The sequence below is a fragment of the Ictalurus punctatus genome, chromosome 7 (genome assembly GCF_001660625.3).
Source record: "Ictalurus punctatus breed USDA103 chromosome 7, Coco_2.0, whole genome shotgun sequence".
Taxonomy (NCBI): domain Eukaryota; kingdom Metazoa; phylum Chordata; class Actinopteri; order Siluriformes; family Ictaluridae; genus Ictalurus; species Ictalurus punctatus.
The window spans coordinates 5,541,208-5,611,600 of record NC_030422.2 but is presented as its reverse complement, the minus strand read 5'-3'; the positions used below and the strand labels follow the sequence as shown (position 1 = coordinate 5,611,600).

The following is a 70,393-nucleotide window of genomic DNA, read 5'->3' as shown; positions in this document are numbered from 1 at the left end:
CTTCTTGTACTTGTCCTTCTGGCTCTGGCTGAGCTTGTGCCAGCGCTTGCCGATCTCCACCATGCGCTCCTTGAGGCTGAAGTGATTTAACTCACCGTTTGTGAGCAGCTCCTGCGAAAACATCTGATAGCCACTCCTGCATCAGAAAGGAGAGAGAAGGACGAGGACGTTAGACGAGCAGGCGAGCGAACGGTTCTTCTACACTCGAGCCGGCCCTGGCGTGCAGATTCACCACTCACACAGGAGGTTTCTTGGGCTCGCCGTCGAACTTTGGCTTCCTCTGACCTTGACCCGATGGCACTGTCCTCATCTCGACCAGCTCTCTCTGCAGGATGAAAAGAAAGAAAGGAAGAAAGAAAGAAAGAAAGAAAGAAAGGAAAAACGGGATTTCAGCTTGCTTCAGGCAATTTGAAATTTAAAAAAAAAAAAAAAAAAAAAAACAGGGACAAAGACAATGATCAATCGTAGCGACTGTGTAATGAAGCCAGTGCAATGACAAAGTCACATTTCATATCCGGCACTACACAGCGAAATACAGTAACGTCAAGTTCCGACACGGGATTAAAGAAACGACGGCTAGAGCCGCGGAAGCAGCGCCCTCCGTTTCGCTCCGCCCCGTGCTTTACTCTGCGGAATATCAAGGTTAGGACACGACCAACATTTTGGCGTTTCTTAATACGGATGAGAAGACGGTGGTCAAAACGTTTGGTCACTGACCACAGTCCGGTACTGAACCTCGTATCGCTTCTGGTCCTCGGCTGCCTTCTTGATCCAGGGAATTTTCTCTTTCTTCTCCATGCCCTTCCAAGTAGCCTCCATGGCGCTCTGAGCTTTCTTCCTGTCGTTCTGTAAAACACACACACACACACACACACCGTTTTCGCTTATCTGATCTACAAAACGATCGGCTTCACCGTCGGCGTCTGTGCCCTCGTTCCGATAAGATTCGGACTGAACCGAGAGTCTGGCTCACCCTGTATTTGGCCAGGTAGTCACCGATCACGCTCTGCTGCCACATCTCCTCTGCCGTTTTGGGCGTCTCGGGAAGCTGCGTCTTTTTCTTCCCGTCTCTCTTTTCCTTCGGCAGCCCGTGGACCCACTGGTCCAACTCGGAGTCTCGACCCCGGTCCTATACCCCGGGGACGTCATCAGATTAGTCAACACCTTTCAGGTGTCCGATATGCTAGAAAGAGCTACACGAGGAACGGGGTTTGAAGAGGACTAGGGTTCACTCACCTTGCCTGATGGGGACTTAGTCACAAAAGTGCCACCTGCACCCACAAGGCTCAGCTTGGAGCCTCCGAGCTTCTCCTCAGTCAGTACTCGATCCCTTTCTTCTTCTGGAAGAGTCTGTAGTGAGCAACCCCCGCCAAAAAAACAACACGCTTAAGAATACAACGGTTAAATACGTCGTAGGTGTTTTATTCTGTTTGCACGTGAATCCCCACCTCAAGGAACCTCTGGAGATCGATCTCGTACTGCTTCTTTTTCTGATGAGGCAAAAGTATAAGAATGGTCTGACGTGGTTAAACCAGTACTGCTCCGTCATTACTATAATTATCAGTCGAGTATTTCTTTTGGCATGGCAGCGTACCTGTTCGCATCGCTTCTGGAACATGTCTTTCTCTTTCTGGGTCATCATTTTCCACTGCTTGCTGCACAGGACCATCCTCTCTGTGCTCGGGACGTCCTTCATGTTCACCATCAGCTCGGCACAGTACAAAGAATACCCGTTCCTGCGGGACAAAAGCCGATCGCCGTCTCTGCGGGTAAAACTCCCTCACCGATACGTTCTAGTTTAATATGTTCGTATTCCGCGCTCGTTTCGAGTTCTTGCCATGACGACGTTCGAATGTTATTTAAATGCCGCCGGATAGTATGTGACGTTTTCCAACAAAACATTGCTTCATATTAAACATATCGCTTAATTAAATATACAAAGTTGAATACTGTATCTCCTTTAATCTTAGTGAGGGTCAGAATTTTATGGGGCTTAAAGTTACAGAATTTGCCGGATAGATAGAACCTCATAATTATACCATTCGTAGAAAAGTAGCTTCTCGGGATCAGGGAGTTGAAGCACTTTAACGGAAAAAAATGTAACGGATTTTTAAAAATTGCTACTTTTTGTAATAAAAAAAATTATAATTGAACACGTTCATACAAGAAAAACATCACTGTATTCCACCGATACAACGGATAATACATATTAATAAACATGTTTATCATTGTAAAAACCGTGGCTTGTGCGCCCTCTACAGGCTGAATGTGTAGTGCGGCGAAACCCGTCACGCCACCACATTTTCTGCAACAAAATGGGGATTTTTGCCCTTCCGTTACAAACGTTGCCGCTTCATGGCTTCCAAATATAGCGGAGTATAAAACTTTATCATAGAAACAGATTCATTACAGACGGCAGCCGAAGAAACCGTGAGAACAGGGCAAAATTATATTTATAGATAGCGCTTTTAAATGCTTTCTGTCGCAAGCTGATTATTTTCACATCTTATTGACTGAGGTTTTTAACGGACTTCACTTTTACAAAGTAGTGGGGCCACGTCCGCAGCCTCCTTGCCAGAGGTGTACTGAATGGTACTGGTGTTTTTACACGTTATGATGGGAAATCTGTATTGTTTATACTTATTGTATTTAGGGAAATATTTTTCTGCACCTTCGATAAAAACCTGCAAAGCAAAAAAAAAAGGGCGGGGCGGTCTGTGTGTTTGTGGGTACACAATCACCTTCTTACCCCAAATATATACCCCAATGCTCCTCTGAAGGCTTACCCCCAAATATATACCCTAATGCTCCCCCCCGAAGCAACACTAGAGCCATATCTCCCTGTAGTTCCCGCCTGGGTTCCCACTGATCAGGGTTGAGTCTGGACAGTACCTGGATTGGAGACCTCCTGGGGAAAAACAAGGTTGCTGCTGGAAGTGGTATTAGTGAGGCCAGCAGGGGGCGCTCACCCTGTGGTCTGTCTTGGGCCTAAAGCCCCAGTATAGCGAGCGGGGACACTACACCATAAAAAAAGCACTGTCCTTCAGTTGAGACGTTAAACCGAGGTCCTGACCCTCTGTGGTCATTAAAAATCCCTGTACCCTTATCGTAAAAGAGTAGGGGTATAACCCCGGTGTCCTGGAGAAATTCCCCCATTGGCCCTTATCTATCATGGCCCCCTAATAATCTCCATCCCTGAATTGGCTACATCCCTCTCTCCTCTCCACTAACAGCTGGTGTTCTGGTGCAATATGGCTGCAGTCACATCATCCAGGTGGATACTACACAGTCGTGGTGGATGAGAAGGTTTCCCCCAGACAACGTGAAAAGCTCTATATAAAACTAACTGTAACTAATGTACACTATATAAAAGTATATAAAAGTTTCTATATAAAAGTAACTGTAACTAACACTATAGTAGAGACAGTAAAAACCCTTTTCAAAGCACAGAGTCAGTAGCTTTTTATAGTTCTCTGCGCTCCCGCTCCGCCCCCGCCGGTTTTGCTCTCTTGGACTCCCAGGGCGAACGCTTCTCTGTTGTGCCACTCAGGAGCCTGCCTGTCTGTTCTATTTTAGGATATGTGTGCAGGAAATATGCTGATATGTGTTTAATGTTGGCATTAATAGGGATGCGTCCCTCTACACGAGTCACACGCTGCTTCCTAGCTGCACGCTTGGGACTAAATCTGCCGAAAATGCGAAAATGAGACGGGCAGAAATGAAGGTTGGAACGTGGTGCTCGTTAAGCTACCGGACAACACCTACGGCGGTGGCTTAGTGGGCCGTCCGTCAAACTTGTCCTTGAGCTGCCGCTCGGCTTTGGTCAGGACGGACTTCTGAGTGACGTGTTCTTCGGAGTTTGCATCTGGGTGTGCTTCGTGGTACGCCCGCAAGCTGTCCTGAAAGGCAGATTTTAAAAAAATAATAATAATTAAAAGCAGCTTTACTTCCAAGAACTTTGTTCTTTATTGTGGTGCAACATACCTCGTAGTTCTTCTGCAGCTCCAGCGCTTTGCTGATCCATTTCAGCCGCTTTTTGTCCGAGAGCTGAGACCACTGACGCCGTAAAGCTTCTTTCAGCTCCTTCTGACTTACCTTGAAATACGAAACAACAAGTTTATAATCCGGACGTAGGACTTTCCCGCAAGACGATTTAACCGACAACTTTTAAACATCGTTTATTTTTATCTTTAAACAGACTCGCCTCCGGGTGAAGCTTCATGAAGGTTTTCTTTTCGTGGTTGTACCACAGCTGCTGAGGAGTTTTGGGCTTCTCCGGGAGGTCTGACTTCTTTCGTTCTTCTATCAGCTCAGGATGGTCTTCTCTAACGAAAGACGTGCGTGCTTGTTTAGGAGACGGCTTTTAAAAACAGTCTTATTTCAAAAGGGACTGGAAGGGGGTGCTTACTTGAACCGTGCCATGTTTTTCTCAAAGGACTCCTTCTCCCTCTGGAATTCCTGAATGTATTTGAGCTAAATAAAAGAAACATATCTTTATGATACGACGCAAAACAGAATTTTTTTTTTTTTTAAAGAACTAAAAAAAATTATAATAAAAAAAAAATCCAGTCAGGTGTTCATTTAGTGTGCCTACCTTTTTCTTTTCAGGGAGCTCTTTGTATTTTTTGGACAGGATCTTGGTCAGATCTAGGTTGCTCATCTCTGGGTGGATTTTTGCATACTTGGCTCTCTTCTCCATGAAGAAACGAAAGTAGGGTGTGAGGGGCTTCTTGGGGAAGTCAGGATGTGTCTATGGAGGAGGTCAAATAAACGACGTGCAGGAGGTCAAATAAAGGAACTGTGAAATGAAGTCTTGAACATTCTTATCGTTCTGACATACACTGCCATTACCTTCAGTTTCTTTCCTTTATAAGGGTTCTTTACATATTCCATCGCGTCGACAATGAGCTCCGTCATCGTCCTGTATTTCCGAACCTACGAGACAAGCAACAACGTTATAAAATCTCACAACTCTATAAAACATCACAGAATATTTATGCCATTTTAAAATAATAATAATAATAATAATAATAATAATAATTCTTAACCATCTTGTTAGAACACACTCGTCTGCACACACTCGTCTGTTTATAGTTGGCTCACCTCGGTGGAAACCTTCTGCCATTTCTGCTTACACATGACCCCGGTGAAGTTCCCAAAGCCCACTTTGTCCCAGTCAAAATGAGACTCGGTGGTCTTGTATTTCAAAGTGTCTCCATCGGGCAACAGACTCCTAATCCTCTCTAGCAGCGTCAGGCAGTCCTCCTTACTCCACACGTCAACATCTAACACAAAGATACACACAAACTGCGTATTTATTTCACATTGTCGGCTGCAGGGCTCCTCAAAACACCGTGAAACCCAGACGGGGGGGGGCTCCCCGATTGCTTTTATTATATTTAGTATTGAGTTCTTCTCAATTATTAACCAATTTACTGCATGGGTTTCCTCGGGAACCTGAGAATGAGAAGGCTTGTACATAAAACGTCTTGGACCTAACGTGGAAAGTTCACGAATTATAGTTTGAGAGCCACCTAAAACGTTAGGAGGGAAAATCAAGTCCTCAAATCCTCATACAGAGATGTTAGAAAATTGAAACGCTTTGTTTACAAGAAACTTTTTTTTTTTCTTTCCCCCTACAAAAAAGATTTCTTCTTAAAGACTCACTTGGTTTACTCTTGTGCACTGAAGCCTGTTTGAGAACGGTTTATAGGTAAGCATAGCGCTCAGAGGCAAACAGAGAAGAAAATATAGGTCTACGTAACATAAATCAGGTCTCAGGGGGCTCACGGAACACACTTTTACATGTATTTGTCTGGCAGTTGCTTTATTCAAATTGACGTCATGCAATCTAGGATAACAGCGTCAAACTACTACAAGAGTAAGTTTCCAAAATGTGACGAGACGCAGGTGCGGGACGGCTGTAGGAAAAGCAGCGAGATGGCAGCCTGCCTACCTGGTTCGAGTTTGATTCGCCCAGTCTGGGTGCCAGCCACGCTGCTGCTGCCATTCATGACTACACAGTCAAGGTGGCTCTGACCCGACCTGCAGAAAGACAAACCCTCAAACCTGAGTGCAAGACAAAAACAAACAGGTCGTTAAAAAACATGCTGCAAATCATTAAAGGTGTGGCACTTCTTTCTGTCTCACGTTACTCCAAACTCCAAATAATTTTGATCCCATGCCCCATACTTGTGGCTCGGATTACTTGCCATGCGGGTTTTCTTCTACTTTTAAAAAACACGGCTTTGTTAGTAGGTGAACTGCTTATGCTAAACATATCCCCGAGTGTTTATTGAAGATGAATGAATGGAATTTTTTTTTAATACACCATAGTTTTTATATTATAATTAGTTGGGAGGGGCACACAGTGGCTTAGTAGTTAGCACGTTGGCCTCGCACCTATGGGGTTGAGGGTTCGATTTTCGTGGTTTGCGCGTTCTCCTGTGCTTCATGGGGGTACTCCGGTTTCCTCCCCAGTACAATGACGCATCCTGACTGGCATTTCCAATCTGTCCGTAGTGTGTGAACGGGTGTGTGTGGGGGTGACTGGGTGTTCCCTGGGATAGGCTCCAGGTGCCACGCGACCCTGTGTAGGATAAGCGGTATGGAAAACAGCTGGATGTTCTCCCACACAGAGAACTGGTCCACACAGCTGTGTGAGTTGCAACCGGTACTGTAATGACTGTAATAAATATTAAATGAAGCGTTTCGTAAACTTATTATGCCAATTTCGAGCTCTGGGTGATAAAAGAACATGACTTGGGTTGGCTGGTTGTTATAGAGTGGAGTATCAGGTCCAACCTCCAGAGTCAGATGATGTCTGATGAGAGGCCACAAGTGCTTGATGTAGAAAACTTAACTCGGGCTGCTGGAGCCGACACACACACACACACACACCACACGGATAGAACAACTTATAGACGAGACAAAAACGAAAATATTGGACTTATTTGAAAATCCTGCAACAAAACAGTCCCAGGCTGCTCATTACACCGAAAATTTTGAAGATGCAAAATGTCTAGGATTGGATTCGTCTTTTCACCAAACAAAAGTGCCTAATTTTATTATTTTATTTTATTTTTTGCTTTTACACATGGTTTAAAAGTAAACAATGTGGAAATCGATACTGTTGGACCCTATTTTTGTGCAAAAACTGTTCACCCAGTCATGGACTTTTCCACCTGGTGCTAGGAAGAGACCTCCAGCTACTTAGCTGTTTAACCTGTTTTAACCATAGCTGGCGCTAAAACGCAGAAAAAAATATTCAAAAACTAAAAGTCTAAAGAACACACACACACACACACCTTTCTTAAATATGTCCGACACACTGTCGTTGGTCGTTTTATTAGTTTATTTTTCTTTTACGAATAGTCAAGTAAACTAAACAGCTTTTTTTGTTCACTACTAAACGTTACTAGCAGCTAACGTTAGCTAGCTCAGACACATTAGCACGCTGCTAATGGCAGCCTAGCGAAGTTATACTGGTTAAGTTATATATTTCCCAGAACAATATAAGCGTGTAATTAGTATTCGGTTTCCTTCAGCTGATCCACACTGTACTGTACTAATTGTAAACAAACAGAAATAAATGAGAATATTTGTGGTTCAGTTTGGTTTTGTTGGTCAGGGCCCGTGTCTATCCGCCCTCCCCGAGCAGTGGCGTCGCTTTTCCCGGGTTCCAGTCTCATTCCGCCCGCACAAGGTCAACCGAGCCAAAAAAACAAGACAGACACTAAATTAAACATTTCCTCCTTTTAACAGCCAAACTCCGACATTTTTAAGGAATTATTCGCGTTTATGCTTCGAATGCTTCTTGCCATCAACGCCAAATTATTCTCAAACTCCTACAAAGTAAAAATTTTGTTAAAAATTAAAGTTAGTTTTAACGACAACTCGACGGCTGTTTTAATTAACCGGGTTGGTGTTAATCGTGTCGGAAGGCGCTTCAAATCAGTGTCGGTATCTGAATCGATTATCCGCGGAGAATTTCCTGCGGTGTTACCGAGCATTGTCTGCACCCGAGCCCAGTAATGGCGCCGTGATTCCGGGAGGAGTCAGCACACAGCTTCCGCTGGCAACGACGCCTCGGCTAGCCAGCAGAAAACAACACGACTGTTTTTTTACACTAGTAAAATACATGGGGGAAAACAAAACAAAACATTTGCGGCTATTTACACATTTCTGCTTTCATATGAATAGTTTTTTTTAAATAAATAAACTGTAGTGGTGGCGAACGCGTCGTTTGGAAAATAAACCGATTTTCGTGAAGAAGATAAGGAAAAAAAAATTTGAAAATGTGTTTAATGGTTTACAAATGTGGGTCAAATTAAAACCATACGTGATCCTATGGTGTTTTTAAGACTCCTCCTAAACGCAGGCTTCGATAATGCACAGCTTTCCGTGTTATATTCGCAAAAACGGAGTGCGAGCGGGCCCTTGAGCCTTTCTTCGCCCCGAAGTCTTCACTGCAGAGCCGCCATGAATGTTACAAAGACTCGGGGACGCGGGGTGTGAAAATCGTACAAAACGACCCGAAAATCATCAAACGACTCACCTTTTTTTTTGCAACACGCAATGCTAGACCGTCCTCGCAATCGGTATGCTGTCCGACTTAAACGCAGTTAATGTTTATTAAGTGTAAAAAAGTGTGGATTTTGTTAACGCCGTAAACCCCGGGGAGTCAAGTCGAAACGGATCCGACAAAAGGAGCGTCTGGTTCGGTATGAAACTCCGCCCAGCGCCGCAGGGGGAGGAACTCCGGGGGAAAACATACGAGAAGAAAGGGGGCAAAAGGCGGACTTTGAGACGTAGAAAATATCAAATGTGTTTGTATTTATCACACAGGTTTTAAACGTATAAAGTAAATGTTTCATGTGTTTTTATTCAGGTTGTAGCACAGGCACAGGCGAAGACACCCACTTCACTGCTGAACACCACAACAAGAGCGTTAACCCAGCTAATGTCAGATTATCTTTAAAAAAAATCTCGACATTCTTCTTTTATTCATTTTTTCTCTCTCCATAAAATAAGTCCATACTTGAAAACAGCCCACTCTTTTAACTTTATTCGTCTTCAGCACCTTCTCTCAGCCCAGGAGCATTAAATCCCAGACACACAGCGGATATAGTGGAGGTGAAGTGGGAGTTAGCTGAGCTCATACACTCCCTTCTGCTGTCAAAACAGGCGTCCGTTAAAACTGATAAATCCACGTCGGTGTGTAATTCCTTTGTTTGAGAGGACATGCGAGCCGTGCAGACTTTGTGGAAGTGTGTTTGCCGGGTTAGTGAGGTGGTGTCAGAGCTCAGGAAGAGGAAGAGGAGCAGGAGGAGGAGACGCCGTGGACAAGCACCAAACATCCCCGAGCCTTAAGCATCAGGACTCGGTCTCAACACACACTCTCTCTCCTGCTAAACAGTAGCTCTCCAGCAGCCTTGTTGTCATGTTGGGGTGGTCGCTGTCACCCTGAAAACTGCCTTGCCACCCTAACTACCACCCCATCCCTGACCTCTATCACATCCTGCCTAAAACCAACACTGTACGTAAACAAACTAAATCCGTCCAGTTTAGCGCTGGTCCTACACTACCCATGATCTGCATATGTTGTTGTCGTGGTTACACTAACACACACCTGACTAACTAATCAAGTAACTAACTGACCATATGTCACGTGACCTTCGTGTCGACGTGTAATACGATGCAGAAATGAGGTTCTCTATGACTGGAAGCAATACTGGGAATCACTGCTTTAAAAAATAAATAAGTAAATAAATAAATAAACAAACAAAGAAAGCCAATGAAACCCAAGTAAAAAAATAAATAAATACAATCTGCAACATGACTTGGTTCTGCATATTAGCAAGTGGTGCGATATTATGTGGGCTTTTATTTTTCCTCCATGTGATCAACGGGTCAAATGACAGCCATCAAAATAAAAGTCTGTACTTGCTGTAGGAACATGGCGCAAAGATTTTAGTCAACTACAGTGAAGTATGCTATCATTATTTGGGTGTGAAGTGGAATTAGTTCTGCTTGTTTGTTTGGGTTTTGTTTTGTTATAATATATATATATATATATATATATATATATATATATATATATATATATATATATATATATATATATAAAAACCAGGGCTTTTATTTTGTAAGGAAATTCATTGCTATACTCTTAAAACATATTAATTAATTAATTAATTAATTAATTAATAAGGTAATTGCTAACAGTTTAAATTACAATTAAGGTAAAAGCTCATCTTAGAAGAAAGAATGGAGTGCCTGTAGTGACCACTAAAGTAGTTTTAGATATCAAGCACTATCACAAGGCAAAATGACCTTTTACTATTATAAACACTACTACTGCTGCGTCCATAAATAATAATAATGATGATAATAATCATCATAAAATCTGCAAGCAGCGTTTAAATGGGGCAAGCACCAAAGGCGCAGGAAGCGCAATGCGGAGCCTGAAGAACACGAAGAGGAGAAGTAGAATGTGCATGAATGAGTGAAAGGTAGGTTCAGAAGCACAGCTGGGAATAAGACTGAACAGGAAATGAACAGAACAGAAGCATTTATTTGCATGCCAAGAGGTTGAAAGGTTACTGCAATGCTGAGCCGCAAAAGAAAGGAACCAAAAGGCAAAATGTTTATGTTTATGAAAACTTGTCTTTTCAAAAGTATGTGGCACTGTACTCAAATTTCTCAGGTACCTAGAGGACATGCTACGAATGATCACTTCGAAATTTTGTGCCAAGATGTCAAATATTTTATATTGTACAATATAGGACAAATTTCAAAATGGCAGACAGGTGGTTTAACCGATACCCACAGACCGGTATCCACAAATACGCCATGACCCAATGAATCTGTAGACACCGGGATCATTTTCCGTCAAAGTATTCAAAAGTTCTAAGCAAAAATGACCCTCGGATCATGCTGCTGATGAAGCGTACCAAGTTTGGTTACGATCGATCCAAGTCTGGCCGAGATACAGCCAATCCAATTTGGGGTCAGCATCGTTAAATTTGCGACTTCAAAACTCGTGAACAGATATGAATATCAAAATTCTGTTCAGTCACTTTGGTGTGGTTCTGTCCACTGATCATCTGAGCCAGTTTTGGTAAGAATTTAACAAAATTTGAATGAGAACTGAATACTGTACATTTCAAAACGGTGACTAGTGTAATGGGTGGAGTCCTAATATAAGCTTGTGATCACCATGAGGAGAGTAATCGGATTAAGTAAATTTCTTTTCTCTAGGACAAAGTGTTCAATAATTATAACCATTTGAAAAGCGAAATGTTTAACTAGTGGTGGCGCTATAGAGTTGGTCCTAGAGCGACCAAAATTGGTACAGATACTATTCATGGTCATATCCATGAGTGTGCCAAATTTCAGCATTTTCCTACTTACGGTTTATAGGGCTACAGTAGACTCCCAGTGGGGAAGAAACAGAATAATAATAATAAGAAAGCTAACAGATACAATAAGTGCCTACGCACTTTCGGTGCTTGGCCCCTAATAAATGCAGGGTGACTACAGATAAATATTAAGCATAAAACACTGTCAGGCTGAGCTCAAACTAAACAGTTCGTATTAATTCAATACGAGGTTACTTGAAAAGAGAAACTAGAGTAAATGCAATACAATAACACAGCACATGGGTAGAAACGTCGAGTTGCTTTATTGAGTCTACACCGTGTATAAACACAGAGGAATTACTGCGTTCACACAGCCCCAAAACAGTCACTTTGTTCCAGTCTCACAAATCACACCGTCTCACTCTTCACCATCATTCGTACAACAACAAACAAGGTCCCTTCTGCTTCACGTTAATCATCAAGCAAAAGCAACTACACAGTTTCGTCCGGCCTGTTTTACAGCAATATTATATTTAAAAAAGGCACTACATCAAAAGCTCAAGTGGTTGAAACACAACTGTTTTTGACAGGAGCAAACGGAAATGTACAGTTTCACACACACTATCATTTTGTTCAAGATTTCGAAGAAATAAAAGAAAGAAAAAAAATCAGTTTGAGTGTTATAGTTGGAATGTAAGACAGATTGCACTTGTAACAATTAATCCATCTTTTGACCCATTAAATGTTTAAAAGTATGACATCACTGACAGACAGACAATGTACAAAGATAAAACTAGGCCCCAAAAAAAAAAAAAAAAAACAACTAATAATCATAAAATGCAGAAATGTTCAAGATTTCAGCTTTTTACTGCATCTTTGGATCTTAAACCTTTTAATAAAGTATTACACACAACAGACTACAACAAACAGGCATTACATTTTAAATTTTTGTTTTGCTCTTTAAAAAGCCTCGTGTATACGCAAAACGTTTTAATCAGATCTTTATTTTAAAACTTGAAATATAGTATTACGATGTGGCCTATTATCATTGCCAGGAAAATACCACAGAACCCTGTAAAATGTCATTACTTGACCTAACTGCAACGGTGAGTACCATCATCCCTTTTCACGTTCCTTTATAGTCCTAAACGCTACTATTGATTTGAAACGATTAAAAAATATATTCAGTAGCCATTTAATTTCAGAATGAAGCACTGAGTCACATAAAAATGGATGATACACACACACACACACACACACCCTGCGCACCTACAGGTGATTTTTTTTCCTATTTTGGGAATGGCTACACTCCCTACAGCAATAATGCAGGTTTCTATACACTGGTCTCTTGATACTTTTTGGCTTTCAATATATAAAAGATATATAGAACGATAACACTAGTTATATACGTAAGCGTGGTTCTGTGATCGCCAGACAACCGCCAGAGACGGTAAACATCACCTGGATCTCTTCTCGTGTGGGTGCGCATACATACTGAGAACCTCCTACCAAAGCGACCGTATGATGTAGTATTTACAACAAAGTAATTTGTTCGATTAGTGCTGGTTCCGAATGGCAGGGAAGCACATTTACATAACTAACTAGCGTTTTAATTTCACCCTTCCTTAGCCTCACAAGAAGATATCCAGGGGATATTCACCATCCCTGGTGGGTGGGAGGGGTGACAACAGAATTGCATGTTACAGTCAAAATCTTTGCATATTTGTTCACAATAGAGTTGAAATATACAGTCATTAAAGAACACCGAGTTTCGCTTTCTTTTCAGTGCTGGTCCAAAATAAAAATAAACACTTGCCAATAGCTCTGCTACCTAAATAAAGTCAGACGATTGAGAATTGTTCAACCTACATTACATTTCATCCTGGTATCAGTAAGATGAGAAATCAATAACAAACAAATACGTTATAATTGGTCCAAAAGTGCTTCGTGTAGGGGAGGAGGAAGGGGTGGGGGGGGGTGGGGGTGTCATGTGTCACACTCACTACACAAACATACACCTGGGTGTTAGTACTCACTTGGTGAGTTAGTGTTAGTGCACACTAAACCTCATGGGATAAACAACTGGAACTGCAACTGACAACCAGGAAACCATTTAATATGCTAATATAGTTGTACTATCGATTCGAAAAAAAAAATCGAGATGGACACAAAGCTATAAAAAAAGATTCTGGAGGCATGACACTCGTGCTTCGAGGAACAGATCTACAGTGATAACGGTCACTGATTGGTCAAAGCCTTTGAGAAGATGGTAGTGAACAGTCTATGGATTGCGTCTGCGATTCCACTCAGAATAAGTATCAGTCAGGTCGGCGCGATCGGCGTCATACTGGCACGTGCGTGTCTGTGTACTCGTCTTGCCCCTCCCCCACGCTGAACGTGGGCTCCGAGTCGTCCGCGTCAAGCTGTGTGTGTAAAAAAAAAAAAAAAAAATAAAACAACACACACACACACACAATGAGGAAAGCAGGATACACAAGCACACTACCGGGGGTACCTACTATATAGGTGTACAAGATTAAAACGGCTAATAGAGTGCAACAGAGTGTATATCGTAAATATCCACCCATCCATGCATTTTCTGTACCGCTTATCCTACATAGGGTCGTGGAGGAGCCTGGGGCCTATCCCAGGGAACTCGTAGCACAAGGTTGTTTGCTATTGTTAGCATCTTGGATTGGGTGCTAACAATTGCGCATACATTCACAATTTGGAAATGCTAATCAGCCTACAACGCATGTCTTTGGACTGTTGGAGGAAACCGAAATACCCAGAGGAAACCCCCCCGAGACACGGGGAGAACATGGGAACTCTGGAATCGAACCCCCAACCCCGAAGGTGCTGTGCGTTAAACAGGAAAAGGCTTTAGAAATCCTGAACAAAAACCCACATGCTGTAAACATTTCCCCCATTTACAATCGGTTTTATCGACGCTGAGAAACACTCACACACTGCATCTCGCGCTGGGTGAAGATCCGCGGCAGCAGGTACCTCCTGATGGGCACGGTGAGGATGAGGACAAAGGGAAACGCTAACGAGGCCTGGGTGGACATGACGGCCCAGAGCCCGGCCAAACACACCACCTGGATAACGGTGAAAAGGTGCATCCGTAGAGTGCGCACCTGAAACAGACAGGTCAAAAGGTCAAGGGCATGCTCGAGCAGACTGATGCGTTCTAGAAAAGCTGGGTTACAGCTGCCTCGGAGATATTAACGAGATACACTGACTGACGGCGGTTTTTCCAAGGTTTACCGTTATTACTCCAACATTAGGAGAGCTGACTGACCTTCCGCACGTACATATGGTCTGGGTGATATTTGGGAGGCATCAGGAGCAGCATCATGCGCTCAGTCATCTGGATGCCATTGAGGGACATAACCCCCATGTAGAGAAAAATACCAAACAGAACAGCGATGGGGATCTTCCTCAGCACCTCCCCAATCACAATAGAAAGACCTGCAGAGCCACAGACAGGTACGAGGCAGAGCGAAGTCTTGGTTAGCGTTTGAAAATAGAGATTAACGTCAAAGAAAAAGTACCGTAATATATATATCATCATAAAACATAATAATATACTCCCTACATTGTATGGCCAAAAATACATGAACACCTAACCATCACACTTTCTGAACATCCCGTTCCAGATTTAGTCCCCTTTTGCTGTTATTATAACCCCCACTCTTCTGGGAAGGCTCTCCACTAGATTTTGGAACACGACTGTGGGGATTTGTGGTCATTCAGCCACGAGAGCATTAGTGAGGCAAGGCACTGATGCCAGGCGAGGAGGCCGGGCATCGTCATGCTGGAGCACGTTTACTCCCCTATACAACGGCATGCCTCAAACTTTCTGGCAACACATGTGTGATGGTCGGATGTCCACAAAGTTTTGGCCATATTGTGAATATCATATACAGCTGGGTCCATAAGTATTCGGACAGCGACGCGGTTTTCCTAATTTTGCCACTGTATGCCACCACAATGGATTGGAAATGGAGCGATCGAAGACGCACAAACAAGCGGCAACTGAAGGCAGCTGTGATAAAGGCCTTGCGAAGCATCTCAAGGGAGGAAACGCAGCATTTGGTGATGTCCGTGGGTTCAAAGGATTTGCATCCAAGTATTAAAAATGAAAAATCCTTATCTTTTAGGATTATGTTAGTTTGTCCAATTACCTCTGAGCCTGTGAAAATGAACGGACTCCTTGAATTTCAGCGGACAGTCTGCGCTTCAATCGCGTCTCGATTGCTTCGTTTCAAATCCGCTGTGGTGGCGTACAGAGGCAAAAGTTAGGAGAACCGCGTCGCTGTCCAAATACTTATGGACCTTACTGTATCTAACGATTTTCTGTCGTTTCTAAAACGCCCGTTTTCCACCTTCCACCTTTTTACCCCCCCATGTTCCAGAATCACATAGAATCCAAAGTCGTCCATTATACACACCAATTTACAACCCCGATTCCAAAAAAGTTGGGACACCGTGTAAAATGTCAATAAAAAGCAGAATGCAGGGATTTGCAAATCTCATAAACCCGTATATCGTTCGCAATAGAACGTAGAAACCATGTGAAATGTTTCAACTGAGTAAGATGTACCATAACACGTCTAAAAAAGTTGGGACGGGGGCAACAAAAAGCTTTGGAGGACTGTTGGGCGTGTCCTCTCAGCGTGGAGATTTGTTTGTAGAGCACTGTGCAAACTCAGCTGAACTCACCGACGAGAACCGCGACCAGAAATCCAGTCACCCTCTGCTCCTTCACCTCCTGGATGCGTGGTTTATCGCCGGGTGCCACGGCCTTGCTCATGACAGTAAGTGCATTGGCGTGGGTCACGGAGCGCACGGTCGCGGCAGCCAGCCAGGGCAGGCCAAACAAAGCCGAGATCCCGCCCACGGCTACGATGATCAACAGGTCCAAATGAAAGCCGGACCCCTTCACCAGCATCCTCTCCTTTTTACTCACGATAAGACTGAAAGGAAAAAAAAAAAAAAAAAAAAAAAGGAGACACCTTCAGAGTGTACATATTCCAACATACATCCGTATCGCATCGTTTTTTTGACATGACTATACAAAAGAACGATATCATGCTCACGTGGTGATCTGTGTCTCCATGAAGATGAGGATGAACACGAGCAGGGCAGGCAGAATGCTGGCAGCCATCATCCAGACTGGGAACTGACCGTCAGAGCCCAACGGGTTGATCACCCAGCCCCGTTTCTCCGGGCTGGTCACGTTGAAGCCGTCCGGAACGCTCAGCTTCTGTAGACGAAAATTGTGGATGGTTGCCAGATGCAAGCGAAACTCAAGAAATTTCGTTTCTTCACCTGACCAAGGAATCTATATAAAACTACAGCCTGAACGAAGTCCTAAACCAGCAAATGGAAACCTTCTTCGATTGCGAGATAAAGTGCCGTCCTACTTTCTTTAACGACTCACCTGTGTGAAGGTGTCTTTTATGCTGTGGTCCACCAAAACCATGATGAAGATAGCAATGGGAACACCGAAATCTCCAATCACCCTGCGGAGCTGCAGCATAAGAGAACTTGGTCTTAGACGGACTGGAAACAATTCATACTTCGGTACACGAGTATATTCTAACATCTAGGTACAGGGGTGCACAGCTCCAGTCCTGGAGGCTCAGAGTAAAGCACGGTGTGGTGGTTTTCCTGCTCAAACACGTCTACTAAACCTGGAAATGAACTGGTCAGTCCAATCAGGTGTTTGTTTTTTACTCCATTTGCTTGTAATTTGGGCTTTTTGCCATTTCCCACCCACACGCAAGCTCTTCCCAGTCACATGACCACTACAGGGAGATATATATACATATATATATACACACACATATCTGATAACAAGCCCTAATGGTAGGCGTGGCCACAGCGAACCTGTCCAAATGTACATTTCTTGAAAATCACTTCAGAGGCTGTGTCTGTAGAAGTCTGTGTCCGATCTCGATTTCAATCTTTACAGCAATCTTTGTCCGTTTACATCACGCAGCTGGTAATGTGAATCGGCCCTCTATTCCTTCTTCCTCACTGTAACATGTCTCATTCTAACAATCCTTAATAAATAAATACATAAAAAAGCACGTGTCAAAACCTTACACTGCCAGGGAAGAAGGCGCTGTTCTTAAACTTGCGCAGGTAGAAGGCAATGAAGAAGGTTCCTGACATAAGCACCAGGGATAGCAGGGCTGTATTGGGCTGGTTTAATACTTTCCCAGGCGTGTCTCGGGTTCTGCTGGAGTTGACTAGTAACTCCGGTGTAGTGTTATTTTCTGCTGTGCTGTCGCAAGAGGTGAGAGGGTGGTCTTTGAAGATCTGAAAAACAGATAAGTGTAAAGATGTGCAAATTTATACTTATGGTTATCACAAAAAAAAAAAAGAGAGAGAGAGAGAGAGGACGTGTTTTACCTTGGCAAGCTTCACAAAGGTCTCGTAGATGAAGATGAGGGAGATGAGAAAGGAGAAGATCTCCTGCGTGAAGCGGGAAACGAAACGCACCAGGAAGCTTCCCTCGAAGGCCACCGTAACCACCACGATCAATACCAGCCAAAACCCGATCCATACCCGGCCCGTCAGGTACTCCATTCCATAGGACGTACAGAACTGCCACGAATACGTAGGGATTAAAGTGGAAACATTCCCCAGGGCATCTGGATATTACTTACAAGCTAGCACTCTTTAAAACATTTCGCCTCATTAATTACATTAAAGGAATGATTGACGATGGATAAAAAAATAAATAAATAACGCGCAATCGAGGCAGTAATGTGGCCACGAGGCGAAGAGGAGGCTTGAGCCATTGATATGCAGTTATTAGAGAGAGAGAGATGAGAGAGAAGTCAGAGAGAGAGAGAGAGAGAGAGAGAGAGATGAGAGAGATGTAAGAGAGAGATGAAAGAGATATGAGAGAAAAGAAAGAGATAGAGAGAGATGAGAGAGATGAGAGATGAAAGATGAGAGATAGGAGAGATATATGAGAGATGAAAGAGAGATGAAAGATGAGAGAAGGAGAGAGAAGAGAGACGAGAAAGAGATGAGAGAGAGAGATAGGAGAGATAGATGAGAGATGAAAGAGAGATGAAAGATGAGAGGGAGAGAGAAGAGAGAGAGAGACAAGAGAAAGAGATGAGAGAGATGAAAGATGAGAGATGAAAGAGAGATGAGAGATAAGAGAGATAGAGAGATGAAAGAGATGAGAGATGAAAGAGAGATGAGATAAGAAAGAGATAGAGAGATGAGAGAGAGATGAGAGATAAAAGAGATGAGAGAAGGAGAGAGAGACAAGAGAAAGAGATGAGAGAGATGAAAGAGAGATGAGAGATAGAGAGATGAGAGAGAGATTAGAGAAGGATGAGAGTAAGAGATGAGAGAGAGATAGGAGAGATGAGAGAGATAGGAGAGATGAGAGAGAGATAGGAGAGATGAGAGAGAGATAGGAGAGATGAGAGAGATAGGAGAGATGAGAGAGAGATAGGAGAGATGAGAGAGAGATAGGAGAGATGAGAGAGATAGGAGAGATGAGAGAGATAGGAGAGATGAGAGAGATAGGAGAGATGAGAGAGAGATAGGAGAGATGAGAGAGAGATAGGAGAGATGAGAGAGATAGGAGAGATGAGAGAGATAGGAGAGATGAGAGAGAGATAGGAGAGAGATAGGAGAGATGAGAGAGATAGGAGAGATGAGAGAGATAGGAGAGATGAGAGAGAGATAGGAGAGATGAGAGAGAGATAGGAGAGATGAGAGAGAGATAGGAGAGATGAGAGTAAGAGATGAGAGATGAGAGAGAGATAGGAGAGATGAGAGAGATAGGAGAGATGAGAGAGATAGGAGAGATGAGAGAGAGATAGGAGAGATGAGAGAGATAGGAGAGATGAGAGAGAGATAGGAGAGATGAGAGAGAGATAGGAGAGATGAGAGAGATAGGAGAGATGAGAGAGAGATAGGAGAGAGATAGGAGAGATGAGAGAGATAGGAGATATGAGAGAGAGATAGGAGAGATGAGAGAGAGATAGGAGAGATGAGAGAGAGATAGGAGAGATGAGAGAGAGATAGGAGAGATGAGAGAGAGATAGGAGAGATGAGAGAGAGATAGGAGAGATGAGAGAGATAGGAGAGATGAGAGAGAGATAGGAGAGATGAGAGAGATAGGAGAGATGAGAGAGATAGGAGAGATGAGAGAGAGATAGGAGAGAGATAGGAGAGAGATAGGAGAGATGAGAGAGAGATAGGAGAGAGATAGGAGAGATGAGAGAGAGATAGGAGAGATGAGAGAGATAGGAGAGATGAGAGAGAGATAGGAGAGATGAGAGAGATAGGAGAGATGAGAGAGAGATAGGAGAGAGATAGGAGAGATGAGAGAGATAGGAGATATGAGAGAGAGATAGGAGAGATGAGAGAGATAGGAGAGATGAGAGAGAGATAGGAGAGATGAGAGAGAGATAGGAGAGATGAGAGAGAGATAGGAGAGATGAGAGAGAGATAGGAGAGATGAGAGAGAGATAGGAGAGATGAGAGAGATAGGAGAGATGAGAGAGAGATAGGAGAGATGAGAGAGATAGGAGAGATGAGAGAGATAGGAGAGATGAGAGAGAGATAGGAGAGAGATAGGAGAGATAAGAGAGATAGGAGAGAGATAGGAGAGATGAGAGAGAGATAGGAGAGAGATAGGAGAGATGAGAGAGAGATAGGAGAGATGAGAGAGAGATAGGAGAGATGAGAGAGATAGGAGAGATGAGAGAGAGATAGGAGAGATGAGAGAGATAGGAGAGATGAGAGAGATAGGAGAGATGAGAGAGAGATAGGAGAGATGAGAGAGAGATAGGAGAGATGAGAGAGATAGGAGAGATGAGAGAGAGATAGGAGAGATGAGAGAGATAGGAGAGATGAGAGAGAGATAGGAGAGAGATAGGAGATATGAGAGAGATAGGAGAGATGAGAGAGAGATAGGAGAGATGAGAGAGAGATAGGAGAGATGAGAGAGAGATAGGAAAGATGAGAGTAAGAGATGAGAGATGAGAGAGAGATAGGAGAGATGAGAGAGAGATAGGAGAGAGAGATAGGAGAGATGAGAGAGAGATAGGAGAGATGAGAGTAAGAGATGAGAGATGAGAGAGAGATAGGAGAGATGAGAGAGAGATAGGAGAGAGAGATAGGAGAGATGAGAGAGAGATAGGAGAGATGAGAGAGAGATAGGAGAGATGAGAGAGAGATAGGAGAGATGAGAGAGATAGGAGAGATGAGAGAGATAGGAGAGATGAGAGAGAGATAGGAGAGATGAGAGAGAGATAGGAAAGATGAGAGAGATAGGAAAGATGAGAGAGATAGGAGAGATGAGAGAGATAGGAGAGATGAGAGAGAGATAGGAGAGATGAGAGAGATAGGAGAGATGAGAGAGAGATAGGAGAGATGAGAGAGAGATAGGAGAGATGAGAGAGAGATAGGAGAGAGAGATAGGAGAGATGAGAGAGAGATAGGAGAGATGAGAGAGAGATAGGAAAGATGAGAGAGAGATAGGAGAGATGAGAGAGAGATAGGAGAGATGAAATTTAGCTGAAAATTAGTTAAAAAACTATTTTTGTTTAATTAACATTCTGGTTTCGTAAAACGTACCTCAAACAAATGAAATGAATGTATTTTAATAAATGGCATATTCTCCCCCCAAATCAAGTACAGGAAAAAAATGATGGAATCATCAATCAATCAATCAATCAATCAATCAATCAATCACCCTTTACATTGTACATTGTTGCTCAGTTAGTAATCAGTACATTATTGCTTCTCCTTGGGTTTTAGTGCTTCCGAGGCTGTAGGATGTGGAATGTGGAATATCTACTGGATCAGTGTTTATCATGAAGGACTGAAAGCTTTATGTACTATGAAGCATTTCGTACATTTACTACAAACACGACCTTAATAAAGATCGCCATGACTGGAATTCCATACGGAGGTAAAGAGCTTTATCGTATACTGATGACATTTATCTGTACTATTATATTACACACTAATGACCTCGACTTCGGTGTACACGAACGACAGCTAAAATCTATCAAATAAAAAGAAAATACTCACAGAATAGAACGCCTCTTCGAACACTAACAAAGGTCCGGAAAAGCCAACCACGAGGAGGGGCTGAGCTCCAAGCAGACTAAACAAAATCCCCTGTAGTGCAGTGGCGACGATTAACTCCGACACGCCCATCAAGCCCTCGGTCTTATCGCCTGCGGGGGGGCGGATCAGAACCGTCTCATTAAGCATACCTTCGACACGTGGTGACGTTTCTGTTTCAATGCATTGTTTTGCTAGTATTAAGGTTCAATCAGAAACAAAACGCAGTGGGGTCTGTAACAAAGGCGGGAAAACGATTGAAGAATAGATAGATAGATAGATAAACAAACAAACAAACAAACATCCCAGGCGTCAACTGACCCAACAGTCCTCCAAAGGTAATGGCAGGAGAGAGGGCAGCAAAGTAAATGAATATGACAGCAGCCATGCACTGAGGGTTGAGGGCATCCTTAAAGTCGCTGAGGTATTTGGGGTAACGGTTGCGTGCGTCTCGTATAGCCCCACCAAACAGCCGTCCCGTCCTCCGCAGGGGGTCAGCTACGGGTTTACTCGGGGGTAAAAGAGCTGCACGAAAGCACAGGCAGAGACAATGAACGACAAAATTCATGAGATCAGATCATTGAATATGTACGATGAGTAAAAAAAACAAGGTCTAAAACATGGTGAGAGATGTTTACTCTCATTAACTACAACCTCCACTTCTATCCGCTGGCTACAGTACACGAGCGTGTAGTGCGATTTCAAGGAAAAGTCTATGCGTATGTGTTCTTGCGTGTCTATACCCTCGTCCTCTGGCCTCTTGGGTTCCTTGGCCTGTAATTTGACTTCCTGCTCGTGTCTCTTGCGCAGCATCTCTCGCTGGAATCGGGCCACGGAGTGCAGCAGCTCGTCGCCTCCTACCTCTGATGGAGGAAGCACGATGCTGCAGTCCAGAAAGCTGTTAATGGCTGTCAGGAGGTCGCCGCGCTCATCTGCCAAATATGCTGCCTCGTGAAATTGCTGTCGAGACGGAAGACACAAGAGCAGGTTAACGACGCCAGGGCTGTAACGTAGTTAGAGCGCAAACATAATCGGTCACGTGGAGGGATAGACAGACGAGGCCTGATCTCATGATGAAATAGACGCAGATGTCAAATCTTAACCAGTTGCTCTGTCTGGGCCATGTTCGGAAATCTTCATCTGCTCCCGTTCATGCGAAAGGGTCAACAAAATCAACCGCTTGGGCTTAGCTTACTTTGTCAGACATCAGGGTGGATATGGAGCGCCCGATCTGATGGTAGTCCATGTTGGCGATGGGCGGGCCGAGGAGGACGAACATGAAGCGCACTGGTATCGCCACCTCCAGCACCGACTCCAGCAGCACCGCCTCCTGCAGACGCACAAAAGCCATGGTCGGCTGGTCCAGGAAGTCCACCCTGCCTGTGGAGATTCGGATGAACATTCAGCCGTGCCGGGTTTATTAATACAAACCCGGCCCAGATGTCTCGTTCCGGGGGTCACCTGTCTACACAGCCCTGTTTTTATACACCTTTTTATTATGATTATTATTTATCATGTATTAAATGCATCGCCATCATCATCATCATCATCATCATCATCATCATCATGATCATGATGTGAAAGCCAACTCACCCACAAGCACGACGGTGGCCTCGGCGTTTTCCGGGATCTTTTCCAGAAGCTTGAGCTCGTGCTTAGATTTGGATTTGTGCAAGCCCAGCATTAGAGAAGTATCTTTCTGCACAGACACACAGAGGATCCGTTACCTACACACACACACACACGGAGTGCGTATCGAACACGGAGACATACGTGTGTCTAAACTACACGCGGTACCTCGTTCTTGTCGATGTCGACGCAGTGGTTGGAGTCGGATTCGGCGGTTCCTGCTATGAGCGGGTCAGCAGCGGTAGGTTCCGGAGGTGCGACGTGGTTGTTGCTATGGTGATGAGGCATCAGAGAGGTGAGACTCGCCGCTGAGATGTTCCTGTGGAACGAGCTGTGCTCCTTCCCGTCGCTCGGGTGGCTGAAACCAGAGGAGAGTTTCGGTCAGGACGTGTAGCGCGGAGCAAAGTCCGACTAGTAGTACTACGCAAATAAAATCTACAGAAGCTGTCTGACGGTCATCCAAAGGGTTCTACGACGGTATAAATAATAAACTGCACTAGTCACCAAATCCAGATGTTACACTGCGCAGTTACACTCCTGACACGCTAACTGTAGTGCAAGTGTGGAACTCGGACGTACTGTACACACATATCATCATCAGCTACAGGAGCAGTGATGATCGTTACCAAAACTAGCATGTTCTATCTAAAACTCTAAAGAATTCATCAAGAATTATTTCTGCTACAACACAGGTCTTTGGGGGACCTGTTATAAAATATCAAACTCAGACGCGAGTGCACGAAGGACTTAGGAAAAAGAAGAAGAAGAAAAAAAATTCTATCTAAAAACAATAAAAATGAAAAGTTGGCCATTCATCCCATTGATTCGTCTTCGACCAGCCCGAGAGAACCCGCGCCGCACCCCTCTTCGTCTCCCTCCACTGGCTTCCCGTAGCCGCCCGTATCAAATCCAAGGCCTCGATGCTCACCTACAAGACGTTGTCAGCAACAGCGCCCCCTACCTCGACACTCTCCCGAAGGCTTACGTTCCCTCACGCGATCTGCCATCGATCAGCGACCGACTCTTAGTAGCGCCTACTCAGCGTGGCGCAAGGTCCCGTTCAAGAGCATTCGCACTGACCGTCCCTCAGAACTTCCGAGCTCAATCCGGACCGCAGAATCTCTCACCATCTTCAAAAAACAGCCAAAGACCCGCCTCTTCCGTCAACACCTAACCAACTCTAAATAAATAAATAAAGAAAGAAATAAAGAACTCTGGCACTTCCGCCTCGACTCTGCACTCTTTGCTTCTTCTGGAACTCAAGTAATGGATCTCGTACGGTAGCACTACTCGTATTGTTCTCTGCTTGACGTATCGCTTTGCTTGTACTTTTCTCGTCTGTAAGTCGCTCCGGATAAAAGCGTCCGCTAGGCGAAGAAATGAATAGATGTAAACGTGCCTGAAAAGGTTCTTTAGAGTGACGCACTAGAAGAACCTTTTCGGTTCCCCCAGGGGTCTGGAAAGAATAATATCCTGGAGGACCATGATTTTTTTATTCGTTTATTTTTTTTATAACAACGTCAGGTCCGGAATTCTTTAACGATTTTTGCTGACGCCATCATTCCCACCGCCGGTTTAGCGGGATTTTATCGGATCCCGGTCACGAACAAGAAGAAGTTGGATGCAGAAAGTTCTTCGGAGAACAATAAATAAATAATAAAATATGAAAAATCGGTCCACGCGGGATTTTGCGGAGTTGTTTTGTGATTGAAAAATGCCAAAAAATGCTTGATATTTCTGCGGTTATTTGTTTACTTATTTATTTATTTGTGATGCAATTTGCAGAGGTTTTTTTTTTTTGAGCTTTATTTTGCAGAAAACTATCCGAATCGCACGGAACTGTTTTGCGGAGATGTTTGTCGGTAACCGAGACCTTTCAGCTGCACTCGTGCTCGATGCACGCGAATCGAAGACGGCTTCGTCTGGACGCGTGTTGTGACGACGTCGTGCGACGCGTCTCGGCGGGAAAATCCGCGGTCGTTTCGAACGTTGCGGCGTTTCCTCGAGTTTGCGTTCGTTTCTGCGATCGCGAAACCCTTTTGTTCTCGATCTTCGTGCTGAGTGTTTGCGCTGACCTGTGTTTGAGAAGCAGCGCCCGGAGCACGTTGGCTCGGTCTTCTGCTCGGATCTGGTCGGAGATGATCATCTGTTCCACCACTTGATGAGCGATACCAGGCAGCGTCCTCTGGTCCAGGTCCAGCAGTACGACACCTGCACATATACACGACTCTCATGATCATGCATCTGAGTGACTGTACTGAGATGATCATCGAGATCCTGTGTGTGTGTGTGTGTGTGTGTGTGTGCGCTCACCGTGTGAGATGGTCCGACGCAGCTCGAGCAGGCTGCGGAATGACAGCGAGGCTACGTGTGGTTTGCCCCAGCGGTCCGTTTCCTCCTCCACGTCCTCCTCGAACTTGATCCAGCGAGCCGTCTCTCTCCACTGCATCTCCTGATTCTTATCCATCACCAGCTCGTTCAGCTCCACGAACACCTGCGACGTGAACGCAGACAAACTCGCACTCACTCGAACGCCGACGGGAGACTGACGCGTTACTGACGTGCCCATAAACTTCTGGTCGAACAGATTTTAATATCAACACATCGAAGGAATAAACACCTTGAGCCCGAGCACAACAAAAACAATACACACAGCACACCCGTGCACTATAGATTAGTAATCTCTGAAAGTGAAACGTACACACACACACACACACACACACACACGCACATATAATCTACAATTATAAATAAGACTGCAAAATATTCCAGTGAAATATAGATGTATCCTGCGACGCAAAATTAGTGCAGACAACTGGCGGTTATTACAGATCCACCGATCGGCCATAACATTAAAAATAATAATAATAATAATAATAATAATAAACATACTGTTGTTGCTATAAATCTTTGTCTTCTTCATTTTGCCTGAAGGGTATACAAACTTTTGTGCTCCGTTTGTAAATATTCCGGCTGCGTGTTAGGGCTGCACCCCTAACGCGTCACAGTGTACCGCGAACACCGCACGCCTTTATTTATTTATTAATTCGTTTATTCCTCCTGGGGCTCACGGCAACGCCGCACTCGTTTGAAGCGCGGGCGGAGTGTTTGTCTAGTAGTTACTTAAAGTGCGCGTTTGCACACTGCGGGGTTCTGTGAGATCGGTACGACAAAAACAACAACCCCCGGGGACGGACTGTCCGCCTGTCCGATCTGAAGACGCACGCGGTCGACGCGGGTGTGACGTCAGAAGCGAGTTTGTAAAAGTAAACGTGCACAAGCCTAAGCCAAACCGGTCGTGTCCCGAACCACTCGATCGAGCGTACCGTGTGGGCCCTTCTGCGGTCTCCTGCGTGACACAACAACCCCCTCTGATTAAAAACAAAACAACAAAACAGCAGCCCGAGTAAGCCAAAGAGCTCTTCACTTTCCATACTCATCACTGCCAGTGTACGAGCAGCCTAAACTTTATTTAAAATAAATAAATTAATAAATTAAATAAATTCACAGGAAGTGACTCACCTCGTGCGGGGTTCTGTCCTGTTTGCGGCTGCGGCCGCTGGGCTCCCTGTGGTCCTTGCTGATGTGAACCACCTGCCCCTTGCTGCACTTCCTGACCAGGTGACGCCGCACGCCGGGGACATCTTCAAACCGGTGACCTGAAAGAGTCCGGAGTGAGTCATCGGAGGACGGCGAGAGAGCGCGATGCGTCCGTGCTTATAAAGGTTAAATGAATAATACATACCTGAGGTCAGGTGATGCCGGCGAGATTAGCTATAATTGAAACGCCTGCGTCTAATACGCGTCTAATCGAAACTCTCGCGTCGGGCTTCTGATGTTTAAATAAATAAATAAATAAATAAATAAAAAAAAAAAAAAGTACCTCCTCCCGTCTTCAGAGTCTAAATGAACTATTGTTCATTCACTGGTGTACAGCACTCGTTCTTATTCCGTCTCTCTCTCGCGCGCACGCACGCGTGAGCCGAAACAATACTGATCTGATAGAAGTGTGTACATTTGATGTGGGAAGCTTCGCATGATTACAAATTGCCCGAATTCCTGAATCGCTGCCACAAATCGTCAGATAAAGCGAAAACATTGTCATTGATTCGATGACGACGAAAAAGAAAAAAGAAAAAAAAAAACGGAAAGCAAGCAAGCAAGCCTGCAGGTCAAACGAGCTTTTGTATTAATATGAAAAACACGTCAGAGGGCAACAAGAAAACAACAGCTGTCCACGAGAACATCAGAGACGCTTGAGTACACAATACGTGACCACATGACCTACAGTCACAGGGGATAATTCATTCGTGTTGCGCGTCGCTTTGATCTACCTCTCCACTCACACACACTCACGCCGCTTACTTTTCATGCCGTCCAGGTCGACGGTGGCCAACATCTGTGCTTCGCTCTCGTCGGTCGGCATGCACCGGTAGCGTGCCAGTTCGGTGGCGGTCACGTCCCCCGTGCGCCGGCGCTCCTGCAGGTCGTAGCTGCGCGCCAACCTCGAGCTGGCGTCCGGAGACAGGAGCGGGAACCCCGACGGAACGGACGCCGTCCTACCGTTGGGCTGCACGCACGCGCCGTCGACGCTGCTACAGAGGACGTAGATTTAAAAATAAACAAAAAAAAAAAAACAGTTAAATAAAATGGTTAGAAAATTTGCATAAACAAATAAGCCGTTCCGACACCGTCGGCACGGCGTCTCGTTTTAATAAACGCAAGAGAACGGGTTCGAGTCCAGCTCGCGCTCTCTGACTCACGGAACGGACACGGTTCAAAGCCAGCTGGAAATTGCGGGCTATGCTTTTGCTTTAAATAAAATACAAACAAACAAACAAACAAACAAACAAATAGAAACCAGTGATTATTAAGGCATCCCTGGACGTATTTTGGTTCTCTATATACACACCGTGTGTTTAATGTCCCACAGGAGAGAATCGGATCAGACAGATCCGGGCAGGAACGACATCCGAGTCCATCACGAATGATCCGGAATGATCCGGAATGATCGTACGTGTGTGTGTTCACTCACTCAGTTGTAGTGGCGTCCTCGGTGCTAGCGCCGCTCTTGTGTAGGGCCGACTCGGGGACAATAACGAGCTGGCGAGCTGGAGTACCCAGGTTATTTTTGACCACGGTAGCACCGTTGGAGTCTTCATCGCACATAAAGAACTGGGGAGCGAACACAAGGATGGCGTCACAGTTAGTCAGGATTGTGTGACACTCTGTAGGAGTGTGTACCTGTGCGTGCGTGCGTGCGTGCGTGTGTGTGGGTGCGGATACCTGCACTGGCTCTGCGTGAGCATCTGTATCGTTATCTGATGTAGGCGTGGTGACGTTGCCTTCTCCATCCTGTGGGCTGCAGTGGTCCTCCTCTACTTCTTCCTCTTGCTCATCCTCCTCTATAGTGGGAGCTCCGCCGCTGCTGGCCGAGCCCCGCCTCCTCCCGCTCTTCCTCTTGCGCCCGCTCTTTTTGCCCCGGCTCTCAGAGGGCAGCCGTTTGGATAGCGGGTGATGGATGTGCAGCGGCAAGTGGCGGTGGGCTGAAAAGTGCACGAGCGGCAGTTCAGAAATGTGGCTCATAATAATAAAAACACGTCAAATATTTACAAAATGAACGTCTTTTTTTAAAATTTTAAAAAATTTATCACGCATGAGGTGAAAAGTATACTGTGCGATGAGATTTATTTCATGAGTGACATGTAGGAAATGACGCCATGATAAGGGTAATTTCCTTCTGGAGGAGGAAGCGCTTGGTTTGTTCTTACCCTCCAAGTCCTCCTGGTTGAAGGTGCGGTGCTGCTCGGCCGGTAGCCGCGGTGCCGGGGAGAGGATCTGCTGGAAGCTCTGCACTCCCAGGGTCTTGTTCAGGTCCCCGTCGTCTTCGTCGTTGATGTCGTCGCCGTGCCGACGGGGAGAAACGGGCACGGCTGCGGCCGGCTGAAGGGAGAGTGGAGATGAGGAGGGCGACACTTCAGGCTACGCTTCCGTACAGGTATCGCTGCCTTTCTGCAGTTTCTATTTGCGACCCAGACACGTTATAACGCATGACACTAACATAATGTACAACCGAGATGCAGTAGCCATAAACTGCATCTAGAGGGAGACAAAACGTCCAGGGACTGCATTCCAGCAATACTTTAACAGTGAAAACATTTATATTTCGAGAGTAAAGTAATAGGCCCCCGTCTGTGAAATGGCGCACGCACACACACACACACACACACACACACACACACACACACACACACCCCTTACTTTTCATGCCGTCCAGGTCGACGGTGGCCAACATCTGTGCCTAGCTGCTAATAATGATGCTTTAAATAACGGGCGAACAAGGAGGTGCCTCCAATCACTCTTCCAGTCCTTGACATTTGACAGCACATGATAAAACAGACTCTATTGTATGTATGTATCGTATGTGTCTGTAGGCCTCAGTGCGGAGCTGCGTCAGAGGGCCTATAATGGGTTAGCTCTGTTATATATGACCTGGTGTGTCTCTAGGCCTCAGTGGACCTATAGTGGTTTAACACCGACTGGTGTGTCTGTAGGCCTCAGCGCGGAGCTGCGTCAGAGGACCTATAGTGGTTTAACACCGACTGGTGTGTCTGTAGGCCTCAGCGCGGAGCTGCGTCAGAGGACCTATAGTGGTTTAACACCGACTGGTGTGTCTGTAGGCCTCAGCGCGGAGCTGCGTCAGAGGACCTATAGTGGTTTAACACCGACTGGTGTGTCTGTAGGCCTCAGCGCGGAGCTGCGTCAGAGGACCTATAGTGGTTTAACACCGACTGGTGTGTCTGTAGGCCTCAGCGCGGAGCTGCGTCAGAGGACCTATAATAGTTAAGGTGATAAGAGATGGGGGTGTGTGTGTGTGTATCACCGCTGACATAATATGAACGGTGTAGGGCAAACTGTCTCTCGCACTCGCACACACACACACACGGGCAGATAGGCCGTTGCTTTCCTAATGCCCTACTAGGTTCACACCATGTTCCCTCCAAAAACACAAACATGATAATTAAGAGAGCCGTAACCCTTTCTCCAACCAAAAACAAACGTACAGTTCCGTCATCTGACCTCTGGTGTAACTTGTGCTTTGGTTGGACAACGTGTGCGTAGTCTATATACTTTCAGTCTCTCCTTAGTTTCAAAAGGCATTCTGGATGGATTGGAGGGGGGGGCAGGAGGGGGGTTAATGACGGAATAAACGCTCGTTTACTCGTGAAACAAAGTCTGTTTTGGATTTGATTAGTCGACTCCCCTACAAACCCTGTAAGGGCTGGCAGTGAGCAGCAACTGTTCTCACCGCTGTGTTCGGGATGTTTTTCAAAAAAGGTTCCCCCACCTTCGCGCTCCAATCCAAACGCACAAAGCTCACGTATCGGGTTACTCTTTCCCACAGGAACTCTGCCGCTTCGCTATTTTAATATCGAGCACACCTCTCGCCCGGACAGAGCCGACATCACGGAGCTGAACTACCCGATCGCATTACGTTAGAGACGGCAGCCTTGGTGAAAACGTGCTGCCGAAGCCTTTCCTTTCCGTGACCTTTATTACCGCTACCGTCCTTCGGTAGCAATCTTCTAAAGATCGGCGTGCTAGGAAGGACCTCAGTCAGGAGGTCCTCCCGGCCAGACGTGACTAAAGCACGGGCTGTCTCTTCTCGACTCGTTCTCACATTAGAACGAGTATGGCACTTGGCAGATAAGTCAAACACTCATGATCTTATTCCAAAGAAGAAAAAAAAAAGATAGGTCCTGATGTTCAAGAAGCAAGCGCCTGACATAAGGGTTGAAAATTCCTTTCAAAGTATAAAAACACCTTTAAAGCACGCGTAAATGATCCGACCTCCTACACAATGCCTCTTTAAATTAAATAAATAAATCCTTTTTTTTTTTTTTTAAATGAATATTTAAAAAAAAAAATTTTTTCTTAGTCGCATTTAACGCTTATCTTCAGTTACGATCAAGACGGATCTGTGGTCCGTCTCAGGAGCACAGGGTGCAAGGCATGAACACACCCTGGATGGGACAGAGTACCGCACGCATTCACACCGAGGGGCAAGTGAGCCGAACCGGTCCACGGGTTGAACGTGCAAAACTCCGCAAGGACAGTAACCCGGGCTCGGGATCAAACCGAGAACCCTGGAACCGTGATGCGGCAAAGCCGCCCCGCCAGAATGTTTACCCGCGTCCAAAGATCGTACCCGCTCTACGGGGGATTCTTAAAGACGCTACGGTAAACAGGAAACCGTCGTGATTATCCGTACCAAAATGTGGAGCGCTTGCTGTGAAATTACCGTCGACCTGTCTGACAAACCTGCCATTGAGAGCTTACATCATTTGACGTCTCCGCCACTCCGTGGGTTGACTCGTAGCTGTTGACCGTTCACAACACGCCGTGAACCGCAGCTTGGACCCGGGCACGTTCGTGACGCGATACCAAAACGAACGCGGCTAAATCTCTGAAGTCAGAGCGCAGCTTAATAAATACGGTAGATTACACGGTCTGGTACCGTTTACGGCTTCGGTGATTGACTAGCCCCAGGAGCAGGACTGTCCAGACATCCCCCGCGGCTGGATGACCTCAGTGCTTGGCGTGGTAATCACTGGCGTGCTCTGGAAACACCCACATGGGTTCTGAACTTAATTAAACGGGAGAGTTTAATGGGCTGAAAGCGAGTCATTTAAACATGCCCGTCTAATTAAGTATTATAAGGTTCTCTCTGTCCGTTCGACGTTAACTCACTCACACACAGCATCAGAATACTAAAAGTCATGATTATATGACTGGACCTCGAGACGGAGACGTAATGGCCGTGTTGCTCTTGGCAACCGGTATAGGTCCTCACGATTCATCAGGAAAAACGTCACGATCGAAAACACGATATTTTCCCCCAAATACACCAGAGTAGTTCTTTTTTTCCTTATTTTTAAGTCCTTCATCAGCAAACTGACTTCTGGGAAACTGACCGAGCGTGGAAGTACCCACGTCACCGTAGCGACGAGAAGCATGTTTAACCTGGACGTAACCTGCCGAGGAAGCAACAGCCGATCGTTCCGGAGTGAGCGACGATCGAATCGTCACCAGGTGTTTTAGAGAGGACTGGAGTCACGAACACACACTCCCACGCTACGCCCGGCGATTACATGGGCTAAACCAAAGCTGGTTTTAATAAATAAAGCTGTGCTGGAATGCTGGGGTGTAGCTCTTGTACCTAATGACCAACCTAATGTTTGTCACTAAGGCAGCACCTTTAAGGATCGGAGTTTGCACCGTTACACCGGGCCTGTTCAAGCGGCTCATGACTTTAAATATCGGTGGGGCAGGACGTTATTAACAGTACAGCCTCTCGCGGTTGACTTGTCACTACAGGCTACGATCTAGCGAATTTTGAGACTCGACTACGCACAGGCGCATTTTGAGCGATTCTTGACATACCTCGGGCCCACCGTGTTCGCCGTAAATATCATGAACCCGATTCCAATTGCATCTCGATTACAATCACATCTCGGAAAAAAAACAACACAAACGACCTGAAACTAGCAGGGTGACATGTATTTCACCGAACACGTATTTCGCAATCATTCCCGGTGGACATTATCCACGCCGTAATCCTTTTCCCTCTCCCGCTCTTTGAGATGGCCCTGTATATAATACAGACCCTGTCTGCGCTTACACTTTGCCGAAATTTATTAGATTTCATTTCTTATGGTGTGCTTTAAAACGAGATCTCGGCGGCCGCAGAGTATTTTTAAACTAGCCCAATCTGGCAACCCTGTCATTAACGGTCCTGTCGGCTGCTCCTCCTTCCACAGAAAAGCCAGCATGGGGGAAGAGAAAATCCTGCCCGATGGGCCTCTCGAAGCACTTATTACAGTTTTCATTTCTTACCTTAGCAACCCTAAAGCTAAACGGCGCACTAGAAACACGAGCAAATCAGCAAAACATCCGCTTATATCCGTCAAATAGACTTTTTTTTTTTTCTTTTTAAAAGGGGTCATGTGATGCTTTTTTAATGCTTTCCTTTAGTGTGTATCTGTCTGTGCATGTAGAAGATCTGCACAGCTCACAGACAGAGAGCACTGCTCCAGACCCGCCTAAAACGCCGACAGGTACGAGAGTTCCGAAATAACCGACCGCCGCGAAACGTTCTGCTCAAGTCGTCCTCGATCTGCTCGATCGTCCGCCTTTTCAGAATCGGACTCGGGATCGAACCGGTACGCTAAAACCGACGACATTATTAACCGTGTGAAGCTTGCGATTATGGTAAGTGGCGTCATATTTTCCGACACACGTTACGAGGATTTTGGGCCAATCAGAGCACTCCGGGCTTTTCCGAACTCAATCGGAGCGTTTCAGACGGGGAATAGGGACGAAAAGATGGAAGCGATTCTGAACAGCTGAATCGAGTCGTTAGCGATTCCAGACTTTACTTCCTGTACGAACTTAGGTAGGTTTGTAACAAAAAGCCCCGTCTCTGGTCTTCATCGGCTGCTCGCTGACAGCGGTAGACCGATCATGAGAGACCAATCAGAGCAGAGTATGTTCTCTGAAGGGAGGAGTTTAGAACGAATCATTTAGAACGGATCATTGAACGAGTCGTTTGTGACACTGGGGGGAAAAAAGGTAACGGAAAAAATAAAAATTTAAGTACGCCGACACGACTGCCGAGTGATGCGGCGGAAAAGCCTTCGACCTGACAATGACGGCCGGTATTCGCCCACGTACGGCGCCGCTCATCTTAAAATAAACAAATCGATTCGGGAGATCGACGGAGAAATGATTCAGCACAGGGCTGCTACACAACTGCTGATACTCACGAAATGTCCAGCCAGTCCAGTAGCGGCGACGGCGTCTCCAGTGTCCTGAGAATCACTCATGGCTTGGTGTGCTGTGTGCGTGCGCGTGCGTGCGTGCGTCTCTGTGATTGTACGTTAGCCTTTTTCTCTTTTGCTCAGACTCAGCTGGGAGGTTTCGGACAGCATAACCTGAAAGAACAAGATAAACAAAAACACCGATTTGTTTTTTTAAATCGTTCAAATGATTCATCCGAGACACATTCATTCGGAGAAAATCCCTCCGAAAGAGAGCAGTCTTTAGACGCTTTCGGCCTCGACGACCAAAAGATGGCCTAAAACCCCGAAGGAGACGCTTAAAGTGTACGCTTTTTGTTGTTGCATTCTGGGTAACAGGGTGCTTTGGAAGCTCATGTCGAGTTTTCTCCGTGTTAACACCTGCTTCGACAGGCTTTACGCCATCGGTCAAAAGCTATTACAAAGAGGCGCCGCGATCAAACCGATTAAACGGGATTGCGAGACGCTCGGCGGTAAAGAAAAACATTCGCCTGCAGGCGGATTAATCGACCCGAGCTCTACAAGCGCTAACGTATTGCCTCACGTGTCCTGGCGCTCATTTTCTTTGAAGCGGCGCAACAATGCAACCAGCCCCAAGCCCAATTCTAAGTAAACAGCGCCAACAAAGGCGGAGCAGAAGAACGGGTACTCGCGCAATCCCTGGTACTCGCTTACAGTGGCGTTCGGACTCGAATAACAATCAGACGTGCGTGCGTTTACGTACAAAGAAGGTCGACAGAGGACAACAGAGCACTTGAAAACCGAGTAGTCTGGGAGTTTTCATTCGTGACTAGGATTCGTCTTCCGCACGTCTACACACCGCACTCGACAGGGCGACGACGGTCGTTAGATCCCCCACGTTACAGCGGAGGCGGATCGTTCCAGGTTATACGGTAATTACAGTCGTGTTTCAGGGTGAAAAGTTTCAGACGTGTTATATAATCCCCGCGGACGTGTTCAGACGCAGACCGGCAGGTAATTCATCACCGATCGAACCGCTCAGAGAGACGCGTGCGTTTAGGACCAGTTGGAGGTTTTCATCACTTTGGAAAATCTCCGACCTTCCTAACCCACTTCCTCTAAGTCTTGCGGCCTCTCGTCGAGGCAGACGGCGTGTGTGATGGACACGACTGACGGATAAGTTTCATTTCTTGGGTTTCGGGACTTCTCTTAACGAGCCCGTGCAGCGTCCGCATCGGTCTCTTTCGTTCTTACTTTATCGGTCTCACTTCCTCGTTTTGTAGTATGTACTGTTCATCTGATCTGATGTGTGTGTGTGTGTGTGTGTGTGTGTGGGGTCGAGGGGGTTTGATTACTGGATGGTCACTGGATGCCCCTCCACCCCGTCCCACATCATTCGGTGTAAACTGTACACTCCAGTTATGCGTGAACGTCCCAGGTGTTTCTGAAACGCTCAGACCGGGCCTGTCTGGCACCAACAACCATCCCACGGCCGTCCCGACGTCCGACCAGAACGTTAACCGGCGCGTCGACGCCGCGAGATGAAATCACCTGATAAAATAAAAGTCACGCATTTAATGTCGACGAATTCAACGTTAATTACATCGACCCACACAGATGTCCCCAGTTACGTCCATTCCTAGTGGACCCGTAGCGAGAATGTCTAATCTTATTCATTTAAGTATTCACACATCTCGAATTCAACGTTCTAATCCCGTGACGATATTAAAGTAACTTCCTTTATACGCTGTATTTAGAACTCGCAAGTGCGGATCATGCAAAAAAGACCAAAAAAAAAAAAAAAGCGCTGAATCATCCATAGTTCTCAGGACAAGCCAAAGTCACTGCTGTTTCGATAGATCCTGTGTAACGGCAGAGCCCGTCCTCTCCGCCAGTCCGGGACCTGCAACGTGATAGAGGACGAGAGAGTCACATTCCTAGCGCTCGCAGCCCCGGATCGAAGCGGTCCCGACGCGAGACGTGGCTGCGGCTGCTTGCGGATTTTTCGCTGGCGAAATAAGCGAAATCGGTATGAACAGGAAACAGTTCTGTAAGACAGGAAGGGCTGCTGATGTTTCTCGGGCAAAGAGACAAAATCTCCCCCCCCCCATCCCATACAGAAACTTTAACTCGCTCTTCTGCTGAAGATGAAAGAAGGATCGAAGATACATCAGACACACACATCAGACAAGTCTGTGGAAACATGTAAACGAGCGACCGGGACAGTACGGTCTATCATACAGACAGCAGATCCGAGTCGCCCGAGAGACCCGGAGGAAGAAGAAAAACGGTCACGCTTACCTTTAAGTGCTTACTGCAGGGAGCCTACAGCCACAGCGGTCATCGTAGTGCCACGGCAAGCATACTGCAATCCCGGCTGGGCATGGAGCGAGAGAGAAAAAGCAAGGGAGAGCGAGGGTGGGGCAGACAGAGAGGAGAAAAGAACATGATTGGAGAACGGCGGTGTTTTCCCGTCTCGTGTCGTGTCCTACCCCCTACACCTTATCCACGCATTCCCACACTCAACCCCTAGCACTCTGACACACACGCACATGCACGCCGTTCACTCACACCCCCCCCCCCCCCCCACCCACCCCCCACACACACGATAGCCTTCCTCCTTCTGACAGACATGTGACTACATGACTCGGCTCCTTCCTTTAAAAAAAAAAAATCTTAAAATTCTCTCTGCGCTCCCGCCCGCCCGCCCACACACGCAAAACAAACACACGACACAAGGATCGCGATGTCGAGTCTGATCTTTAATGCCCGAGAGGCGCACAAAAGGCAGGACCGCGCAAAGTGTCGTGACTCGCACAAAGCACCGAACTTGATCCTCCCTGCGCTACAGTCGAACGAGTCTAGAAATCCCACCATCCGAGAAGAGTGAATAGACCTCACCACAGAATGAACCGTAACCTTAAAAAGGTTTTGACGACAGTGCGGGTCTGAGATGATCCTATTTCGCCCAGACGTCTGGCAGGACATCGCGTGTGATTATACTATGACGATTCGACGTGCTCGGAACGGACGGTACTCGGAGTTCAGCGTATGCAGACGCGTCCAGCGCTTATCTACAGAACTTATCCAGAAGCTGGGGGAGGGACACAAAGCAGCCGTGTCTATAAGACGAGGGCTGGGGGGGTTTTTTTTTTTTGGTTTTTCATTTAAAGACGATTTCAGGAAGTGTTCTAAGGTTTAGACAGCACAACACGGGACTTGATTCCGTCTCTGTGCGTCTTTCTACACGGTTAAAAACGTTTTTACAAATGATTTACATTTAGAACTCAAAAGCAGAACAACTGGCAAAAGATCCAGAAACAGGGTCATTTAATAACGATATATAAATAAAAACCATACACACACACACACACACACATATACATACATACACACACATATATATATACACACATATATAAAAAATATGTATGTGTGTGTGTATACAGTATCTCACAAAAGTGAGTGCACCCCTGACATTTTTGTAAATATTTGATGATATCTTTTCATGTGACAGCACTGAGGAAATGACACGTTGCTACAGTGTAAAGTAGTGAGTGTACAGCTTGTGTAACAGTGTAAATTTGCTGTTCTCTCAAAATAACTCAACACACAGACGTTAATGTCTAAACCGCTGGCAACAAAAGTGAAAATGTCCAAACTGGGCCCGAAGTGTCAATATTTTGTGTGGCCACCGTTATTTTCCAGCACTGCCTTAACCCTCTTGGGCATGGAGTTCACCAGAGCTTCACAGGTTGCCACTGGAGTCCTCTTCCACTCCTCCATGAAGACATCACGGAGCTGGTGGATGTTAGAGACCTTGTGCTGCTCCACCTTCCGTTTGAGGATGCCCCACAGATAATCAATAGGGTTTAGGTCTGGAGACATGCTTGGCCAGTCCATCACCTTCACCCTCAGCTTCTTCAGCAAGGCAGTGGTCGTCTTGGAGGTGTGTTTGGGGTCGTTATCATGCTGGAATACTGCCCTGCGGCCCAGTCGCTGAAGGGAGGGGATCATGCTCTTCTTCAGTATGTCACAGTACATGTTGGCATTCATGGTTCCCTCAATGAACTGTATCTCCCCAGTGCCGGCAGCACTCATGCAGCCCCAGACCATGACACTCCCACCACCATGCTTGACTGTAGGCAAGACACACTTGTCTTTGTACTCCTCACCTGGTTGCCACCACACACACTTCACACCATCTGAACCAAATGAGTTTATCTTGGTCTCATCAGTCCACAGGACATGGTTCCAGCAATCCATGTCCTTAGTCTGCTTGTCTTCAGGCTTTCTTATGCAATATCTTTAGAAGAGGCTTCCTTCTGAGACGACAGCCATGCAGACCAATTTGATGCAGTGTGCGGCGATGGTCTGAGCACTGACAGGCTGACCCCCCACCCCTTCAACCTCTGCAGCACTGCTGGCAGCACTCATACGTCTATTTCCCAAACACAACCTCTGGATATGACGCTGAGAACGTGCACTCAACTTCTTTGGTCGACCATGGCGAGGCCTGTTCTGAGTGGAACCCGTCCTGTTAAACCGCTGTATGGTCTTGGCCACCGTGCTGCAGCTCAGTGTCAGGGTTCTTATAGCCTAGGCCATCTTTATGTAGAGCAACAATTCTTTTTTTCAGATCCTCAGAGAGTTCTTTGCCATGAGGTGCCATGTTGAACTTCCAGTGACCAGTATGAGGGAGTGTGAGAGCGATGACACCAAATTTAACACACCTGCTCCCCATTCACACCTGAGACCTTGTAGCACTAACAAGTCACATGACACCGGGGAGGGAAAATGGCTAATTGGGCCCAATTTGGAGATTTTCACATAGGGGTGTACTCACTTTTGTTTCCAGCGGTTTAGACATTAACGTCTGTGTGTCGAGTTATTTTGAGGGGACGGCGAATTTACACTGTTACACAAGCTGTACACTCACTAGTTTACATTGTAGCAACGTGTCATTTCCTCAGTGTTGTCACATGAAAAGATATCATCAAATATTTACACAAATGTGAGGGGTGCACTCACTTTTGTGAGATACTGTATATAAAAAAATATAAATATATATACATAAAGTGTGTGTATTCATATAAAATGCTTATATATAAAAGGAGCATCATGTATGTTTCATTATTTGGTGTATCATTCAGAAGTAAACCCCCCGTATGAGTCAGTATTTACACATCACACATCTTTCGAGTTCTCATTTGCAACAACTTTAGCTACAGGATCACGTTCCGCACGTGGCTCTCAAATATAAACAAACCTGTCTGACAGCTGGGCACAAGTGTTTTCATATGAAACCGATCCAGATTTTGCCGAACCAGAGTAAACATACGAAGGTCATCATTTTTCCAGCAGCAGAGTCACCTGGGAGAGGCACAAGTGGCGGTGTAGCCGCGGGACGTGTCCGACTGTACCTTCGCGTATCAAACACCGTCGTAACCGAAAGCAGGACTTCATCCGGAAAACCCGCAGGCCCTCCCAGTTTCATTTTTATTCGTCATCCCGGGACAGAAGCGCGTCTTTATCATTTCGGCTCGGTGCCAGCTCCACGTGTGCAACGTCACGTGATGACGTATTGAAACGCATCGCTACTTACGACTTTTTTTTCCCCCCTTTTCTTTTTTTTTTTAAAAATCTCAAAGATTTAAAATGTAGGTTGTTATTTATTAGGTCTCAACACACACAGACACACAAAAGTAAATAAATACTAAATAAAATTTTTTTAAAAATTCTAAAACCAAGCAGGTCACAAAAACACATGGTGGTATAAACATCGGAGTACTCCTTTAACTCTTTAAACGTTTAAAATGCCTGCAGTTTAGTCGACATCGCTACTCGTACTTCGAACAGCGTTACTCTTAAAGCGTACGGGAACCGTTTTTGCGCCAACAGCCCGAGAATATCACGTTTCTCCGCTTAGGAGTAATGGTTATTGGAGCCTCAGGGGACGGACTGTCCCGCTCAGTTTGAAGTTCTTCCTCTTGATGCTCTTCAGCCAGCTCACTGATTAGTTGGATCAGGTGCATAAGCACAACGGAAACCTCTGACCTAAGCGGGACGATGGAGCGGAGAACTTGTAATACTCTCACACCAAAGTCAGAACCCATGTGCCTAAAGGGTTTGGAGCTCCACATTCCCTGGTATAAGTTATTGTCCGGTCTTACAAACGTTCCAGAGATTTACCCAGTCGTAAAATTAAATCCGTGGGCGATAAGGTTGCGACGTAGGAAAACCATCTCTTGACTACATCATTTATTTAGTCATGATGTGTCACGTAAGCGACCCAAATGACCATGACTAAGACGCTATTTTAAGCTGTAAGCACATCTCCAGTCCTGGAGGGGGTCAGGGTCAAGCACGGTGTGGTGATGTCCCTGTGCAAAGATATCGAATAAACCAGGTGATTATCTAGCGAGTTTGATCTTGTCAAACGTCTTTTAGCAGAGAGATCACGAAATTGTACCTGAATCCAGTTTTTCATTATCAGACAAGAAGGTACCGACTTGTACTTTTCCACGTTGCTGGGAGATACCATCAACAGTACATTTTTTGTACTTTCAGTATGAACACTCATCAGCCATGACATTAAAACCAGATAGGTCCCATTTGTGCTGCCAAAACAGCTCCGATCCATCGATGCACGGACTCCACAAGACCTCTGAAGGTGTGCTGTGGGATCTGGCAACAAGACGTTAGCAGCAGATCCTTTAGATCCTCTAAGTTGTGAAGTCGGGCCTCCGTGGATCGGTCTAGTTTGTCCAGGAGATCTCACAGACGCTTGATCGGATTGAGATCTGGGGAATTCGGAGGCCGTGTCAACACCTTGAACTCTTCGTCAGGTTCCTCAAACGTTACCCTGCTCAAAGAGGCCACTGCTTTTAGGGTAAACCATTGCCATGAAAGGGTGTACTTGGTCTGTAAAAATGGTTATGCTTCCCAGAGCATCACACTGGCTCCTCCAGCTTGCCTTCTTCCTATTGGGCATCCTGGTTCCATCTCTTCTCCAGGTAAGCGACGCACACACCGAGACGTCCACATGATTCATCAGACCAGGCCACCTTCTTTTCATTGCTCCATGGTCCAGTTCTGATGCTCACGTGCCCATTGTAGGTGTTTTCATCAATGGACAGGAGTCAGCATGGGCAAGCTGAGATGCACTGGGTGTTCTGGCTCGCCTTCGCTCCCCACACGCATCAACGAGATTAAGTGTGCCCATGACCCCGTCATGCCATTACGCAGCGTGGCTACACTAAAACGTGTGTTTTGCCCTGTGATCCCATCCAGAATGTATTCCCATCTCAGGTTAGACTCTGGATCGATCGCAACTCCAGAATAAAGCGGGATAGAGCAGTTAGACAGGTAAAGCATTTACTGAAAAAAAGCAGGTTAAACCAGGATAGAGCGGTTACTGAAGACAGATAGATGGATGGATGGATGGAGTGGGTCCACTGATCTATCTGTAAAAGATGTTCCCGCCTCAGAGGCAGGGAAAAGTACAGTTTAGTACCTTTCTTTCTGAGTACTGGGCTCCTGCTATAGACCTGAACGATTTAACCAAGGGATGAAACGATTACCGGTTTCACCATAAAATTCCCTGACGATTAGCGTTACCATGTCACATTTAATTAATGAGTAAAACCCAGTAAAACTCGCCGTAAACGCTGTCCACACACACCCAGGCACAGCATGCAACGCTGTTGTTTTTTTGAGTGTGAAAACACGGCGGAAAGCAGCCGCTCGGGATCGCTCAACGAGTGTGTCTAGACTTTCAACCAGTAGCGTACATTCATACCGCTAATACACGGCTTTTCGAACGATTACGGGGACACGAAACAGCGATCCGAGACGGACGTTCGGAAACCCGTACCCGTTCTTCACTGATTTTTAACGATCCATCGCGGCCTACAAAACGATCGTCCGATACAAACCCAGAAGTCTTCCGACTTCATTTCCGCTCCGATCGAGAACTAGAACACAGACGCGACGTTAACCTTATGGTGTTTATGCTGCTAATTTTGTTTGCCGTTTGTTGATTTTCAACTCTAAAACCTGTTTAAATGACTTTTTTTTTTTTTTTTTTGGTACATTCGCAGCACATCTGAACATTACCATGAACAATACTGGTAAACTGTGATGGTTTTAATCGTGACCAAAACTTTCATACCGTCTCACACACACACACACACACACACACACACACACACACACAGAGAGAGAAGATTAGAGCTAAACGACATTAACTGTTCTCTGGTCTGGATCTTGAATTTGATTGGCTCGCTGCTGGCCAATTAGAACGCGCAGGACAGTGGAACAGGAAGTGACAAGCAAGTTGAGAGCACACGAAACCCATTATGAATAAAGTTACTTTCTTCATCCTTATAACACACACCGAATGACCACTGTGCATCCCAATACTTTGTTGTTTTAAAAAAAAAAAAAAGTATATATATATTTTTTCTTCCAGTCTACTCGCTATAGCTATTCCTCTCTATAGCAATTCCTCTCCATTCTCCTTGACCACTGTAACTACGGACCGGTTGCACACGTGACCTGTCTGATGACCAATTACAGCTTTTTCCTCAAACAAATGGTCATCTGCACAAGACTGACTCAAACTCCTGAGACGGAAAACAAACTCAAGTTGTTGTTAGATTCAGACGAGCTAATGACAAACCTCCTCCTTTTCTCCCAGCCACCAGGATTTATTTATTTACTTATTTATGTGGAAAACGAGAATACACAACGTTTCTTCATCTTCCCTGATGTATTACTACTGCAGGCTAATCAGTGACTGGACTTGAATGTACCATTGGCTAACGGCACGCGACTCTTCATCTCTCTCTCTCTCACACACACACACCTCCTAAAGCATCAGCAGTCGGTTATTGCTAAAGCTAGTGCACTCATTTATAGCCCAAAGTCCAACAATAAAACACCACTCTCTCTCACACACACATACACACACATACACACATACACAGACAACAACAACAACCTTCGTGACAATAAGGACGAGGTGAAAATAGCCGAAGCCGCAGATACTGACCGTGAGAGCAGCTGTCTGGCACACAGCAGCCTTGTGGTGTTTTAACTACAGCCTTTCCCCACGGATGCGTTTTATACACATGAATATATGTATATAAAAAAAAAAAAAGCTCTCAAAAACATTCAACTCAATCTCAGAGGAAATCAAATAAATTATCAAATAAAAAGAGCCGGGTCCACAGAAACAGAAGAAAATGAACGGAGGGAGGGGGGAGTAAACGTGGCCGTGTAGGTCGGGCTTAAACACGTCGTGTCGTGTCGCGTCGAGGAAAACGTCTGCTACAGCCCAAACACGTGGAGCTGAATCCGGGAGATTAGGCTGTGGAGATAGACGTGCTGCATCATTACAAACCCGATCCGGTAGCGCGGTCTAAAGACTCGTCATAAATGGTCCAAATACCCTGCGAAATGTATTACATACATAAGCAAATAAATAAATAACTAAATAAAAATCAATCCCCGAAATGACTCGCTCAGCTCTGGTGTGAGCTCTCAGTGGAAGTGAAGAAAGTCTGAATGACTGGAGGAAGCTAGAGCATGCCCACTCCTACCTCATCTGTACCGCCAGACGAGAACAAAACACGTCCTTCCCATGTCCTTTAGACCCAGGGAGAAGAAATACAAATAAAAATAAAATAATCATTTCAACAGTTTTAATGTTCAAGCCCCAGGCTAACATTCTAGACTAGCTATTATGACTGGAATAAAGTTTGGTGTGACGTTTGGACGTTCGATATTCGCAGATCTGTGGAGATTACTGGAATAGAGGTGGGATTTTGTGTATGAGCCCAGGCAGTTATAAAATACACGGCTTTATTTATATACATGATTTAATAACCACTGTACAGTTGGTTATCTGACTGTAAGTCATTCCCTTCAAATGCTGTTGAAGTTAGAATCGTGTTTAACAATGTCGTATGTAACTTTAGAGACGGTCCCTTAATTTCTGCGAATATCGAATGTATACACAAACATCAATATATAGATAGATATATTTAAGCAAATGGTGTATATGTTAAGAAATGAATTGGTATATGTTGAGAAGTTGTTATGTCCATGTGAGATCTAATCATGTGTGACCAGGGTATGAGGTCCATCCATCTTCTATATATCTTCTATACCACATTATCCTTTTCAGGGTCACAGGGAACCTGGAGCCTATCCCAGGGAGCTTCAGGCACAGGGTGCCAGTCCATCACAGGGCACAATCACATACACACTCACACACCCACTTTAGACATGCCAATCAGCCTACCATGCATGTCTTTGGACTGGGGAGAACATGCAAACTCCGCACACACAGGGCCCCGGTGGGAATCGAACCCCCTACCCTAGAGCCGTGAGGCGAAGGTGCCAACCACTAAGCCACCGTGCGCCCCTCACGTGTATGAGGTATAGGAAAGAAATCAGTGTGTTACTCAGAGAAACTAAACTCAAGCGACTCATTTGGAAAGTTTAGCCTTTTCTTGTAGGCTTGCTCTGTTGGTTTTCAGTGAAAACTCAGCCTTTGTACCTGCTTAGAGACACTGAGTCTGTGCTATATGTTTAAGTCTGTATCTTTTTTTTTTTTTTAGCAAGCTGGTGTTTGTGATTCCTTAAGATGGATTGATGAAGTCCATGGCGTGTGAATAATCAGTTAAATAAAAACGTTCCAAATCAAATCAAGATCAAATAAATGAGCTGGCTGAACTGGTGCCACAGTTATAGAGAAGATGTGCAGAAAGAAAAACATCGTGGCGAGACGTCAGAAAAGGGATTCAAGAGAAAAAAAATGGGGAAGCCCCGCCTAATGAGATCACTGTTTTAGTGTTGTATAAAAGCATCAATGTTCATTGTATTTCTCAGATCATCTGCAGACATCTTGGCTTTTGTGATTTTTTTTTCCACCGATAAAAGTCTGATATTTGACATCTAGAGCCCCTTGACTGTGTACGCTACTAAAGCTTTCTCAAACATTTCTGAGAGATATGATTCAGTCTGGAAAAATATTGAAATTCAGAAAACGCTTTGGGGGGTGAAATTGTACGATTCTGTTGTCAGTTAAGATCAATTAAAAACGTATCTTTTATGTTAGCACGTTCGTCTCACACGTCCAGGATCGGGGGGGGTTCGATTCCCGCCACCACCCTGTGTGTGTGTGGAGTTTGCATGTTCTCCCCATGCTGCGGAGGTTTCCTCCCCCAGTCCAAAGACATGCATGGCATGTCCAAAGTGTCCATAGTGTATGAATGGGTGTGTGAGAATGTGTATGCGATTGTGCCCTGTGATGGATTGGCACCCCATCCAAGGTATACCCCACCATGCCCCCTGGGATAGTCTCCAGGCTCCCCACGACCCTGAAGGATAAGCAGTATAGAAGATGGATGGATCTTTCATCAGGCTTTTAAATTGAAATTGCCTGGAATATTTGAAATGATTGACGTTAGATCTCTTTCAGAAACCTTTCATGGTCTACAGGCTGTTCTGCCAGATTATCTGAATAACCCCCCAGAAAAGACGCTCGAGGAACTATTTGTTATCAGCATGTACAGCACATACTAGTGTACTAAAAAGTACGTGAAGGTAACGTTAGCTACATGCGAGTCTAATTTAACACTGTTTAGCAGAGCAGTGAACAGTTTTGGACACAGCAGTCGCACGTTACTAAAACAAGACAGCTCTACTTCCCCCCAGAGCTGGCCCGAGGTGCCAATAGATAAGACAAAAGTCTTAAGACTTAAGATACCTGGCCCTGTCACTCTGAAATACCAGTACCAAACTGTACTTTTCCCATGCCGCAGGTGTCTTTTGTATCTTAAGCATGTATCTTTTAGCTGGGAAGGTGCAGGTGATGTAGCTTTAATTACCTTAGAGAGTAAAGCTTTAAAAGGTGCATCAGTGGTCCAATTATGTACCTTCAATTATTATTATTTTTTAAAAGGTGTAATATATATTCATGTTACCAAGTGGAAGATGTATACAAAAAGGTACAAAAGATGTACCCTTAATGGTACCACCCTAACGACAAGGGAAAAAGTACAATTTGATGCCTTTATTTCTTTCAATAAAAGTTCCAGTGAATCTCACCTTGCTCTGGAGCTCCGACGTGAATCCAGCTTTTAAATGTATAAGGAAATGTGCTACGTTGTAGCTCCTAGAGAAAAAAAAAAAAAAGTCAGGTCCTTGGAGAGAGAGTAGGACCAGGATTTAGCAGCTGACCTTCACACACCCCTATCAGACCTTGTGTCATACCCTGCTGGTGTGTGCTCTTAGAAGAGCTAGTGGAGCCTTGATCAGAGGAGACTTTATAAGGAGAAGCATGGCTGTTGTGCGTGTGCGCACGTGCGCATGTTTTGCTTGTGTACGTCTGTTAATTGGTCAACATTTAAATTCCCAGGGAAGGAGGAGAAACGCTGAGAGAGCAACAACAGCAGCAAAGTCGCATTTCAGAAGTATGGCAGTACACAGATTAGTCTTTAATTTCACAATCTGTTATGTCATTGTGGATGTGTGTATGCATGGTTACACACTAAGTAATACCCTGACGTGTTTGTGTGTGTGTGTGTGTGTGTGTGTGTGTCACATGATATCCTTGAAAAACTACTTGTTTTTGTCCTTGTTGATCCTTACAATAATTCAGCACAAAAAAAAAAGCAAAAAGGAGGTCCTGCTTATGTAGCATAAACTGTCTGTTATTTTAACCCCAAAGTCTTTTCCTGCTATTGTGATCCTTTGCGTGTTTCTCTATCCTGAGACATTCTCCTTTATATACCCAGCTTCAGTTCAGAAAAGAAAAAAAAATAAATCCATTAAAAAGCATTCCTTAAAATTACGCTGCAGGATCATTTATACTGATACGCACACACATTCGCAGAAATTTCGACATGAACGCTGGGGATATTTACGTATGAAAAATATTTTTCGGAAGTCTGTATCAACAGCCATCCAAAATTCCCGTTGTAATCGATTTGCTTTAATGCACTGCGAGCAATACAGCAGATGAACTCGAGTATTCGGTGCGATAAAGACACGCACACAGCGTTTGTTGTTTTTTTTTTTGGAGTTGTCACATGAGTGTGTCATCTTTCCCGTGAGCCTGAAAATCATGCCTCACCTACGCCGGGAATACGAACAGACGAACTGTGGGAACACCCGTGCGTTTTACTCTGATTAATTACTGTTGGTAATAATTATCAAAAATAATACCTAAATAAAGCCAATAATTAACTGGTGTTGAATGAGCATTTTCGCCGAACGGTCACTGCGTCAAAGTAAACAACGGCTCAATAGTACTGCAGGGTGGGAAAATACAGAGTCAGAGCGGGGGAAATGTTCACTGGATTACATTTCTAAAGAGACAAAACGATGGAAAGCTACTTTATTTTTATTTTTTTGTTATGGCAGGGTGTATGGCAGTTCAGCACCGCAGTGTTTAAGCTTATTTTCAGCCACATACTTAATCATATGTGGGAATGGGTTGGGTTTTTTGTTTTTTTTTTTTGTTTTTTTGGTCTAGGTACAGCCGAAATGTTAGGAGCAGATATTAAGAGCGAATTCATTTGGGCGCAGCGACTCAACAGGACCCCCCATGTTTTTAATATTAATTCTGATATGAAGTCCTGTCAACTTATTATTACAGATCTTTCGAAGCCTAGCTTTAAACTACAGCTGAGTGAACTTAGGGATTTATATTCAATGCACTTACAAGTTTACTTCAAAGGATTTCCTGAATAGCTTTTTGGTTTAAAGGCAAACAGGGGAGGGGGGGAAAAAAAAAACAAAAAAAAAAAAAAAAAGTTTTCCAGGAGCACTTTTTTTTCCCCCTTTACAAACCGCTCAGAATTCAAGACCACAACATTTTTGTTACCGTTGCAGGCTCCTTAGACTTACAAGTGAGGCGGAATACAATCCTAGCCGAGGGCTTTGCTTTAACACACGGCGGCTCTCTGGCACTGCTTGGTAGTGACCTCTCAATCTTCCTGTCAGAGAACCTTAGAGCCATGGTTCTCAAAGTGGGGTCCACGATAGAAAAAGACCAGGTGATTTTTTTTCTAATCTTTATCTGTTCAGTTTGGGCGAGTCTGTGCCCATGATAGCGTCAGATTCCTGTTCTTAGCTGACAGGAGTGAAACCCGATGTGGTCTTATGCTGTTGTAGTCCATGCACCTCGATGTTTTGTGCATGCGGAGATGCTTTTCTGCTCACCACGGTTGTAAAGAGTGATTATTCGAGTTAACATATCATTCCTGGCAGCTCGTACCAATCTGGCCATTTTCCTCTGACCTCTCGTATCTTATTCTTATCGAAGTGAACCTTGTCCTTAAATATAAAATCTACGCTGAGATCTGGAAGGGACGCCTGGCGGCAAAACGCTTGACAGCTCCTGCCTTGGAGCTACAAAATTCGTTGCCAAATGTTGAGTTCCAAAACTGAACAAGCCCCGACCTGGCGTCAACACACGGACCGCACTTCAACAGTCCGAATCAGATAACGCTTCGTTCCTCGTTCCTTTTTAAGATACCAGTTCAAACCAAATTTTCCAGACACGTATTTCTGCTAACATATAGTGTTGCGCAAGAGATAAGCCACTGATATCTTACCACATACGATTACAAAATACAGTCCCTTCTGAAACTATTGGAACGGCGAGGCCAATTCAATTGTTTTCGCTGTAGACAGAAGACGTTCGGGTTTGAGATCAAAAGATGAATACGAGACGACAGTTTAGAATTTCCAGCTTTTATTTCCTGGTATTTATATGCAGACTGACGGGAGAAACGCCCCCGAAACAAACAACAACAACCGAAAGAGGCCGAAAGTTAAAGCGTCACAAAAAAGAAGACATCAACAATTAGTTGAGGTCAGTGAGTCACGGGCTTAATGCAAATATTAAGTGTTCGTTACTTTAATTTACTTCAAGACTTCTGTTCCTATACTTTTGCTCGCCTAAAAATGGAGTGGTCTGAAACAAAAAAAAGGTTCTATGTTGTTTAATTAAGCCCGTTGGGAGTTCCATTTTAGTTCCGGGGTGAATACTTACGGACAGCACATACAGCTATTATCTTTATCGTCATGGTGCAAGAATTCAATAAATGGAAAGGAGCTTGGGCTTAAATGTTAGAGAGCGTCGGGGCCATTAGTCGCGTGCATGCGGACGTGCCCGGGAAAAGGAATTTAAATATTAGCGTACGCCTGGTACAACTAAGCTGAAGAAAAACTGGCACTACGTATCATTCGTAATTGATGCGCTTCTGTACACGGCATCCCTAAAAATCAATACGGCTAGTATGTGGACCTCGTCAGACACGCTATTACCCTCCTTCGAGACTCCTTGAAAATGATTTCATCTGGGATCTAGGAATTTCACCAGAACATGGCTAAAATGTTACAAGCGGTCAGGGTGCAAACTCCAGTCTTCACATGTTGAAAATTAAACAAAAAGGTCTAACGAGGTACAAAGCGATTCCCGCTGGCGTTTCTGTAAGGACTTGCACGATACGTTCCGAGAGTAGAAAAGGGCTGGGAGTGTGTGCATTCTTGGAGATCTACAAAGTCGGGGCTTTGTGGAATGAAGAGCGTGAGATCGCCGAACTATTACAAAACCACAGCGGAGGAGAGAATTAACGAAGGTTTTGGCATGGCTCCTATGAATCTTCATTTCCTTGCTTCCACGCAGCAGTTTAGCTAGTAATTACACCCATCTTGAATGTCTGCTCGAGAAAGGAACATAGTCATGGGAGTTATTTCCGTGTTAAACCCAGACGACAGCCTAAAGTCGACGGATTCGAATAGGGGGAATTGAAACGACTCGATTCAAAAGTCACTCGGGTAAACAAAAGAGCCCGTTATTATTGTTCTGCAGACGTTAATACGATACGCTGAGAAAGGTGAGACGCAGGACTTCGTTTGGCACTTGATGTGCTCAGTGTGGTCTTGCGTCCTCGTGAGGTAAAGAGGGTGATGGGAACCTGTGCTGCAGATCAACGGGGCTCAAGCCCTGATTAAGGATCTCATAAAGAGAGGCTTATAGCGTGTATCTGGATGCAAACGCGTCACAGCACGTTTCTCAGGCGAATGAGGAAGGATCAAGCGCCCACATCACAGAATTAAATTGATCTATTGTACACTGTCTATAGGCTTCAAATACTAGATCCTGTACATGGGACCAAAAAAAAGAAGTGGTTCACAGGGATCTGAAAAAAAAAAAAAAAAAAAAAAACCATGATTAGAAAGACCGCATTCATTCCGGCTCGACGTCACGAATGTATCGGCCTTCTCGCAGGAGTTCTCAAAATGTTTTGCAGCCAGGGACCTCTTTATCCGGAGGTCAAGATTTCATTTAAAATCTAGAACACGACTATACGTTTATTCGGCTCATTTACACGTGTCGAGAATCATATTTTGGCTATTTCCGCCAACAGAACATGTTCTGTTCAACTTATTATTATTATTTATCGTTAACATAAACGTTAAGAAATTATTTGTTTGGATTGGAGGTTTGATTTAAATCCATTCAATTTAAGTGACCAATTGAACAGGCTGATAACTACAACATCTCATTAACAGGTTTAAGATTAAAAAAAAAAGATATAATAACGTCATAATTGTTATTTTGCATACACGCAAGCGTACACACCGTGTATTTTAAAACCTCGGACTCCTTGGCTACGCCTCACCGACCCCTGGATGACTCGTCACCCCACAGTGAGAACCAGTGAACTAGAAAATGGTCTCCGCACTTCTCTTTCCTAACACTTAACGTGCTCTGTTCGGATTCTTGTTCTCTGAGAAACGCCCGAGTATTGAAAATGTGCTGCACGGCAATTAGTGAAAGGTCACGACCTCTCCAAATGGTGCCGGCAATGACGTAGAACGGAGCTAACAGTTAACCCGAGACTATGGATTTTTAACTCTTTATGTGGAGGCAGAGCCCAAAGTTCCATGATGATTTATCCCAAAAAAAATAATAAAAAAATAAAAAAAACACCACCACCTTTTTCCTTGCTACTTAAAGAGAAATGAATTGTATTTACACGATTTGTCCTCTCCAGTCTTTCGGTGCTGAAGCAGGACATTGAAGGAAAAATCCACTCTGACTCGCATATGAATCTCCCGTGGCGTTCGCAGACACGTTCGTCTGTTTTCATTCAAGTCTACATTACTCACAACTGCTGTTTGACTCTCATCCTAAAGACTGATGCAGCAGCGCTTTAGTCCTTTTAGTCTGTCTTTTAGTCTGTCGGCTCAAACAGATCAGCGTCCAAAGCTGCAAATTTCATAGAAATACCTCCGTGCTCGTCGGGAGCAGTGGTGGCTCGGCGCTTAAAGCTCTGATCAGAAGGTCAAACCCCAGTACTGCCAAGCTGCCACTGTTGGGCCCTTGAGCAAGGCCCTTAACCCTCTCTGCTCCAGGGGGCGCTGTATCACGGCTGACCCTGCGCTCCGACCTCAACTTCCTAACATGAAAAGAATTTCACCGCGCTCTAATGTATACGTGATAAATAAAGACTCGTTATCATCATCTCGTACATCGCCAAGTAGCCGAGTCTCTGCTGTAACGACCGTGCTGTATATCCGCAAGGCATTTTAAACCATCTTGTGTCTGAAATCTCAACTAATCCTGCACTGGAATTCTGATTAATATGACACTGAACATCCTCAAGAATCTCTTGCACGTTCATTTTTAGAAGCTAAATCTGAAATGGTTTCGCCTTTCTGACCACCTGTGAGGTCAGACCGGCTCACAGGAATAACAAATATACAGCAACGGCCACGAGAAAAAAAAATAGGCAGAATCACTACACGCGTCAAACATTTCAATAGGAAATTATTTCACGCGTGTTTCAGGGTGGAGATTTCCTTTAAACGGTTTATTTAGATTTTCTTCACGCGTCGATAATAACGACTGGATATCCGGAAGGAATTCTGCGGCCGCGAGTTGAATTCTTTTTAAATGAACTTCGTCACTCCAACTCTGCGACGGTTAATCAGGTCGCAGGAAGCCCATCAGCCAGACGTGGGTTTGAGCTTGAATGTTTTATAAAACGTGTGACGAGCGCAACTAAACTGCGGTTAAAGAGTAAAAGGAGAAACCGATAGTTAACTGTTGCATAACAGCCACAAAGTCGGAACAGATTTTAACGTCCGTAATGTCGGTCGATTTCCAATTACAAGGCGGTTCTTCAGTCTGTACAGCATACTCGCTAAAATACTGCAGGGGATTAGATGTTTTAAACGGAAACACAAAAACATACACGTCGTATCGTACGCCGTTTAATCACGTCAAACTCGGGGAAAATCGAATCGAGAGAGGCGTTAGTAGTGTGATGCGTTCTCCAGATGTGACCCGTTATCACATTCTCTCCGTCAGCACTTCCTGAGTCACCGTCTTTCCCGTTTTGGATTTTCCAGAGGAAGTGTAAACAAACACGGACGCACGTCTTTTCGTTCTTAAATTAACACCGCGGAGCTGAGACTACAAATCACGAATAAGAATCCAGTGGAGGATGATGAAGGATCACGCACGCGGTAAGCGCTTCGTCCATTTAAGGAGGTCATACTTCCAGAGGAGGAGTGTTTGGTGTGGAGTCACTGCTCGGCTGATGGCTTCTCGTTCGTACTCGGTTTCTCTTCTCTCCTCCTGCTCAGCTCCTTCAGTCCCTCCGTAAACTGCTCGACGGCCTCGGCGTCTCCAGCCGCCTGCGCCAGGGCCAGGGCCTCCTTGTACAGCTTAACAGACTCCTCAAACTCACCTGAGAGGACAAAACACTTCTTACCAAAAAGGATTTAATCGATTAACTAAGCCAATCTATTTACACAAAAAAAAAAACATGGTCAAAAACACCAAACCGTATCCTAATCAGGAAACACGTCATTTTTATTGCTTCTCTGGAGTTATTCGGCACTATAACGGTCGTTTCGAACATTATACATAAAGTTTCGGGAGACAAATTCAGTTGAACAAATTCGTACGTTTAAGCGTACTTAAATCCAGATTGAGCATTCGTGTACACACCTAAACTGAAACAGATTAACATTGTATCTGATCAAATCAAGTCAATTTTGTTAACTTACACAATTTTAAGACATTTTTTTAACTTGTATGCACAGTACATAATAAGAGACTTTACAAGATTATCCTATTAACCAATAATGCACAACTACATCTGAGACATTGTATTATTATTATTATTAGTAGTAGTAGTAGTAGTAGTAGTATTAGAATAAAGGCTGTAGGACTCAAATCCAATCTCGAGATGTTTTCTGTATGGACTCGGCCGTATCTCAGACTTACTAGCATTTGGACTTGGGCATTAGTCTCACTAAATATAGTCTTGGACTTTACCAAGAGTACGTGAAAATAATGTTCACGATGTCTTTTCTTTTCACGTGCACAATTTTGACTAATAATTCCTCCTTTTAGAAGACACAGCGTAACGATTGGTGCACTGCACGAATGAAGCCAACTAGTCGGAATTAAAAGCTTGGTCTTGAAGATGCTTGGCCTCGACTCAGTCCGGACTTAGTCTTGGCTGATCCTGGTCTTGGTTTCGGTCTTGAAATTGACAATAGCGGTCTTGACTATTTTATTTACTAATTATTATTACTGTTGTTGAGCAGCAATCGTAGTAGTAATAATAATAAGCAAAATCGTGAATGTGAATCTATACACAGAAGGAGAAACCGGTCTCTTACCTTTGTGCATTAAAATGCCTGCCATGTTTCCCAGCAGCACGTGTTGGTCGGGGTGACCGGCCGTCTGTCCCAGTTCTACAGCCTTCTTTACGTGAGCAAGCGCCTCATCGTGCTTCCCCTGGAGGTCCAACACTGTCGCCAAGTCACTCATCAAGACCAGCGTCTGGGACAAACACGCAGTCAGGAGGCTTAATATTCACCATAAAGCAGAGCGAATACTCTGGTAGCTTCCGTGTGCATCAAGGTTGACGGAAAGAAAACCGAACCCGAGCTTAAATGTATGCACGCACTGTATAAGAACACAAAACGGGCTATTTTCAATGCCGCTGCTGTCACGGTACAACAAACTGTCTTCTGCTGATAAAGTTCATCTGATAATGGTGTTTACTCCACTGACTAGCCCTCAGTCAGGATAACATGCACAGATCTCTCATCCATAACCCCGAAATATTTAACAGCTTCTCTCGTTCCAACAGTTTCACGTGCGTTACATCACCCACGTTTAATTGATTCCAACTATCCCGTCTAGAATTATTCAGGTCAGAGTACTTCAGAGGGCCCGATTTATCACGCTGGATAGGAACAGATTCACATGGAAATCGTTCATGTGGGCGTTTACCCGAGAGATAATTGCTGTTTATGAAAATCCGGTCGATTCGGAAAAAGCCCAAGTGTATCCTACTCCTGTCCCGTGTGTGTAAATTTAAAGACTAATTAAACATACTTATTTGAAATAAACACACAAATTAAGGTTTTTTGTTTGGTTTTTTTTGTTTTTTTAAGAACCGTGGTTTCGTATAGGCCTAAATATCAGAAAAGAAATATTACACACATACCAGATAAAAGCAAGTCGAAATAAACAGACACACAAGGCTAGTTGTTCAGTTAAGATGAGATGTCGCGGTATAAAAGGAACCGATGTTACCGGAAGAGTTAGTACATGATGCACTTAGGAGGCGACGGATATTTAGAGACCGGTATGAATGGTGCTTTTCTGAAGATGAACGCCGGCTTATTAATCCGTTCCGATCGCCTCGATATCCGATCGTGGTTCGGCCTCCACTAGCAGCAGAGAAAACGTTTTCTTTTGACGTGCTGGCCGGACAACACCGAATTCACCTCTGCAAGATCTCTCCAGATTTTGCTGCATTGTTTTCAGTAAATATTCTTCCAATGAGGTTATTCACAGGAAATTTTCCCCAGACGTCAGTATTAACTCAAGAAATCCACACGCATAAAGAATTCACAACATTAAAGTCCATAAATAACGTTATGTGTAATGAAGTGGAATGACACGGAAATAAGTATTGTAGTAGTGAAGAAAGAGCAGTTCTCCAAGGCAAGGTAAGGGACCGGCTGAAATCCGTAAGTAATTACACCCCCTATCTGTGCAGATTAATATCAGCTGGGTTAGTACATTGATGGTCTATAAAAAGGCTTTCGTTACCAAGCTGTCACACAAGAAACATCTCATGATGGGTAAAAGTAAAGAGCGCTCCCAAGACCTTCACAACCTTATTGTTGAGAAACATATCGATGGAATCGGATACAGACGAGTTTCAAAACTTCTGAATCTTCCAATAAGCAGCATTGGGGTTATTATCCACAAGTGGAAGCAACATCACTCGGTCATCAAGCGGCCACGCACAGGAGCTCCTCGCAAGATTTCTGACCAGGGAGTCAGAAGAACAGTCAGAAGAGTAGCCCAAGAGCCAAGGACCACTCGGAAAGTGCTCCAGAAACACTCGGAGGCAGCAGGTCTAATACTTATTTCCCCACAATATGTTTGTGTGTATATATATATATATATATATATATATATATATATATATATATATATATATATATATATATATATATATATATATATATATATATATATATATAAATAAAATTCTTGTAGACCTGAGTCAAAAGTACTTCGGCTTCCACGTCAGAGAAATTCTCCCCTTTTGTCCCTTTAGTAGCCATTTTGCACTTTCCACTCTGTGAACGTGGCCTTTTACGGAGTTTTGTGGGCGTCACCGAATGCGAATCAGCTGTGCCATGCGTGCACCCAGTGATCTACGGGTGACCGCCATTTATCAACATACACGCGCAAATATGAAGAAAATCACTGCGTACGAAACTGTTGTAAATCCGGCATGATTTGTAGGTTTCATTCACACACCGCTTTACTCGAACACTGATGAATGAGGCCCATTGCTGGCATGAATCACGGCGGTGACCATTTAGTTTACTATTTAGGAGAAGAAGAAGAAAAAAAAAAGACGACTTACAAACTTACATGTTTGCTGCTTTAGTAATTTTTTTTACTTATGGTGCATTCATGCTGAGGTTCATATTTTGTTCATGTTAACTAAATGTGTTGAGTACTAATGTCAGTTAAGATAACCTTAATGCAAAGCACTACCGTATTTATTTAAGAGGTATACACAGTATATGACCTCGCTAAAGCTGTGCTACGGCTGTTTTTCCCACACAGCTTTAGTTAAGTTCAGGTAGGGGGTTGATTTAATACTGTAAATGCCCTGTCAGGCTTCTACTCCAAGTAGGTCTTAATCGTATTTGCAGTGTTTGTTGGCCATTATCATAATGAAAGCAAGGTTTTAGCACTTAGCCTGTGCCTAACCAGCCTGTTCTTTTAGCACTAGGCCAAACAACTGTGCCAGATGTTGACCGAATCTTTAACATGGTTTCTTTATTTCCTTCCAAAACCTTGAAAAGTGGACATTATTTATTTATGAAAGTTGGACATTATGGCTTGAACGTCAGGCGTGGTGGCATATTTCTGAGACGACCGAATGAACAAAAATCAGCTAAACACCATGTCGGTCAGTCCTTGTACGAGGAGCGTCGTTTAATGATGCTTTCGTCAAACATGTTTTGCACAGACCTGTGTGCTTTCCTTAATTTATAAGGAAATTATTCACACCTACGGACAATTTGGACTCGCCGGTCCATCTACTGGAGGGAGGAAACCAGAGAACCCGAAGGAAAGCCACACGGACACAGGAAGAACATGTGAAATTCCGCCAGAACCGAGCCTGTGGTAAAAGCCAAAACGGTAAGTGAGGTAACTAGAGGATACAGGAAACATCCAGACAGATGAACTTGCACGTTGGTCATTGTATTCTATTAAAGCTGGTCGTAATTAAGCCTGGTAGATAATGTCCCAACATGCTTGCTGTGCTTGTTGTAGCCTTGTTTTCTGAAAGCAAGATACTTTCATTCGAGTGTAGACTGTCCTCAGTGGAAAGTACCGGTCCATGTGATGGGCAGGGGTTTAGGATGCTGTAAACCACGAGATAATAGTACCTGAGGATGGGCTTCTCCTTGCTCCTCCTGGCAGATCTGCAGAGCGTTGCGGTAATCCCTGCACGCTCCCGTCAGGCGTCGAGAGGACGCCAGGTACCGAGCCCGGGCATCCAGACTGAGGCCAAGCAGCAGCCGCGTGTCCTTCCTTTCCTCTTCTGCTGGGACAAGAGAGAAATGCTGTGTGAGGGAACTTTCAGACGTTCATTACAGCTAGCAAGCCATCACATAACCAAACAAGGCTACTGAAAAACACAGCGATGAGTATACTGGTGCGAAAAAGCATCCACTTTACAAGGATCCAACAATGATGGACTGCTTCCGTTCATTTCCTACCGTCTGAAATTTGCCTCCTTAGTTTTGCACTGAAGTTACTAGACTGCTGTGCCTCTTACTGGACTTATAATTCTACTCACCATGGCTGCCGTTACACTAACTTTTACGCCGTGTCAGCGTCAACGCACGTACGCAAGTATAGCGGAGACTTGGCACGCGGCTTTAAGTGAACGGATGATGTATTCGACACGCAGTTTGCACGACGATAAACTGGGAGCGATGCACTTCCGTCATTTGCGAGCTACAGTACGGTGCTGTGAAAAAGTATTTCTTCTGTTTTTGTGTATATCTCGTACTAAATGTTATTTGATCTTCAAATGAAATGCAACATAAAACAAAGGCAACCTGAATAAACATACAAGAGATATTTAATCTTAATCGAAGCCAAAAAAAGAAGAAGAAGAAAGAAAAAAAAAAGTTATCCAACACCTATCGCCAACGAGAAATTAATTAAACTAGCTGCCCCCTTAAACGTGGAATCTGTTTGTGCCACCTTTAGCAGCAATAACTGCAAGCAAACGCTTCCGATATCTGAGGAGCAGAGTTTCACTTACTTCTAGGACTAGGGTTTACTCCTCTGCTTTGGATCGTTGTCTTGCAGCGTAATCCAGTTGCGCTTGAGTTTCAACTTACGGACTGAAGACCGGAACATTCTCCTTTAGGATTTTCTGGTAGAGAGCGGAATTCATGTTTCCCTCAATTACTGCAAGTTGCCCAGTTCCTGAAGCAGTAAAGCATCCCCACACCATCACACTACCTCCACCATGCTTGACTGTAGGAATGATGTTCTTTTTGTGGAATTCAGTGTTTGGTTTACGTCAGATGTAACGGGACTCCTGTCTTCCAAACAGTTCCACTTTCAGCTCATCAGTCCACAGAACATTCTCCCAAAAGGTTTGAGGATCATCAGGGTGTGTTTTGGTAAAATTCAGACGAGTCTTAATGTTCTTCTGGGGCAGCAGTGGTTTTCACCTCACCACTCTTCCATGGATGGCATTTTTGCCCCGTGTCTTTCTGATAGTGGAGACATGAACAGTGACCTTTATTGATGCAAGAGAGGCCTGTAGGTCCTTTGATGTTGTCCTTGGGTCTGTTGTGACTTCCTGGTTGAGTATTTGCTGTGCTCCTGGAGGAATTTTGGAAGGTCGGCCACTTCTGGGAAGGTTCACTACTGTGCAGAGTTTTTCCATTTGGAGATAATGTCTCTCGCTGTGGTTCTTTGGAGTCCCGAGCCTTTGAAATAGCTTTGTAACCCTTCCCAGACTGATGCATTTCAATCACCTTCCTCATCATTTCTGGAATTTCTTTCAACTTTGGCGTAGCGTGTTACTCCGTAAGACCTTTTAACTTCATGCTGTTGAAAAAGTTCTATTTAAGTGTTGATGTGATTGAACAGGGTTTGCAGTAATCAGGCCTGGGTGTGTCTAGTCCAGCTGAACCCCGTTATCAATGCAGTTTCATAGATTTGGGGAATTAGTAACTACGGGGGCGAATACATTTTCACACAGGCCCAGTTGGTATTGGATCATCTTAGATTTTGTTTTAATTTCTGAAACAATTTCGTATGAGATCTACACAAAAACAGAAGAAATACCTTTTCACAGCACTGAACATTAGCCTAAGAGATCCGGCGCAAGGCTGAAGAAGCACACTGCACACGCCAACCAGAACGTGGTCGATCAACTATGTTTGGAAAAGCTTACGTTTCATTTTCCGTCAATCGCTTTCAAAACTCGAGCCGCCCGCATGGAAATACACACACTCTGGAGTGAGGAGGCGGCGTGAAGGAAGCGGGTCATCCCCGACCGAAAACACCCACTTCTGAACATCTGTTAAAACCGACATAACATCACCTTCCACGGTATCCTCACATCTTAACCGCCGTGGTTTTGCGTCAAACAACCACATCAGACATCATTAGTGAACGCTGTGAATCATGCACAATCTTACACAGCATGAGATTTCTCACCATTCAGTAGCACCGATGAAGCCGCTCGGAGTCGTTTATATAAAGTTATACAGTTGCCTGGGTGCTTCTACTGCTAGATGAGGGAAATCTTCATAGCCGACTCTTTCTGTACCATAAGGTAATAGAGCTGTGTGATATGGCGATACGTATCGAAAGATTATACAAAAAGGTCTGTTATATATATTTTGCTCTATTGCCGACGGCAGCCGATTTACATCATTAAGGTCGGAGCAACGTGCTACTAGCGGTGTGCTGTAACGAAAACAAATACAAGCATGGAAGAGCGTGACGCATCTAAAAGACCAGGAACTTGTACCTAAAACAGATGTACCTCTGACATTTGGGATGGATATAGAGATATATATACATATACATATATACACACACACACACACATGCACCATTTCAAGTTATTAAATTATCCATATCGTGGATATGAGAGAAAATCTTTTATCATGACATAAGATTGTGCCCTCATCACCCAGCCCTATAAGGAAGCATGTGATACCCGATATAGCATCTGGTGGAAGGTCCTTCTGCTTCTCGATCTTGGCCTCCAGTGACTCAGTGCAGAAGTGGAAGCCGTGCTCTGCCAGCTCATTCCTATAAAAAAACAAAACAAAACCAACACCAGTGATGTGAACTGTTAAACACCAGAAAACATTTCATGTAAAGAAAATCTGCTTTGACTCCATTACCTGTTGATAAAGAAATAAAGCTGTTACAGGAAAATAATCCATGGCTGGGTGGTGTGATGTGTGATGTGTTACCACTCCAAAGTTGACCCATTTATTATCCCGTAACAGCATGTCCTGTACTCTATTCCACTTATACTACAGCAGTCGTCCAATGATCACAAAAGCCAAGGGCAGTGGTGGTTCAACTGTTAAGGCTTTGGGTTACTGATCAGAAAGTCGGGGGTTCAAACCCCAGCACTGCCAAGCTGACACCGTCAGGCCCTTGAGCAAGGCCCTTAACCCTCACTGCTCCAGGGGGCGCTGTATCACGCTCTGACCCCAACTTCCTAACATGCTGGGGTGTGTGAAGAAAAAAAAAAAAAAAAAAAAGAATTTCACTGTGCTCTAATGTATATGTGACACATAACGGCGCCTTCTTCTAAGGTCACCTCTTGGATTTGGAGAAATTTTTATTTATTTATTTATTTTTTAAATGTCACCACCATATTTAATCCCTTTTCGCAGATAAACAGACAAATTATTTCAGAAATCACAAAATTATCCAAGCTCTAAAACGGTACTTGATGTTATGGGTCATATCACTTCATGAACACGGTCTATATCCCGACTTGACTGGAAACTCAGTAGAAAGAACAAGTACAACTCAACTCAACCTTGACCACGTTTGGATCAATGCCAGATTGTAAAAATCAGTGGTAGGAAGGATAATTAGCATACAGCTCCTACATTTAACCACTCGTTTTTATAGATATTACGCCTACAAGAATGTCCTGCGCACAGACTGACGTTTTAAAAATCATAGATAGCCAGAAAACAGGTCCTGAGATCTTGAGCATGAACGTGTACAGAATCTGTACATAAGCTAATGAAGGGGGGGGGCTAAATAAATAAATAAATACACTTCAGACATTTGACCTTGCCGTGACGTTAAACCCGTTTGGATCAACTCCAAAATCTAAATCTGCTGGTTGCAATGATTATTCCAGACAGGTCCGACACCCATCCAACCAGACGTTCTCGAGATATCATGCGAATAATAATCTCGGCCGGACAGACAGACGACGATCAAATGACGGAGGTACAGAAATTTCAAAGAAAGCGCATGATCTCACCCCCAGCTTAAAGTATCATTATAAATACAGTCAGTATAAACCCCTACTTTATTTTCACAGATTCCCCTCCATCACGATTAGAATGTTTTGTACGGTAAATAAATTCATGATCCTTTAATGTGATCATATCACCAAGCGTTGCTGTCCAGATGCAAGAGGTGACGCGCAAGTCAGGCGTCAACCTGAAAAACTAATCCGTTCGAATAAAACTCTAGGAGTTAGAGCAATCCACTGTTTTGTGTGGGGGTTTTTTTTTCCCCTGTAGCACAAAACACTAAACAGTTGAAAAATCCCTTCTTTATATGCATTAAATGGAATAGACGAGCTGGCCTTTAACAAACAAGGAAGCAGACTGTACGCTACATCATGGGATAAAAGAAAAACACTCACTTGTGTTGAGTGGCATAGATGCTGGCCAACTTCAGGGACATTTCAATGACTGCGTTGTCATCCTGGTTAAAAATAAGTCGTAGAGAGAGTACGCAAAACCTCCGTAAACATCCTGTAGCGTTTAATAGCCACATAAAAGAGATTTTGAACTAAACAGAAACTAGTACGCTTGCAGTGTCTCACCTGTGCTGTTCCTCCAGACAGCATGAAACTCATGGCGGCTTTGAACAGTTTCTCAGCCTACAGAGGACAAACAAGACCACAGGGGTCACATACTTTCCGCCTGGAGGTCAAAAGGTCAAGCGCATACTTAGGGGTGTAGAGAAGGGAAAAGTCCCCATTGCTCTTACTCACATTGTCCAGCTCACCTTGAACAAAAGCCAAGTTGGCCATCTGTAGAGAAAGAAGCTAATATTACTACCGGCACATTCTGATAGACCAAGGACGTAATGTGAGATTGAACCAAGTCGAGCAGGAGGTCTACCAGGCTGTAGGTGTAGATGATGGCGTCGTCGTTGTGACTCTGATGAGCCAGTCGAATCGCTTTATGCAAGAAGCCGTTCGCTGCGTCCAGCTCCCCGAGCATCATGCTGTACTGTGAAAAGCAGAAATGTCCTCCATTTTTAAATACAACTTTATATATATATATATACATACATACATACATACACAAACTAGGGAGAAAGCGTGCATATGACAAACAAGATGGGGTGTGTCCGAGTCAAAAACCAGCCGAATCTTTTGCCGCGTTTTGCTTTAAAATGTCACTCGTATCGTTTTCATCTGGCACCAACGTGGTAGTTTACCTTCGCTTTCTTTAACAGGAGAATAATCTCATCCTCCATCTTCTGCGCCTCCGTTCTTTCATCTTTACTGCCGAACAGCGAGAACGCTGTGGACAGAGGACAGAGTAAGACACGTGGATCCGTTTTAACTCTAAAGAATTAAAACACCAGAAACGTCACAGTAATACACACAGCGCTCATGAACGACAGAACAGCGGGTGCTTTATATAAAAAAATATAGATATATATTTTAAAAAAAAGGTGAGAGTTAAGGGGCTGGGAGAAAAGACAAGCATCATAAACCAACAGTCAAACTGAAATGTTTTGGATGCATTTCTTTATATAGCTTAAATGTGCATTCCGTTTACATCATTATTACGACCTTTGAATCTCCCTTGGAACAGTGCTGGTGTTGTGAATGACACCAATCTGCAGATGATTAAAAACAATGGAGTAGGATAGGTTTTCATTCAGTTATATAGTGTGTATGACATATTTTGAACTTGGATATTAGTGTGGTTTAGGGCGTAGCCAATGGTAGACTTCAAACTTTCAGACTGGGGGTATTTTTTAATCAACAGCTCAAAACTTCAAATCTGTCTTCAGACAGACAGGAAGTACAAAAGATTAGACTTCATCCAATCTACAGACTGCACACTGAACCCACATGTGGCAGGAAGAAACAGGAAGTACCATATAGTAAGGCTCTGTTTATTACATCTGCTTATGGACATGCTGCACTTACCCACTGCACTCCACACTGTAAACAGGAAGCCGGTGTGCTCACTCCCACCTTCCTCATTAACATATGGCGCATTTATATGGAAATTAAATGACCTTCGTCGCCTAAATTCACGCAGAGGCGATATAACCGATAACTGCTCGTGTAGCTTATGCGTTTTACAATCAAATAAACCTGGTATGCAGACCGTCCTCGGTCCCTGGCTTAACATCCGTCTCATACAGAGTCCTTGTGCTACGAAGAGACGACAGCTGGAGGGGAGCGCCATGTTTCCTCTTTGAATACGTCATGACGTACGTTGTCACGTGACACGGAACGCTTAATGATATTCAAAGAAAGCGCTTTCTGATTGGCCTGTGAAATATTCCGGTTCTGACGTTTCTTGTTGTGCACACCGCCATATTGGGTGCTTCTCCAATACTCAAATTTATCTTATCTTTTTTTTTTTGATTGCCCTATAGATAAACAACTCTGGTCTGAATTAGGTTCTCATATATTTGACTCTGCCAATTTGGACACATTCTTCTAGTTTAAAAGCCTTTTTTTTTTTTTTTTTTTTTACTATAACAATACTAATAATAAACCTCTGGAGTGTGTGGTTAATGTTTTCATACATAAACAACAATTTCAAAATGGTATTCCATCCTTCCCCCAATTTAAAATGGAATTTTACTTTTGGAACTTACTTTTTAAATCTCTTCATTTTCTAACGAATTTTTGTATTAAAAAAAATATTTTATTAATATATAAGATTCCGTAAAGCACACCGATTATGGTTTTGAAACGTGACTAATTTTGTTTTAAAGGTCTCATACGATAGATTTACATGCATTCGAGGTTTAAAAAAATTAAAAAATAAAAAAAAAACACTTTAAAGTGCTCATAATTTAAACTGCAGTATTTATCTTTTTTCTCCCAGTGTCACAAACGATTCGTTCAATGATCCGTACTAAATGATTCGTTCTAAACTCAGAGAGCATACTCTGCTCTGATTGGTCAGACGTCCCAGTCTGTCATGATTGGTCTACCGCTGTCAGCGAGCAGCCGATGAAGACCAGAGGTGGGGCTTTTTGTTACAAACCTACATAGGTTAGTACAGGAAGTAAACTCTGGAATCATTAACGAATCGTTTCAGCTGTTCAGAATCGATTCTTTCTTTTGGGAGTCGATAACTGGTTAACTAACTGATTTTTGAAACTTTGCAGACTTTTTACATTCACAAACAGCTCTATAACACACTTACATGAAAAGGAATATCTGAAAAAGCATAATAGGTGCACTTTAGTGATTTTTTTGAGGTATTAGTAAAATAATTAGAATTTGTGTTTGTGCTACCACTGTAGTTGTACGGAACTGATGGTACATAACACGAATGCTCCGGCAAATCAACAACCGCCTTTCTATTATAAAAACGTTTTGAGAAAACAGGTTCTGTACTTTTCTCACTATAGAGGAAAGGTGTTGAATTTCTTTTCAGTGGTAACAGCACACACAATAGACTAAATTAAGAATCATTTTGATCCTCCCCTCCCCTTTCATTTAAACGAAATCCAAGCAGGCTTAAACACCCTGATGACTGTCTGAAGCATTTATTTAACAAATACTCAACTAACAGTTCATATTAAATATCAGACTTGATGCCTGAGCGTAGTGAGCATTTTTTTTTTTTTTAAACATCTATGTATTTAATACAGAACATGGGAAAGAACATGAACAGTGCCGCATGTTTTTGACCTTTTTGTTTTTTTGTCATTGCTGAAGCAAAAACTACAGAAAACGTTCTACAGATTCTTTTTGGAGATGATGGTGATATGAGACTATGACAATATGTAACTGTCATTAGGCTGTAAGAGGCAGTTTAATCAGCGATCAGAATAGCGTTCTTTTTCTTAGCGTTTCTCATTTTCTTCACAACGGTCTCACACTGGAGATTGGAGTATTGGATATAAAGTAACATCTACATTTTCTGAGAGACTGAACGTGTCCATTATGTCAAGATGTTCAATAAATTGCTGTAATAGCATAAATAGTTCCCTGGTGGATTAGTGGCTATCATGCGGCACTCTCATCGCTGCGGCCCGGGTTTGATTCCTAGCCACTGCGGGGTTGCACGAGTCAGTACTAGTCCCAAGCCCAGAAAATGAGGAGGGTTGAGTCAGGAAGGGCATCCGTCGTAAAACCTGTGCCACAATCAACATACCGATCTGCTGCGGTGACCCTGAAAACGAGGGAAAAACATAAATATCAACATATCAAGCAATGGGTTTAAAAGGCCAGAGAATTAAAGGGTGCAGATTATATTCTGTAATCTATAATAAAAGGCAAGAGAATTAAAGGCTGCAGGTTATATTCTACAGAGTAAGGAAGACACCTTGTGGAGACTTGGTGTTAGTGAGGATAGTGAGTTTGTAAACTTGTCTATTGCAGAGGACAGAGGACAGAGGACAGGGGGAAGAACTTGTACCTGGCTACACTCACGGCTCCAGAGGCGCTCCAGTAGGATGAGTAATAATAATAATAATAATAATAATAATATGTTTAATTTATATAGCACCTTTCCAGAGCTCAAGGACCCTTTACAATAGAAACATAATGATACATAAACAATGAACAATCATGGACAAACCCAAAATGTGAAAAGCAACGAGCAATCAAGCACAGAAAATGAAATACACAGAACGGATAGTACAGTCACTGAGCAACAGATTAGGGAGATAACATTGAGAAAACAGACGCGTCTTTAATACCAAAGTCTGGTGAAAATTTCATGTGAATAGCCTCATTGGGAATGAATGTTGGTGCGTTCGAAACGTATTTCCCCCAGTGTAAATGTCTCCTAAAAACACGTCATCATTGAATCAAATTGTTTAGACATTTTACTGTGGTACGCAAAGACATGTTTTTTTTTTTTTTTTTTTAAATCGGTTTATTATTAATCTTGATTTGATTATGTGGATATGAGCTGTGACTACAGAAACAATATCATCAGAACGAGGACATTAACACGAACCTATCGTTCATTGTTACGGCCAAAACTACTATCTGAGCCATGCTCGTGCAACCCTCCGGTTCCTGTAACACACCCTGGAGTGTTTTATTCCGCTTACACCACAGCATTTTGCCAACAATGACATTTTCTTAAAGAGCAGCACATCATACTTTCATCGATCTCTCTCTGAAGACTCTCCAGTGCCAGAAACCCCTACTGCTACAAACCTCTGCCACCCAAGATTTCTTCCATAAATGTTAAATAATGGTTTCATTGACCATGTCAAGGATTATACATTTTACACATTTGTTAAATGATTAGTAGTCATGCACTTCTGCAAGAAGGACATTCATTTCTTCATTGTCTCAAAAGCTGAAACACAGTGAATGGGAAAGTCGTGTTTTTAACCGAGCACCTTTACTGCACACCAGCAGCGGATACGTTCCCATGAAGGTCACAAAAGGCTATAAAAGACAGAGCTTTGTTACTTTGCCAAAGAAGATCCAGCAAAAAAAAAAAAAAGAGAAGGTTTCGTGTACTCGAATGTATTCTCAATAAACATTTCAAGGCTGTGTAGGACTGTTCATGCTTAAATAAGATCCACTATCTACAGTTCCATTACGCTTTTCAGTTAGGTTCAGACTAGAGACGCACACACGTATCGGCCGATAACCCGAAAAGTTTTAAAACATCTGATAATCACGCCGCTGAGAGATTTAAATGAAGATGAGTCGACAAAAAAGTATATACTGTACGGGAGAATATATCTGTCGAGTCGTATATTTCATATCCAGTGAATGTTAATATATAAGAAGTTGAGATTATATATTACAGTGTGATGTTCAGTGATGGAGTAGAAACGCTCGTGTGTGTTTGTGGAGAGCGAATGTGAGACTAACAGGAGGATTATAAAATTCAGTCACTGTTCATATGAATGAATAACACTCAATAAATTAATAATCTTACTTTCATCTTCAGAATCGAGTTCATGTTCATTAGAGTCATGTGTTAATGTTTAGGAGACCAGTTACTGTCAAACGACGTGTAGAAATGGAGAGTTTTTATTTGCATTTCTTTCAGAATTGTGGAATTCATTATTATTCATTTATAAGAAGGTATAAAAGGCAGAACTATCGGTATCGGCCGATATCGCGATGAATAATCGCTCATCGTATCGGCTGAGAAAGTTAGTATCGGTGCGTGTCTAGATCAGACCTTTCAAACTAGAACTGTAAACTGAAATAAGACAGGAACCAGAGAGAGGCCAAGCAACGGGTCTTTCCGCCTTAAGTTTTATCTTCAGCTCGATCGGGTTGAGAACGGGTGACTGACTTGGTCATTGCAGAATATTCCACTTTTTTGCTTTAAAAAACTATTGGGTTGCTTGCGCTGTACGTTTTGGGTCATTGTCCATCTGTAAAGTGAAGCGCTGTCCAATTAACTTCACTGAATTTGGCTGAATGTGAGAAGATAATATATTCCTATACAGCAGAGTTCATCTGACTGCTTCGATCTTCTGTCACATCATCAGTAAATACTAGTGACCTGGTGCTACTGTTAGCCATGCATGCCCATGCCATAACACCTCCTCCACCGTGTTTTACAGATGATGCATGCTTCGGATCATGAGCCGTTCCCAGCCTTCGCCATACTTTTCCCTTCCCTTCATTATGGTACAGGTGGATCTCAGTTTCATCTCTCCAAAGAATGCTAGCTGAATATTTAGAAAGAAAGTCTTTTCTGTCAGTAATATACACGTAAATAAATCGTGTTAATTTTACACAGAGTAGTTTGCCAGAACTATATGCAGTCATGTGAAAAAATAAGTACACCCTGTGGAAATTTTTGGCTTTTTTTTGTTGTTGTTGACATGTTTGGACGAGCAAACATTAGATCCTCTTTGAAACAGTGTGTATTAATAAAGTTGGTATACTTGAACGAACCCACGAGGGAAATTAGCTTTTTCCATCATTTATTCAGGAGAAAGATCAAGAGGGGTGATATTCTTGTGGAAAAAGTATGTACACCCTTGGCCTCAGAAGCTAGTATCGCCCCTTTTAGCAGAAATAACATCTTGTAGGCGTTTTGCATAATTGTCCACCAAGCTCCACTCTTCCATGTGATATTCTTTCAGGGGCAAGATGTTTGAAATCCAGGCTTTAACTCAGCCATTCCAGAACCCCCTATAACAGCAGGATTGGCTAGACAAACCTGGCATTGTACGTTAGGAGTGACTAATTCTTCTGACTCATGAGTAATATGGATTATCAGCCAATCGATGGGAAATTGGAAGTAGCTAAGGTATGGCGCAATATGGGTAGGATACAAATAAATCAAGGACACCTACAATAGCTCAGACATAAGTTCTACAGGTTGCACGTCGTTAGTGTAGCGTACTCACCTTTAATCAGAAGAGGTGTAATGACGCAGGATGAACTGAGGACCAAATGAAACGCGACTAAAACATATTATTGTAATAATTTTACTGTAGAAACGGTCGAGCATAAGTTTAACACAGGCTTGACTTCCATTCTGTCAAAAAAAAACAAAAACAAAAAAAAAAAAACCACGTGACAATAAAAAGATTCCACAAAACAACAGCACAATAACGGCTGTAAGGACCGACAATGGTACTTTTATTCTGTTATGCTCAGACAAACTTATTGCAGATGCAGCATTAAATACTTGAAAAATAAAAGCTCTTTAAGAGCTCATGTATATGTAGATCAGTGATTCATCAGAATGTGTCTCGACGCACTGTTCATTTAAAAAAAAAAAAAAAAAAAAAAACCCCATGTGAAATGTCCTGATAATATCCTTAAGTGCACCCCTGCCTTGATGCTTAATTTAATTTAGACAAAAAGAAGACAACAGAAATGCAAAACTGTAGATGTCTTTGCAACACTTCAGCTGCACGCATGCTTTGCCAAGGAGAGCAACAGTCGAGACACCGACTGCCTCGGATGGATGAGGCAACGCGTGCGTTATACATGTTTATCGATTTTGGCTTTCAGATGTTCTTTGTAGGCCAAGATGTCCCGACTCCATTTGGTGATGGTCTGATTTTCACAAACCCAGATCTCCTGAGCTACCTATTAGCATGAACGCAAAGATGAAGGAATTTTTAGTTTTCAAAGTAAAAAAGAGGCAAAAAAAAAAAAAAAAGACTTCAGAAGAAGAACAGTTTCCAAAATTACCTGCTGAATGAGTCTGAAGTCGTGGCTGACCAGCATCATTCCCCCTTCAAAGTCATTGATGGCCTCAGCAAGTGCGTCGATGGTCTCGATGTCCAGGTGATTGGTAGGCTCGTCCAGGAAGAGCATGTGGGGGTTCTGCCAGGCCAACCAGGCGAAGCACACACGGCACTTCTGACCATCTGACAGATTTCTGATAGGACTCACCTGGTATCAGAAGAACACAGCAATAGCATTAGGTTCAACCACCTAGGATTGAGGATCAGTATAACCAAGCACTCTTCTGTACAGTTAGCTCGTGCTCTGTGTACGTTGCTGTGCAAAGCATTACAAAACAACCTCTCAAGTCAAATACACTTTTCCTACTACGAGTTTGTAAACTTCAGGTTCAAATTCTGAGCATAGCAGTAGGGAACTGAGGAGGAGCTGGGAGAACATCCACCACGTCCATGCCTGGCGTAAACCCTACAAAACGCGTTCCTGTACCAAGCCGCAAAAAAAAAAAAACGGACCTGCTGTTTGCCGGTGAGTCCGTAGCGTCCGATGATCTTCCTCATCTCCTCCTTCTCTTTGATCTCTGGGTAGCACTTCATCATGTACTCCAGAGGGGATAGGTCCAGATCCAGCTGCTCCGTCAGATGCTAAAGCAAACAAAGAGTAGTCACAGGTAAAGACGCGTCTAATTCGTTCTCCTGCGTGCACAACATAAAATGCCAGAATGGTTTGACCTGCCTTTTTTTGGTTCAATTTGATTTAAATCAGAAAGTGGATTAAAAACGAGCAAATGACCGGCGTGCCCGATTTGTAGTACCTGATGATATCTGCCGATCTTGACATGGGAGTGCTTTCTGATCATACCGTCAGTGGGGAGTAGCTGAGAGAACGGGGGTAGAACATGAGTCTAAAAACGAGCAGATAACATTTCAAGAGCCAACACGCATACATTTAAACACAGTGCACATACCTCCCCAGTGAGCAGCTTCAGTAGTGTGGATTTCCCAGCCCCGTTAGGCCCCACAAGGGCCACTCTGGTATCCAAGTCAATTCCAAACTCCAGATTTTTATAAATGATTGGCTGGGGGAAATAAATAAATAAATAAATAAATAAATAAACAAACAAACACAAAATGTGCCAAATATGAGGGAACACGAGAGAGAACATTAGTCTCCTCAAGATGGCACTGCAGAATTTTGAGACAGG

At 44.0% G+C, this 70,393-nt stretch overlaps 4 protein-coding genes across 26 annotated transcripts in view; all 4 read right to left on the bottom strand.

Annotated features, from left to right (window-relative positions):
• ubtfl (upstream binding transcription factor, like) overlaps positions 1 to 9,641 on the bottom strand; it is a 12,684-nt gene extending 3,043 nt beyond the window's left edge. For 2 of the 14 annotated variants that reach the window (XM_047156645.2, XM_047156646.2), the window contains exons 1-16: positions 6,403 to 8,118; positions 5,957 to 6,069; positions 5,104 to 5,285; positions 4,852 to 4,935; positions 4,595 to 4,750; positions 4,409 to 4,473; positions 4,205 to 4,325; positions 3,985 to 4,095; positions 3,766 to 3,899; positions 1,595 to 1,736; positions 1,449 to 1,490; positions 1,237 to 1,350; positions 974 to 1,129; positions 718 to 846; positions 240 to 325; positions 1 to 136 (exon numbers count right to left, since the gene is read on the bottom strand). The exon at positions 1 to 136 is cut by the window's left edge and continues 54 nt beyond it. In XM_047156645.2, the coding sequence (XP_047012601.1) occupies positions 1 to 136; positions 240 to 325; positions 718 to 846; positions 974 to 1,129; positions 1,237 to 1,350; positions 1,449 to 1,490; positions 1,595 to 1,736; positions 3,766 to 3,899; positions 3,985 to 4,095; positions 4,205 to 4,325; positions 4,409 to 4,473; positions 4,595 to 4,750; positions 4,852 to 4,935; positions 5,104 to 5,285; positions 5,957 to 6,069; positions 6,403 to 6,455 (1,824 nt within the window). In that variant the 5' untranslated portion in view covers positions 6,456 to 8,118. Of the gene's footprint in view, positions 137 to 239; positions 326 to 717; positions 847 to 973; positions 1,130 to 1,236; positions 1,351 to 1,448; positions 1,491 to 1,594; positions 1,737 to 3,765; positions 3,900 to 3,984; positions 4,096 to 4,204; positions 4,326 to 4,408; positions 4,474 to 4,594; positions 4,751 to 4,851; positions 4,936 to 5,103; positions 5,286 to 5,956; positions 6,072 to 6,402; positions 8,119 to 8,557; positions 8,743 to 9,082 lie in introns of those variants that run through there. The other 12 variants (XM_017471806.3, XM_017471807.3, XM_047156644.2 and 9 more) reach the window with 11 other exon arrangements.
• Positions 9,642 to 11,663: 2,022 nt separating this feature from the next.
• slc4a2a (solute carrier family 4 member 2a) lies at positions 11,664 to 46,241 on the bottom strand. Of its 5 annotated transcripts, none has more exons than XM_017471988.3 (24): positions 46,055 to 46,241; positions 36,236 to 36,311; positions 33,941 to 34,108; positions 28,886 to 29,057; positions 28,401 to 28,660; positions 28,150 to 28,289; positions 27,480 to 27,709; positions 26,637 to 26,773; positions 25,428 to 25,608; positions 25,190 to 25,325; positions 23,283 to 23,472; positions 23,079 to 23,184; positions 22,681 to 22,865; positions 22,229 to 22,445; positions 21,807 to 22,010; positions 21,450 to 21,598; positions 17,790 to 17,984; positions 17,481 to 17,696; positions 16,813 to 16,902; positions 16,469 to 16,635; positions 16,092 to 16,345; positions 14,668 to 14,837; positions 14,330 to 14,503; positions 11,664 to 13,786 (listed from the first exon to the last, which is right to left on the bottom strand). In XM_017471988.3, the coding sequence occupies exons 3-24, from the start codon at positions 33,998 to 34,000 to the stop codon at positions 13,706 to 13,708; spliced, it is 3,714 nt and encodes a 1,237-aa protein (XP_017327477.1). In that variant the 5' UTR covers positions 34,001 to 34,108; positions 36,236 to 36,311; positions 46,055 to 46,241; the 3' UTR covers positions 11,664 to 13,705. The 5 variants fall into 5 exon arrangements, with proteins under 5 accessions (XP_017327477.1, XP_017327480.1, XP_017327479.1 ...); XM_017471991.3 differs by lacking the exon at positions 46,055 to 46,241 and adding an exon at positions 42,990 to 43,477; XM_017471990.3 differs by lacking the exon at positions 46,055 to 46,241 and adding an exon at positions 36,836 to 37,244.
• Positions 46,242 to 48,690: 2,449 nt separating this feature from the next.
• ttc19 (tetratricopeptide repeat domain 19) lies at positions 48,691 to 63,291 on the bottom strand. 3 transcript variants are annotated; one of them, XM_017471999.3, is made up of 10 exons: positions 63,013 to 63,291; positions 62,289 to 62,374; positions 61,967 to 62,077; positions 61,837 to 61,875; positions 61,666 to 61,722; positions 61,483 to 61,544; positions 59,791 to 59,885; positions 56,981 to 57,135; positions 53,663 to 53,825; positions 48,691 to 52,719 (listed from the first exon to the last, which is right to left on the bottom strand). In XM_017471999.3, the coding sequence occupies exons 1-10, from the start codon at positions 63,275 to 63,277 to the stop codon at positions 52,556 to 52,558; spliced, it is 1,197 nt and encodes a 398-aa protein (XP_017327488.1). In that variant the 5' UTR covers positions 63,278 to 63,291; the 3' UTR covers positions 48,691 to 52,555. The 3 variants fall into 3 exon arrangements, with proteins under 3 accessions (XP_017327488.1, XP_053537418.1, XP_047012587.1); XM_053681443.1 differs by having other exon boundaries at positions 63,184 to 63,291; XM_047156631.2 differs by lacking the exon at positions 63,013 to 63,291 and having other exon boundaries at positions 61,967 to 62,072.
• Positions 63,292 to 68,604: 5,313 nt separating this feature from the next.
• Positions 68,605 to 70,393, bottom strand: part of abcf2a (ATP-binding cassette, sub-family F (GCN20), member 2a) — a 7,765-nt gene continuing 5,976 nt past the window's right edge. For all 4 annotated transcript variants that reach the window (XM_017471994.3, XM_017471996.3, XM_017471998.3 and 1 more), the window contains exons 11-15: positions 70,157 to 70,267; positions 70,004 to 70,066; positions 69,705 to 69,833; positions 69,196 to 69,399; positions 68,605 to 69,090 (exon numbers count right to left, since the gene is read on the bottom strand). In XM_017471994.3, coding sequence (XP_017327483.1) covers positions 68,983 to 69,090; positions 69,196 to 69,399; positions 69,705 to 69,833; positions 70,004 to 70,066; positions 70,157 to 70,267 — 615 coding nt within the window. In that variant the 3' untranslated portion in view covers positions 68,605 to 68,982. The remainder of the gene's footprint in view (positions 69,091 to 69,195; positions 69,400 to 69,704; positions 69,834 to 70,003; positions 70,067 to 70,156; positions 70,268 to 70,393) is intronic.

Bases quoted from the DNA above. Each gene is read 5' to 3' on its own strand.
- slc4a2a (XM_017471988.3), bottom strand. From the start codon at position 34,000: ATGAGTGATTCTCAGGACACTGGAGACGCCGTCGCCGCTACTGGACTG. The intron at 28,661-28,885 runs GTAAGAACAAAC...TGCACTTTTCAG, and splicing joins CAACCAGGAGGACTTGGAGG to CCCACCGCCACTTGCCGCTG. The intron at 17,985-21,449 runs GTGAGTATTTTC...TATTCGTGGCAG, and splicing joins TCGAAGAGGCGTTCTATTCT to TTCTGTACGTCCTATGGAAT.
- ttc19 (XM_017471999.3), bottom strand. From the start codon at position 63,277: ATGGCGCTCCCCTCCAGCTGTCGTCTCTTCGTAGCACAAGGACTCTGT. The intron at 62,078-62,288 runs GTAAACTACCAC...TGCTTTTCACAG, and splicing joins TCCTGTTAAAGAAAGCGAAG to TACAGCATGATGCTCGGGGA. The intron at 61,876-61,966 runs GTAGACCTCCTG...CTTTCTCTACAG, and splicing joins TCATCTACACCTACAGCCTG to ATGGCCAACTTGGCTTTTGT.